Source organism: Vicia villosa, linkage group LG4, assembly GCF_029867415.1.
Source record: "Vicia villosa cultivar HV-30 ecotype Madison, WI linkage group LG4, Vvil1.0, whole genome shotgun sequence".
Taxonomy (NCBI): domain Eukaryota; kingdom Viridiplantae; phylum Streptophyta; class Magnoliopsida; order Fabales; family Fabaceae; genus Vicia; species Vicia villosa.
In genome coordinates, this window is record NC_081183.1 from 106,848,656 (window position 1) to 106,920,744 (window position 72,089).

The following is a 72,089-nucleotide window of genomic DNA, read 5'->3' on the forward strand; positions in this document are numbered from 1 at the left end:
CAATATCATTCACTCATATAAACCTCTAACAATTCATCAAGTGCTCAGCAAACCATTCATCAATTTCAACATTCATCAACATCATCAACATTGAAATTCTCTACATATTCATGGATTTCAATTATGAAGCCTAATCTCTACCATACCCATCATCATGCCAACCCTTAGAGAGTAAGAACCCCACCCTTACCTTAGCAAAAGCTTCCTCTCTTCTTTCTCTTTTTTCTCTTCTTTCTCTTCCTTCTCTTCTTTCACCAAAATGAGTTATGAGACTAAATTTCTAAAACCTTAACCTTTACTATCTCACTTCTCACTAATGGGCTTAACCGATAATCCATCCATTGTGTCATACTTCTACCACTTAGGCCCAATACTACTAACTTCATTATATCTAATAAATCACAAAACACACTATAAATAATTAAACAGTCACATAACATTAATGAATATTACTCCCAATAATATTCCACAACTACAATCGATCCATAACTTAAATAATACCAACTCACAATTATATTTCTCCGACTAATCCGACCATAACTTAACTGCTCAAATCAACACATTAATCCAATCACGCCTTTAGAATAATTAATGATAAATCCTGACTTCAACTAATTCCAACGAATAAATCCTTGATCAATTTAATTAAATAATTAATTAAATTCGGGGCGTTACAAATTCTACACAAAGTTATACGAGAAAATTTTTTTGATTCAATTCAAATTGCACTTACTCCTTGTATTAGCGGCCCTGCACCGTTTTCAAAATGGACGTGTTTCCCTGATATGGGCCATCTTATAGCAAGTGCATATGATAGGGTGTGTATTGATCTGACAAGATATGGATTCTCAGATACATTTTTCTACTTCGGAGTGGTCCACCTAAGGACTGAAGGTGGAGAAAAACACAAGAAAGGGGGGTTTGAATTGTGTTCTTTCATTCTTCTTGATTTCACTTTCCTTTTAACGTCTTTTCTTTCTTTGGTTATTTCATCTATTGGATATGCTTTTAATGTTGCGGAAGTATGTTGAAAGTAGAACTACATAACCAATGAGATGTTCATTTTAACTTATGTGCGTCATCAGAACTTCTGACTAGTCAGTACAGTTCTGAAGAATTTTGCTTGAATGTTCTAAGTTAAAAATGAAGAGTACAGAAAGTAAGAGACGCGTTCATTTTTATCCTGGTTCACCTTATGAATAAGGCTACCTCCAGTCCACCTTCCTCAGGTGATTTGCCTCTGGTTCACCAAACTTGATTACGACTGCAGGATCCTCCGTCGTAACTAACAATCATGCACAGCCAACTGCTGTGACTATCCCTGCACAAGCCACACGCGAGTGACTAACCCCTGGATGACTGAACCGTTCAGTGATCCCATTTGGATATAATGTTCATCAATCTAGTAACCTGCACAACAACGCGTTGTGACTAACTCCATGCACAGCTACCTGCTGTGACTAACTGCAATGGATTGTTCAGTGGTCTCCACGAGATATAAAATCCATTGACTCCTGGACTTCTGACCTTCACTTGGTCTCCAAGAGTTTTCCACAATGATCACCGTCATTGTCTTCTTAAGCATCAAACCTTATCTTGGTCGCTCAAGGCATCTTCTGGAGATTACATAAGTGCTTCTTATTCAAGCAGATTTTCTCCTATTCTAAGTGCATATGTGTATGACACACTGACTAGAAGTCACTTCTGGTGCCTAAACAATCTATCAGAAGTTTCTAAGATATTAACACACTTCGAGCAACAACTCTATGTGTTTTACATATTAATACAAGAAACATAATATCTTGCAGTATTCTTTTCTTCAACTTCTGGATGAGATCTTCTTATTCTGTAAGCAGATTAAGAGCAACAACTCTTGTATGGTTGCTTCTTCTTGATGATCTTCATCTTCTTCTTGAATACAGATCATGAAGCTTGTTACAGCTGATAACATATTGATTAACATCAGTAAACATGCAACACTCTTCGAGTAACAACTCAGTGTATTCATTTTTTCTAGTCATCCAATATGAACAATATTAGAACTGATCAAGTATTAGTGGATTTCTTCTTACTCCAATGGAGGATACTGCTTAATAGCAGAGATTTCTTCTTCTTTTGTTTTAGGCATGTGGTTTGTGTATAACAACACAGTGGATTATCACATACTGAGTATGCGTTGCCTCTTGTGTATCTTCTGATGCATGTCTTCATATTTCTTCAATTACGTGTTCATGCTTAGCTGCTTCATCTACAAATGCACAGATGCATTCTGCAGATTCATTTTCTTCCTTTGTGCAGAATATTTCTTTGGTTGCACAGTTGATCCTTTCACCATGGATGATCCTCAGTAGATATTTTATTTTTCTTTCTGATCCATACAAGGTATGGATGATCACTCACTCTCCATTTTGGATGGATAGATGAATACCACACCTTGTCTTCAAGTTCGAAGTTTGATTCTAAGTATAGCTTGATGAGTGGTTACCGTTGGAATGTTGTCGTTGCATTCTGGTTGAAGATGGCATTGAATACTTTGCTTTGATTGGTTTCATGTGTTTGTGGCAGAGCCTTATCTCCAACAAAATGATTACAGTTGATGGCGTGCTTCTTTGGTTAAGCTTGTCTTTCCAACGGGCTGCATGTGGCTTTCTTCTTCAATCAACCTTGGGAGTTGTTCCATTTAATATTGCAACAGTTTTGCTTATGATGATGTTTCTAATGGCTTCCCATTTGATTCTAAGCTTTGTATTTTATTCAATTTGTATGCTGAGTTGTATATTCTTCATTGGTTCATGAGTGACTCTTTTATTGTTTGCATTTTGTATGTCACTGCGTTGCTCTATCAGAACTTGTAACATCAGAACTTCTGATATTTTACGTGCGTGATCTTCAGATGTTGCAAAGCTTCTTGTAGCTGATCTTTCTTGCTCATTTCCTTTGAAGCTTCTGATGTACTTTCTGATTCTATGCTTGTTGTATATGAACGTTGATATTTCTGTTTAACTCGTTGAAGATTGTCTTGTTGGAATCAAACTCCTTGTGATACTATTGTAGTTGTATGTTCTTCTGAGTGGGCTTGTTTTACATGTTCTTAATCAGAACATCTGATGAATTTTGGCTTCTTCAATCTTCTAGATGTTTGATTCTTCTTTCATATCTGAGCCAGTTTATGATGTAGTCATTGTACTCTTTTTCTGATGAATCTTGTATAAGGCTTATAGCATAGTATCTGCACACTAAATGAAACCATTAGTAATAAAAATTTTACTCACAAAATATATGTTCGTTATCATCAAAACCAGATTTTGAACATAGATTCTTAATCTTGTTCTAACAATCTCCCCCTTTTTGATGATGACAAAACCATGTATTTTGATGGAACAATTTTATGAGATGATAATAATAATAATAAGCTGGTGAATGTTTTACATCCCTTTTTTCATGTTCAAACAAGTGATTTAATTATCAATGAAATTAATTCTTTCTCCCCTTTTTGTTATGTTTAGTCAAGCAACTTATTCATCAAAATGTACTTTATTCTTTCTCCCCTTTTTTGTTATCATCAAAAAGCTTTTTAAGAGGGTTGGAAGGAATCAGATGAAGGAAGATATTTTTCTCCCTCTGAGTTGCATAGTCCCCCCCTGAAGTAGATAATCCTATTAATTTTTGTTTTAAGAACTCCCCCTGAAGTAGATATATGAAAGGAATTGTATGCTGCTCGCTTTCTGAAATTTTTTCTCTTCAGCCTGTTTCTTCAGAAGATTTTTGGATGTTTAAGCTATGAATGTGAGCATCTTCTAAGAACTTTTAACAGGGAATTCTTTCAAGTTATAGATTTTCCTATTTTCAAGGCAAATACTTCTGATACATAGGTTAGGAATGATTTGATTCTTTAAGACTTGTCCAGATGATTTTCAGATTGCTTCTAAGATGATTTAAAGAGTTGTAAAAAGTAAAAAAAATTCAGTAGGCAGAGAAACAAATCATGCATATCAATAGATAGAAGACTTTTTATAGGAGAAAGCAAGTCATGCATTTTTAACAAGCAACCATTAATTAAAATGATTACGCAAATTCTGAAATAAAAACTCATGACATTCATAGCTAGACATGATATTACTCCTAGCTAGTGTTGTTTGCGCAAGGTTAGAGAGGATTCCAGCTTTCTCAATTAGTTCTGAGATGACTCGCCCGTAGGGAATGTAGCAAGTATCCTGAGAGTTTCTGGAATATTTTACAGCTTCCTTCAGATGAGTGAAGATGATGGCTGGCAGATTTAGCTTATGGCCTTGACGAAAGCAGAGGGCTAGGTATTTTTCTCGCGTGGTTAGAATATTTAGGCAGAACCTTCGACGCATAATGTTTCACATGACAAACAGGACCCAGGCTCTGTATATGGGCTTCAGATTTGTTGAGTTATTGTAGAATCGTCTGAAGGTGACTGGAAGTTTGGAAATCTTAACGAATTCTTTTCTAGCAAGGTGATCAAAGAATTCCAAGGGCATAAGATTTCGATTGGACGGACACTGAATTGCATTAGTAATAGACTCCTTTGTAATCACAATTGGAGTTGAATATGTGAGACATAATGCTTTGTCTATCACTGCTGACGGAAGCATGTAGCCAGAAGTTCTTAATGAGGTTTGGGTAGATGGGTTTGTTAAGGATTTCCTTGTATCCATTCCAGCCTTGATAATAAAAAAAATCTATGGAAGCCATACTCATCACTTGAGTTATCCAGTTTAGATTCATTAATGATCACAAGCAGACTTTCGTCTCCAAGAAAATTTATGACGGCTATGGAGCTGGGGTTTTGCTGGGTTAAGAGCAGAGATATTTAAGATGAGTAAGAGCAGTGGACTTTTGTGTTGAAGGATTTTATAGAGAAGGACAGGAAGTGAAATAGTTTGTGGAGAGATAAAGGAGATAAACCTAGAGGGTAGGGTTAATTATTACATATTGGCGCATGGGGAGAAGTTCAAGCGATTTTGATTTAATTTTTCGAGATCATTGTTTTTCATTTATTCGGTATTGTTCCTAGGGAGAGTAATTAATGACATGTGTCAGTTTAGAGAACATGACTGGGTTAGGAGATATGTTTTTATCCTAGTCAGAAGGTAAGATTTAATTAGTAAACATATTATATAAAGTACAATATTGACCACAACATTTTCTAGACTCAGACATTACAGATTTAACCAACTTTAGTGATCTTCAAATAGTTTCAGAGTTTGTACACTCCGTGTGATATTATCAGAAATCCTGAGTGAATTTCTCCGTAAGAAAAATTAGTCCTCAAGTTCTTCAATCTTTTTCACCTGGTCACACCTTTCTGAAGTAAGTGCCTTCTTAGGTCCTACTTGTCCAACTAATCTCCAATTATTATCGTTCATGATTAGTTCTGACAGAGCTCTCCCATATGGAATGATGAAATGTGACTGATTTATGGATATTTTGATGGTGTCCTTGAGGTGATTGAAGATAGTTTTAGGAAGATCGATCCTATGGTGGTGCGTTAGAAGAAATACTAGCACTCTGTCATCATGGGTCATAACATCTCTTATGGGCATCCTGGGACGAAGGTTGCTATGGAGAACTTGAACCAGATTTTAGGATAGTAGAGGAGATGCTCAGGATTGTTTGGTTCATAAGGAACAAAGTCATCAAACAAGGTTTTGAAGGATTTCACCAATCTTAAATCGGATTGGAAATCTTCAACAATGACTCCAGATGAGACACAGCCTGTGGCTTTGACAATTGTTTGAAGGGTAACAGAAATAGGGAGTTTGAATATTTCAGAGAAGATGTTATTTACGTCATCACTTATTTTGGCAAATTTCCATAATTCTTTTACTAACACAGGATAAACAGGTCCTTTGAGCATTGTGAAGTAGTTTTCCGAAGACTGGATTTGGTGGATTCTAATCAGTTCTTTTGCGTCATCCTGAAGAAGAGAGAAGTTTGGATCTTTATCAGAGATGACCCATAGGTAATTATCATCTCCATGGTAGGTCTTGGCAAGCATGTTTTTGAAAGGGGTGAGAGATATTTTGGAGAGAAATGGAAGTGGATACTAGGTGATTGATTTTGCAGAGGGGAGTGACTTTTTTTCAGATCTAATGTTAGTATATGTAGAAAAAGGTGAAGAGGTGTATGTCATGATATGACAAGATATTGACGCACGCTTAAGAGCTTTTGTCTTTTCTCATTAACTTGGGTAGCATGCAAGAGTAGACGAGAGATACTGACACACATTTAAGATCAGATTTTTGTTAGATTTGGTTTATTAAGGAAACAGTTGTTTGACCAAAAGTAGACACTAAGAATTAATGTTGTAGTTAACGCTAATCTAGAATTAAAAACATGCACATTGGTGTTAGAGTAGGTAGCTATGAGAGACTATTTATATGAGCATGCTAGATACACTTATAAACATTATTAATACACATATTAACAGGGATTTAAAAGAGAGAGTTTTAGAAAGATCTAACCGAATTGGAGATAACCGTTCTTCATGTCTTTCACGAGAGAGAGAGAGAGAGAGAGAGAGAAAGAGAGCATCTTCAAAAGTTCTGTCTGTTTCTGCTTTAGCTTTGATCTTATATGTCTCCATTCTTTGAACTGGTTCTGATGAGTCTTCTTATTTGACTTAGACTTGATGTGTTGGATTACCTTGCTTGTCTTTAGACTGATACTCTTGTCTTCTTCTTTTGATTAGATTCTGATGAGTTGAAGTTGACAATCTTGGCACATATCAGCTATGCTTGCTAATATTTGATCTTGAATGTCTTCATTTAAGAATATTAAGCACACATTCTTCTTTCTGATGTCTTGAGCTTCTTATGGAATTTTGAAGTTGATTCACAAAACTCCTTCGGATATGTAGATGATGTGCACATAGTTTTGAGATCTTGGCCTTGACATCTTCTGATTATATTGAGTGTTGGGATATGTAGTTGATTTTCTACTCGGTATGGTTTTTCTCCTTCTAAATCTCTCTACACGGTTAAGTGTTTGATCTTGAGATCAATAACAGAGCCATGCTCTGATACCAATTGAAGGTGGAGAAAAACACAAGAAAGGGGGGGTTGAATTGTGTTCTTTCATTCTTTTTGATTTTCCTTTCCTTTTAACGTCTTTTCTTTCTTTGGTTATTTCATCTATTGGATATGCTTTTAATGTTGCAGAAGCATGTTGAAAGTAGAACTACATAACCAATGAGATGTTCATTTTAAATTCTGCGCGTCATCAGAACTTCTGACTGGTCAGTACAGTTCTGAAGAATTTTGCTTGAATGTTCTAAGTTAAAAATGAAGAGTACAGAAAGTAAAATACACGTTCATTTTTATCCCAGTTCACCTTCTGAATAAGGCTGCCTCCAGTCCACCTTCCTTAGGTGATTTGCTTCTGTCCAGAGGTCTTAATCCACTATAACCAAACTTGATTACGACTGCAGGATCCTCCGTCGTAACTAACAATCATGCACAGCCAACTGCTGTGACTATCCCTGCACAAGCCACACGCGAGTGACTAACCCCTGGATGACTGAACCGTTCAGTGATCCCATTTGGATATAATGTTCATCAATCTAGTAACCTGCACAACAACGCGTTGTGACTAACTCCCTGCACAACTACCTGCTGTGACTAACTGCAATGGACTTTTCAGTGATCTCCATGAGATATAACATCCATTGACTCCTGGACTTCTGACCTTCACTTGGTCTCCAAGATATTTCCACAAAGATCACCATCATTGTCTTCTTAAGCATCAGACCTTATCTTGGTCGCTCAAGGCATCTTCTGGAGATTACATAAGTGCTTCTTATTCAAGCAGATTTTCTCTTATTCTAAGTGTATATGTTTATGACACACTGACTAGAAGTCACTTCTGGTGCCTAAACAATCTATCAGAAGTTTCTAAGATATTAACACACTTCGAGAAACAACTCTATCTATTTTACATATTAATACAAGAAACATAATATCTTGCAGTCTTCTTTTCTTCAACTTCTGGATGAGATCTTCTTATTCTGTAAGCAAATTAAGAGCTGCAACTCTTGTATGGTTGCTTCTTCTTGATGATCTTCATCTTCTTCTTGTATACTGATAATGAAGCTTGTTACACCTGATAACATATTGATTAACATCAGTAAACATGAAACACTCTTCGAGCAACAACTCAGTGTATTCAGTTTCCTTAGTCATCCAATATGAACAATATTAGACCTGATCAAGTATTAGTGGATTTCTTCTTACTCCAATGGAGGATACTGCTTAACAACAGAGATTTCTTCTTTTTTGTTTTAGGCATGTGGTTTGTGTATAACAACACAGTGGATTATCACATACTGAGTATGCGTTGCCTCTTGTGTATCTTCTGATGCATGTCTTCATATTTCTTTAATTAAGTGTTCATGCTCAGCTGCTTCTTCTACAAATGCACATATGCATTCTGCAGATTTATTTTCTTCTTTTGTGCAAAATATTTTTTTGGTTGCACACTTGATCCTTTCACCATGGATGATCCTCACTGGATATTTTCTTTTTCTCTCCGGATCCATACAAGGGATGGATGATCACTCACTCTCCATTTTGGATGGATAGATGGATACCACACATTGTCTTCAAGTTCGAAGTTTGATTCTATTTATAGCTTGATGAGTGGTTACCGTTGGAATGTAGTCGTTGCATTCTGGTTGAAGATGGCATTGAATGCTTTGCTTTGATTGGTTGCATGTGTTCGTGGCAGAGCCTTATCTCCAACAAGATGATTACAATTGATGACGTGCTTTTTTGGTTAAGCTTATCTTTCCAACGCGCTGCATGTGGCTTGATTCTTCAATCAATCTTGGGAGTTGTTCCATTTAATGTTGCAATCGTTTTGCTTATGATGATGTTTCTAACGACTTCCCATTTGATTCTAAGCTTTGTATTTTATTCAATTTGTATGTTGAGTTGTAGATTTTTCATTGGTTCATGAGTGACTCTTTTGTTGTTTGCGTTTTGTATGTCACTGCGTTGCTCTATCAGAACTTGTAACTTCAGAACTTCTGATCTTCTACGTGCGTGATCTTCTGACGTTGCAAAGCTTCTTGTAGTTGATCTTTCTTTTTCATTTCCTTTGAAGTTTTTGATGTACTTTCCGATTCTGTGTTTGTTGTATATGAACGTTGATATTTCTGTTTAACTCGTTGAAGATTGTGTTGTTGAAATCTAGCTCCTTGTGATACTCTTGTAGTTGTATGTTCTTATGAGTGGGCTTATTTTACATGTTCTTAATCAGAACATCTGATGAATTTTGGCTTCTTCAATCTTCTAGATGTTTGATTCTTCTTTCATATCTGAGCCAGTTTATGTAGTCTTTGTACTCTTTTTCTGATGAATCTTGTATAAGGCTTATAGCATAGTATCTGCACACTAAATGAAACCATTAGTAATAAAATTGTTACTCACAAAATATATGTTCGTTATCATCAAAACCATATTCCGAACATAGATTCTCAATCTTGTTCTAACAACGACACTTTTGGAGATATCATGTGCATAAGGTGGATTTCAAAATCGCTACATTTTGTTGAAGTTTATTTAAAATCGAGGTGTCATACCAAGTTCATTGTTGTAGTGGACAACACATTCAACAAAAGAGACAGAAACTTGATCGGATCAATTTCTAGAGAGGATGAAAGAGTTTAGCAAATTGAGCGAGCTTGAAAGATTATCAAATTAGGAAAAGTCGAAGGCGAAACCAATTATAGATTTATGCGGTGATGTTTTTATTGTAATCGATACACTTTTTTTGAATGTATTATCATCAACGATGTGATCTTGATATGATTTAATACATAAGTAATATATAACTTCAACAATGATGGTGTAATTCTTAATTAAATATTTTTATGGTTTGCATTGTATGTGTTGTATACTAATTTTTTGATTTGCTTCTAGTTCAAGCATGTTTTCGGATATACATATCCGAATAAACCTCGTGTATTTAAAAAAAAATCAATAAGTGACCTTTTTGGATATTCATCTCCGAAGTCACCCTCTTTGTAAAAAAAGTTGGGGTTTAACCAGAGATACATATCCGAAAAGTAACTTAATGACATTATAAGATTTTTAAAGTCCAAAGTGACCCAATACTTATATAAATAGTGTCTACCAACCCTTTTGTCTACACAACACACAAACCATAGAATGAATGCATCTCCCCACCTTGCATTTGTGTATTTCAATGGCAAGAAGCCGTCACTTCCATTTAGGGTCACCGAGAAACACCCCTCACATATGTGGAGGGTTTTCACTATTATGAATCAAAAGATCGGATTGAAATGGATGCAAGGATTCAAAGATCCATCAGAGATATAATCATTATATAACAACGTCCCGTTTATAACAATATGTAATGTTAAACTTATTTGAAAGACTATCTATGCAATACTGAGTGTAATGTCAAATTTGTGTTGGTGTTGATTTGTTTTCAATCTGATCATACTGTCATGTTTCTAATTTTTATTTGTTTTTTAGTATCAGACCATTTTCAGATATACATCTTCGAAATACACCTTTACATGTGCATCTCCGACTTTAATTTAGATAAAATAAAGAAATGATGCATTCAGATATGTATCTCCAAAAATATGAGACATTTTTTGACATTTTGCCAAAGACCTGGGAGAAGGTAACATGATGTAAAAAGAAATTCCCAAAACTTTTTGTCACACGTTTATTGAGCCAAATTTTCAGGGGCTTATAAATGGCCAACTATGGCAACGAGAATATATAAATTGCGAACTATAGCTAAGAGGGGGTATATAAAACTTTTTCTATGAAGCTATACTCAATTGAACGCTTATTAAGACTGAAAGCTTCTTTTACACTTTTTCACATCATTTCCTTCATGTTTTTTCCTCATGTTATGCAATAGTTTCCCTCAAATGCCAGTTAATGATATCCGTACACTGACATACCAGCCCATGTTACGCAAAAATTTCTCTCTAATGCAAGTCACAACCAAAAATACAATTTTCAAATACATCAAATATGACAACGGGAGTAGGAGATCTCATGGAACTGCCGTGTTTCAATTATCAACTAAGCTTAAATGTACTCTTGCAATTCGAAATGTTTTTCCCCACTAGGATATAGGTAAGTGTAGCACCCTTTTCTAAGTACAAATTTAAGAAATTAAAAACATGCATGCAGAAAAATCAAGTTTCATTCTGACCATCACTATTGCTAGATAGAATTTCCAGAAATCATCTACAATTAAACCATTCAGGCACTTACAGCTTCGCCTCAATTATCCGAAACCAGTTAATCACCAGTTAGTCTTTACTTTAGCATAACAGCATATAACATTGTTTGTGCCCCACTTTCAAAATTGCTTGCATATTGCTTTAGTGCCAAAGCAATTCAATTAAATAAATACATGGATTAATTAACTTTAAAAGACTCAGCAAATCGCATGCAAATGCTTAACCTATATAGGAACCATGTCAAAGCAGATGATAGTCACCAGATATAATAGAGCAACATATGTACATGGATTTATCCCTGCATATGGAAAAGCCCATCCACTTAACTGGGAATGATGTAATGCTATTGCTACCTCAGTCAATTTCACCTTTCCTATTCATCAAGTCATGATAGTATAGTAGTACGCACATAGGTTGACCAAGAATACAGAATATGAACCAAAAAATCATATTTCCAACCTGGTAAGAAGAAAATAACGATTTAAAACCAATAAATCAACTTGAAGATAGTCAGTATATAATAGACTAAAATTCTTGAATAGGCCACCTCAGAAACATACCATTGAGTTTCTGTATTTATTTTGCAGGTAATTAGTGATCAAGACCAAAGGAACCTATATAGAGCACAAAAACATCATCAATACATGTTAACTGAATCTGAAGTACAGAAAATGTCATATTTATCAACTACAACTGAGACCGCAGAAATTGTCTAGAAAATTTCTTTCACTAAGACCGTAGAAGAAGAGAAATTATCACTTAAGATTTTCTTTTCCTGTTTGGGTGAAAGTTTATTATTTTGGAGGTTCGTCCATAAAAAAAGAGTAAGTTTTGTATTTAAAATAATAATTGAAGCCTCTATAATAGCCAATTTCAATGGACAAACAGAAGGAGACTGTGACACTAAGCCTTTACCTGAAACATGATTCCAATAAAAGCCCACATCTTGAACATGCGGCAAGGAACAGCAATGCATAACTACACTCAGATGAAAGAAAATTTATGAGCAAATTTGCTAAAGGCTTCACTGAAAACATAATTACAACGAATATATGATGTTACACCTACAGAATTACAATAAATAACTCAACAAAAGAAAACATTATAATTACACCGGTAGAAACTAGAGTATACGTCAGTTTGCTGAATGCCATGTGAGAATCCAGTTTTAAGATATTGCTTGTAGTATCAGTATCATCTATCGGATACGATGTTAACTGTTGTCCCGACATTTATAATGGATTTCTTTGATTTTCTATGACAGAGCCTTTTCATAGTTTAGATATTCCAAAGAGGACGATTGAAGGCATTAATAGTTAACGAGTTTAGTAGGGATTCTAAATATGATGCTGCATTTGAGGAAAGTAATTAACAAGCTGGTGAGGGCTCATTTAAAGTTGCCTGTGGTTTAAAAATGTTTTGGAAAGACACCAATAGACTATGGGCGCACAGCAGCCTCACACATTGGGCCAAGCAAGAATGGTCAAGGGAAGATAGGATTTATCTCCGCAAGCAGAAGCGGAAGACCTATGCTCATTATTTAATAAGTATCTAAGAAAGGTGAACTACACACCTCTTGGGAATAAAGTTCTCTCCCTTAAAAAAGTAAACAAACAAAAAAATAAATTAAAGCAAAAGGGGGACACAATACACGGGGAGATAGAAAAAGATATGAACCACGCACCTCATGGAACACGGCAGAAACCAGGAAAGCAATCAAAGCAGAAGCACCCTGTATAGGATGAAAATCAGAATCACAAACACAGAGAAACAAGAGACCTAACTTTAAAAACAGATAATCCAATCCAAATCAATGTTAAACAATGATGTTATTATTATTAACGGGTAGCTTAATGAAGAGACCCAAAAATTGAAGGACGGCAAGGTTAGTACTATAGGAATAAAGCGAGCTCAATTGTCTTGTTTAATCATGTCAATCTACATGTAAATGCATGCTGATACAGATAACAAAGCCATCTGAAGTAACAACAGAAAACACTAATTTTGAAGTTGTGTATCAGTTGAAAAGACTATTTTGATGTTGTGTATCAGTTGAAACAAAAGTAAATGAACATGAAAAAAAAGATGAAATAGGGGTCGTATTTTTGAAAAATCACTTGTTAAGTTAACATACATTTCCAAAAAAGTGTACATTTTTTTTATTGATTTCAGCATGGAAAAACATTAACTTGCTTGACGTTAAAAATATTTTCCGAACAAGTTCATTCATACTGTAAAAATGTCAAATTATACAAGTAATGCATAAAAATATAATCTGTTTATTTTTACTATTTATGTTTAGATTATAATTTAGTTATCATGATTACCAATTTCCTAAAGAAAGAAAATACTTAGTGTTAGAATTAAGTAAAAATTGTAGATAGTCTAGATTGATTGTTAGTATTCCTAGAATATACAATTTCTTCGGCACTATAAATACAAGTAGTGTGTGAACTGTTAGAAATTCCTCTTTCAATATGGTCCGTCTGTAGTCGCCTAATAGCGGCATTTGTGTTGCTTCATTGCAGCCTCCAACACCTACATTGTGTTGGGTTTGAAAGGGCATATTTAGTCCTACATTGCTTAGAGATATGACCTATATAGTGTTTATAAAGCTAGGGCAGCTCTCACCTTACAAGCCGGCTCTCTAACTCAACCCAAATTGTAAGATGATATTAAAGTCTATCCTAGATCTATTGTTCGGCTTGCCGCATCATCTACGCTTCAGGCCCATTGAGGTCGGAGTGTGTCTTCATTGCAGCTTCCAACACCTTCATTGTGTTGAGTGGGAAGGGGTGGACTTAGTTCCACATTTCTTAAAGATATGGTCTTTTCTTAGAGATATGGTCTGTTTAGTGTATATAAAGTTTGGACAACCCTCACCTTACAAGCCAATTTTGTCGAGCTTTATGCTCAACCCAAATTCTAAAATGATATCAGGGTCTATGAACGAGATATGACCAGAACATATGTTTATAAGCAGGGAGCCAGGGACAACCCTGGAATACTCAACTTCCTACGTTAGTGTTTATTCCTTAGGCATTCAGTGTATTTACTGTAACACCACTATGAATACAAGTAGTGGGATCTAAATAAAGATACACAGTGGATGCAAATTTGCTAAAAAATAAATAAATAAATAAAGATACACAGAATTTACAGATTTACAATCTGAAGACAGGATTTACACTCAGCAAGATAGGACGAGGCTTGATTACCTTGGGTATACCAAACCTTATACAGGGAAAATACACGTGACGAACCATCCATTTGTGCACAGGCTGCAATATGAAAGAATCATTCAGTTGAACAGTAGAGGATTAGAACTTCACAATTATTTAAAACTTTCTGATATGTTCGGAAATCTGGTTCCATATCCATAAACTCATAAAATGTTAGAAAAGTAAGCCAGAAAGTCATAGATGAAAAAAGAAACTTGCTGGCTTAGATAATGGATTAAACTAGTCTTATATATCATCCATTGATAGATTATTCAGTATAGAGTATTGTGTATGTATGACTTGCTTATGTGTAGAGTAGTTTCTAAAATATTATAATCATGTTAGTTTTAAGAATATTTCAATTCTGTTGTGGTTCCTGTTAAATAATGACTGATGATTATCTGTTACGGTTCCTGTTAAATGTCAGATGATAGGAGTTACAATTTTGTTAACGCTTGCTAGTGGCTTGTGATGCAAGCTACAACTTGTGAATAAACTATTGTGACCTCACAAATTATTTAGAAAAAATTAATTCAGCAGCAGCATAAATCCGAGGCTGATATCAAATATGTGTTTACAATAACTTCATCCAAGACTGAAAAGGAAACGTACCATATTCCACATCCTCCAATACTGATGACAGCAGCAGCATAAATGCATTCAACAAAAACGAGTCATGGATTCTCTTCACGGAAGTATTGTAACTAAAAAGACCCAATAACAAAACAGGACAAAAACCTACCTCTTCAACTGTTTGGGCATTCCACCAATCTTTGTAAAACTCACGATCACCAAACCGGACAAGCTCCGCAAGTATATTTAACCTATATTCCAATAGTGGCTCTAAGGATTAAATGCAGTACCTTGTTTTTTATTAAAGCTAAATGTAGTAAATTTTAATGTGAAAAAACTATCAAAGCAAAGTTTTACTTTTAATATAATATATACTTAAATAAGACACACAGATCAGAACATAATAGCTAGCACTTATGCATTCAAGTACAAGTCTAAACTATTTCATTGCAGAATAATTTGATAAATAGGAAGAAAGAAGAGGTGGGAAAAAAGAACACCAAGATATGCCCATGGCTAAGGCAAACATACTTCAGCTCATTAATAAAAGAAAATTTTCCATTTAAGTGTTGAAAAATCAAGCAATAACAGATACATAAATTTTTTGAACATTGTCAGGGTAACAGCTAGTTTTGATGCCTATTGCTAGCGCTGACATGAAACAATTTTCAAGTCAATGCACACAATTAGGACTATGATACACAATTTATGGTCAGTGAAGGAAATTCAATTCTATTATGTTTTAAAAGAAAATTGTATACGTAAATAATGAACCATGACAGAGGAAATAATACATACCAAAGATGGAAAAAGCAGTAGAACATGCAGAGCCACACATAGACATTTGGAACAGAAAGCTTCAAAACTCTCTCAATGGCATATAGAAGGTTTCCCTTCAAAGGATGTTGTGAATTTTGGACAATAGGATTCATATACTACAAAATTATTTAAACAAAACAGAACAATGCCATCACTCAGATTATATACATTTAGTTGAATGGAAAATTGAAGGGAAAAAGGATAAAAATGACAATTACATTTATTAACAGCTTCTTACTTGTTCTATTATAAATCCCATAACTCCTGTAAATATTATCAGCTTGAGAAGTTGTCGAAAGACCCAACCCTTTCGAATTGAAGGTGTACGAGGATAGCTTGGCTATAACATTAATTCATCAGGTAAGAAACAGAAGTGCAAAATACAAATCAATATCATAGTTTTCTCCCAAAACAAATTTATCACCAATCACTTGTTTAAGTTATAAAGGGTTTTTGTCTTCCATGTATAGAAGGCTGAAGAGGAATTTTCAGAATAATAAAATTATATTAATGCTGATGTGAATGTTAAAATAAATAAACAAAAAATAATCTGCATTGACATTTATAAAGAACTCTAATCCTAATTAAATAAATAATAAATTATGAAAATAGAGAGAAATTAAAATACCAATTTAATAGTTGTAAGATATTATAAAATATTTTATAAAAGAATAATGATTTTGTGAACTATTCTGTAGATATTAGAGCACTCAACCTCAAGTGAAAGTTTCCTATGTTTTAAGCTCGCTACATATGAAACCTTAAAACGGAAAATACGTATGGACCTCCCTTAACACCGTAGGAAAGTATAATTAAACAAAGTTGGGGCCGAAATACATCAGAGTAAAGAGTAAAACTAGATTACATATGGCACAAGAGTTGGGTTTTGACCACATATAGGATAAGAGCTAGGGCCAGACCACATCTAGCACAAGAGATGGAGTCAAATTGTACATGCAAATAAGCTAAGGCCAACTACATTTGAGATAGAAGGATCGGACCACAGCCGGATAAGAGTTGAGGTAAATTACATCCTGAGATAGGAAAAATAAAATTACATCTAGGACAGCTGGGACCAAATGCATCAAAAATCAGGGTCAGAAGCCAGCAGGGGCTATAAAAGCTTAGCAGATGGCTAGAAGTATGAGAGAATCGATGGTGAGACGAATTGATTTGAGGATCAGAGACAAGTTGTAGAGCAGTACATTGGAAAAAAAAAACACTGATAAAGAGAAAACTTGAGAGAAAGGGTGCGCAGCAGATTCCAAGAGGACCTCTCTCTAACTAAAAACCTCAAGCACATCCCAAACCAAAAATATAGCCATAAATAAGTCCATAAACGGTACCTTGTATATGCTTCAATCAGAAACAAAAAATGCATGCAAAAGTCAGTAAAAGAGGTGGATCTAAGACGAGGCAACAATGACCAAATAATTCTACACGTGTGATTTATATATCAATACTAAAGTTAAACATTTTGTTACCTGATAGCACAAAGTAGGAGCAACCATGAAGTATGTCAAACTCTTGAAACTCACATTGTGTGGGTACTCCATATTCAAAGTATTGGGCACTGTTTCTCCCTATACCACAGGTAACATGATTTAATAAGAGGAATGTTTAGCATAACCTCTTTAAATATATTTATCGAAATACTAACCACTACCTTGGCTACTTTTTCTTTTGAAACAGTAAGAGCTCTCATATCATAGGTTGTATGTGCATATGACACCAACTTTAACCATACAATGCAAGTCAATAGCATCAACGTGGCCCCTGATAAAAAAGCAGAGTCACACCTGCACAGCAAAGCAACGGATCCATAAGATATCTTTTATTACCAAAACACATGAAAGGATCAAGAACCTTTGATGATAGATATTATATCCATGAAGCATACATTTTTTCAGTATCCCTCATAAGAAAAATCACTAATTAAAAAGACATGACAGATGTGGTCTACTGTTATGCTGAAGAAACACAGGGATTTAATTTGATTGAATAGTCAATTAAGAGCTTAAAAAGGATACATGAATGTCTGTCAATTGCCTTTATCACATGACACCAACAAGTATGAAGAAGCAACAAAGTTGTTTCCAATTGTTTGTTCCCTTGACTTCATCTTCTGCATTTTTAATTATAATAATTCGAAAAATAATTTAACTTCTACATTGTATTATCACAAACACTAAAATGAGGATCTCCAAGCTGCTTTGAAACTTTTCTAGTATGAAGCACAAATAATTTTTAAACATTCCTTCCTATAAAGTGGCATAATTTCAAGACTATTACATGTTTAACAACTGAAGCTTATATATTTAAATCTTCACAAATTGACTCTGACATGCTACAAACATGTATGATCATAATTTCCAAACAAAAAATCTAGATAGAAGCACAGGAGTCAACTACAAAGTGTATACTGACCAGAGGATTACTAAAACTGGATAGATAATTGCAACTGTTGTAATTACAACATGAAGTAGAACAACAACCTGCATTATTCAATTCAATTCCCATGCATGTTAGATATTGAAACTATGTGACTGAAAATATTATACAACAAATAATTATACTCTGAAATTGTTGTTACTTGCACAACAATCAAAGAACAAATTACATAAGTAGTTAGAGAGCACTTATTTTCCCCATGAAATGAAATATAATAAAAGCTTACAAGGGAACTTACTGGTTCAGAAATACTCTTTTTTTGCGCTAACTTCTCGACTACAAAGGCGGCTAGTGGAAATATTGCAAGACTTAGACTGTGAAAGAAGCATAAATATTGTTACAGAATGTCAAATGACAGTATAAATCTATTCATAAAGGGGTCATCAAACTCATTACCAACACATGAAGAGGGGCCAATCTCTGAACGATTTTGAGCTAAACCAAAAGCCGGATTTAATCAACCATCCATACTGCAAAACATATAATTATATATAAAAATAAAATAAAAATAGTAGATTAAAACCGCTAACACAGATAAAGGCATTTTTTAACAAGTTGGAAATTCAAATTTCGAAGGATAGATAGACATTATCAAGAAGAAAACCTTCATCAAATTCTCAATGATGAGCCTGCTGTTTACCGCAACAAGCACCACAATACAGAGATTGAACAGTCCTGCATGACTCTGTAATTCATTGATCAGTAATTAGTAATTGATCATAAAACAAAACATTTATAGAAGATGCAAATATTGATAATGTCACTCACCAATTTTATAATAAAGAATAAATTGTGAATAATTCACACTCTAACGAACGCAATCACTATTACAACACTGATCCAAATCGCAAAAGCACTTACACGACTAATGCTTTTAAAATATATAAATTTATAGAAGATGCCAAAACAACTAAGCAAGCCCCTATAAGACAAAAGTAGTTAAGACACACTCAAAACAAAAGTACCATTTCCTTTAATTAAACACGTAAATTAATCAAGTAATCAAACATCATACTGTATACAAATAGAAACAAGTAACATGCAACCAAGAGTGAACAAAAAAAAATATAAAATAAAATATATCTTTTAAATTATCTTATATTATAATAAAAATAGCTTATAATTTTCTCAACTCCAAAACCTCACCAACTCAATGATATTTCTGAAAAAAAGCAATAGAACAATATATTTATACTATTTTCATCACTTTTATTTGAGAATATTGAAAGCTGTTAATATAGGTAACAAAATGCGATAGACTACTGTTACAATTCTCATATTGTTAATTCAGCGGAATTCGAGACATGAAACTAGCCATGCAAAACTGAAATCAGCAACCAAAGCGAGAAATCAACCTGTCGAAAAATGTTGCCGGAGCTAAGAGGACTCTCTTTGATTCTCCGGTGAGCGGGAACGGAAGGGCGGTAAGTGAATTTGTAATCGGCGACTTTTTCCCGATCAATGACGTCATTCTGAATGTCATTACCAATTCCTGCATGATCCGTTTTTCGATCCTTGACCTCATCGCTGTTCTTACCGTTCAACGAATCGTCGGAGCCGGAATCTCTAATCGCTTCTTGAGCTGCACTTTCGGCGTCGAAAAGGCCGCCGGATGATGTGGCGCTCGGTCTTCTCCGTAGAGAAGAATGCTTGAGATCTGAATCGGTTTGAGCGGTAGTTACGGTGGCAGTTGCGGTGGTTTCCGCACTTTCCGGCTCATCGGAATTAGCCATCCGGTGAAGAGTAACGGAATCTCACGTCGTGGAATGAAACTAAACTAATTTTTGTTTTTTCTGTTCTAACCGACTGAGAAAAGTGCTTTATGAGGAAATAGAGAAGAAATCAAAGTGAATTAAAAAAAATTGAAACGAGGTCGTCTGATATAGAAATAGAATTTGAGAAAGAAGATTATTTCAGCTCTAATTTTATTTGCGGTAATTTATATATTAAATTAAAATAAAGAACTAAAGAGAAAAAAAATGGGGCGTTGTCGTGTTTTGTGCTGCTTGTGATGCGAGGTGTGTGATGACGAAGAAGAGTCATATGTGTACACTATTTTTGAATTTGAAATTGTAATTCACACAGTATATTATTGAGAGCGTCGACATCGATTTCAGAAAAAGAAAACAAATATATGATTAAAAAGAAAAATAATTTGAAAATAAAAATCATATAAATATGATGTGTTTGTCTAAATCTATATTAAAAAATATTTTTGAATTATAAAAAATCATATAAATATAATGTGTTTATCTATATTCATGTAAAAAAAAATATTTTGGCATCCATTTACTACTACTAACTAGTAGTGATCGTATCCGAACCAATCCAAAAGGAAAACCGCAAACCAAACCAATTCAAACCGAAAACCGCAAAAACCGCGTTTGGTTTGGATGGTTTTGGATGATTTTTGGGCCTAACCGCACGGTTCGGTTCGGTTTGCGGTTTTCATTTCACAAAACCGAACCAAACCGCATATTTAACTAAACTTTTGAATTTCTATAATTAATTTATTATATTTCCCAATCCAATTGCAATATTGTACACTCACGTCACGTGACTCACTATTCCTTCATTCTTCCTTCCTATTCAACATTTCAACTTCATTCTCTGATTTCTCTCTCACTCATTCTAAAGAAGCATTTGGTGTATATGTACTGATAATATTTACTTCTGAAGTTGTAGTGTTGTATTAATATTTAGAACTGAAGTTATCTGATACTTATATATGTAATATGTAGTTTATTAGTTAGTATGTAGTTTATTAGTATGAAAAACTGTATTTAGTATGTAATATGAATAACTGAAGTTATATTAGTAATTTAGTATGTAGTATATGTAAAATACATAATATGATACTGTAAAATACATGATACACTTATATGGTAGTAATTTTGGTGTAAAATACATGTATGGAGGACTGAATTGTTTTGGTGTAATTAGTATGAAAAACTTCTTTTTAATGGTACTGTAATATATGTAATATATGTATGGAAGAATGATTTTTTTTTTATTTTAGTACATTTTTATTTTATGGTGTAAACCGCAGCCAACCGAACCAATCCTAACCGCATTGGTTTGGTTTGGTTTGGTTTGGATGACTTTTTAAAAATTAACCGAACCAAACCGAACCGCATGCATTTTTATCTCGCGGTTAGGATGACTTTTATGCTCAAAACCGAACCAAACCGCACCGCGAACACCCCTACTACTAACTAGGGGTGCTCAAAACCAAACCAACCCAATAAAAAACCGCAAACCAAACCAAACCTAAACCGCAAAAAACCGCATTTAGTTCGGATTAGTTTGGGTCATTTTTTAACAAAACCGCATGGTTCGGTTTGGTTTGCGGTTTGTATTTTGTAAACCGAACCAAACCGAATCAAAACGCATTATGTTACCACTTAAAATTTACTTAACTCACATCCAACCCAAACTTAAACCTATTATACATTAGCCTTATGATTACGAACAATTTTCTCATTCTTACACATATAATTTCAGTCCTGATCTTCTCAAATCTCTAATAACATTATCGCACCTTCTTTGCCACATACATCTTCTCTCTTCTTCTATAGTCTCTGTACCCTCTTATATTCTTTCTTTTTCAACTTTTCATTTTTATATAAATATTTTGTATTTCAGTTTCATTTTTATCGCACATCTTCTTATCTAATCTCTCAACACCTTTTTTTTCTTTTTCACCTTCACTAATCTTTCGTCTCTTCAATTTTTTGTTTCATTATAATAATTTTTATATTATTTTATGCTATTATTTTATGTTTAATATTTCACTTTTGTCTAATTTAATTTTTACATATTAAATGAAAAATTGTTATCAAAATATAACGAGTTTTGTTGTTATTTGATAGTGTATGAATGTCTAAATACAAAATTATATTGTCATATATATGTGTATGTATGACTCAATAAAATATTTGTAAAAAACTGAACCAACCGAGCCGAACCAAACCGCATTAGTTTGGTTTGGTTTAGTTCGGATTTTTTTTAAAAGTCAACCGAACCAAACCAAACCGCACTATTTTTTCTCTCGCAGTTTGGATGATTTTTTTCTTCAAAACCGCCCAAACTGCACCGCGAGCACCCCTACTACTAACATTTATGATTACATTTATGAGGTACAATCTATTTTAAATTATTTTTAATGTGAAAATCCGCTATGATTAATAGTGTAAATATTAGTATATGAATTATCTTTGATTGAATCTTAAAAAATTGAACACTTTTTGGTGTATTATAAGTAATATATAAACATTATCTTTGATTGAATCTTAAAAAATTGAAGACTTTTTGGTGTATTATAATAATATATAAACAAAATAATACTACCCTCTTTTTTAATATTTAAATTTTATATAAGGTTCACTAAAATGGCATAAAACATCTAATTTAATTAAATATATATATATATATATATATATATATATATTTATATATATGTGTGTGTGTTTTAATTAATTTAAGGGAAAGAGTTGAAAAGGATGCATGTAAATAATATATTAGTGGGTATACTGTGGTGAATAGTGGCTTAGCACTTAGCAGAAAGTTTGGAATATGCCTTGGCATCTTTTTCATTTATGTTTTGGGTGTGTGAATTGTGATTGTTGTTTGGTAGTGATTGAAGGTTTTCAAGAACGATAGAAGTGTACTAGTAGATGTTGTGAATGGGAGGGTGTAAATGTATATTGAGGCAAAATTTATTGTTATAGTTTAAAGTAACTGCTACTCCTATCTTTTTTTTTTTTCTGTGAAAAAGCGATTAATGGCTTCTTACGTCATGGGCATAGACAGACGGAAAGCTACAAAGTTTTAAGTCTTATTATGTCACCACCGTCAAACTATCGGTTGCATTTTCTATTTCATTCATAATTGACTTACTGGATTATTTTATAGGTTAGAAAAATGAAAATTATTTTGTTACCATTAAATTTTCAGGGTACAGTATCCAATTAATGTGATTCAATAATAGTCGGCTACATACGACATACTAATGTCATTAACATTTAATAAAGTAAAATTTTCAAAAAAAAAATATTTAGTAAAATAAACACAAATTTTATATATTTATATTTATATTTAAATTTAAATTTTTTAAATAAAGCTATTAATCTATTACCAAACAATTAAAATTTATATAAAAATTTAATCAAATTCATCTATTAAAATTTAATTTATAGAATTAATTTAAATATGTTAATTATTTTTTACAAAAAATTATTTTATTTTTTATATTTCACAAAAGTTTATTTTTTGAAAATATTTCTTAAATGAGTTTTTCTTATAAACATATTGTTTCGAGTCGATCGTTAGACCTAATAAGCAAAGTCCAATAACAAAATAAGTGATTACTACGTGAAAGGTAAGCAACCCCATTTTAACCTCCACAATATCTCTCACAAAATTACCATGCTAATCTCCCATAGTCAATCTAACGGCTAGCCTTATCCCACGTACACTTAGTTGTCAGGCATCTATCCTATTTAAAGGAGAAAATGTGTTATTATTCATATATCATTCATTCTTCTTCAAATTTTGTTTTTCACTCTTTTATTAACTTGAGTGTTGGAGTGTTAATTTTGCAGGTCAGTTTCGAGTCCAACGCATCAGAAGCCTTGAGCCACCATAACTCGTAATGAATTAAACCTCTCCGATCTTCATACAATTCAAGAGTAGAACATTGGCATCGTCTATGGAATCAACTCTTGATTCCTATGATTTCCATGACTTAACGCTTCTCGATTCAACTAAATTAGATCCATATCTCCTTCGATTGAAACGTATATCTCTGTCTCTAGATCAATTCCTTCAGGTTTGAAACCAAACTCCTTCCATCAGACGCACCAGACGATGGCACTTTCCAAGGCCACTTATTATGTCGCTCAACGACAAGCAGTTGCACCCACCAAAGCATCTAGGAATGCTCCGCCTCCTCCTCCTCCTCCTCGAGGGACGAATGATCAAGTCTTGACAACGACACATTATGTTCCTCAACCACTGGACCTTGTGCAACCTAGGGCGGATCCAGAAGTTTCTCAACTTCCTTCGTTCGGTGGATCCACTCTATAGTTCCATCTAGGTGAATCTTTCTTCAAGCATATGTTGATGCATGCCTACCGTGATCGGACGTAAGCACTCACAGGTTTCCAGCTCCTATAGGTTAATCTTGGTCAGCAAGGAACTAATGAGTTGTTGAATAACATGTATTAGATGGCTCAGCAATAAAATTTCTATGCCTATACATTAACTCGGATCGAAGATAGCCTACACAATTTCATTCCAAAGAACAACATTGTGTTGGAGGCAGATTGTCATAAAATCTTCGAACCAAGAAAGAATCCAAAAGAAGTCCAAAAATCTCCAAGTCGTCGATGACAAAGGCGTCACACTCCTTCCCCATATCCCAAAGGAGGAAGATGTACCCACACTCCTCCCAAAGTTTGTCAGCCAAGTAGGAGAGAAAGGAATGAAGAAAAAGTACTCATTCTACCATGGAAGAAGAACCCTTTATTTGTTCATGTATTAAATTGCAGGATCCGGAAGTCTCTTTTGAAACATCTTATAGTTTTGAGGACAACAAATTATTACATCTTGTCTAACACATTTTACAAGTTTATGTTTTTATCTTAAACAGGTTATCCAAATCAATTGATCTAAGATATTAATTCTCACATTTGATTCTGTTTCTATATCTTAAAAAAAAAGTGACTCAATTTACATTTAAATTTTGAATACATCCAAGAGGATTCAAATTAGCAAAAACATATCTCCTTTAAGGGATTCATTCTTCAAAGAACAGGAAACACGTGAACCTCCCTCATTCAAATCAATTCAAACATTTTGAGGAGTCACTACATCCATTGATTCATCTACTCAAAGGACAACTCTAAATAAAGCTCTCTCAACAATTACTTCTCAAATAAGATATAAATACTTTCTTTCACCATATTACAAAGTTCATCAATCAAGTGAAGAAAATATCAATCACATTATACACAAAAACTTTGATTAGTCTCATAATTTCAAATTAGTTTAGAAGTTCTTCTTTAAAGAGAGGCTTCTCACCGTCATATAGAGTGAACAAATTTGTCAAAATCTTGATACTTCTTGTATATCCTCAAGTGATATAAAACCTTGAAAATAAAAATATAATCAAATTTAAAGTAAAGAATACTTTAGTAATCATAAAAGCCTTTTGAAGCTTGGTAAAATTTTCCACATGTATCCTTTTCAAGGGTAGAGTGTGAGGAATAGAAAAATCTCACTGTGTGTGAGGACTGGACTAACCATGAATTGGTGAACCAGGATAAAGTATTGTGTGTTATTTTCTTTACTCTCATTTACCTATTTGTTATAACTTATTCTAAGTACTTATTTTTTAAAAGAAAAAAAAAGGATTCACTATTCAACCCCCCATTCTAGTGACATTTCTTGTTTCAACAATTAGTATCAGAGCTCGGGCACTGAAATAAAACACTTAATCGTGTCAGATCAAAACGATCTTGATCGAGAATTGGCTGAACTAAACAAATTCATAGTTGAAGGAGGATCATCTTGATAACACGAATTTATATCATATGTATAGCTTAAATTCCATAAATATTATTAGCATTTTCATTTAATTATATTGTTTTATTATGGTATTATGCGGGTATTTGCGATGTTTCAGGTATTGTGTCCGTATCGAAGACTATTTGTGAAAAGGAGAAGAAATAGAGCGAAATCATTCATATTTATTTCAAGAAAATAAAAGAAGAGGTGCTGAAGTGAATAGGGGGTGTAAAGAAGACCCAAAAGCATAAAGGTGGAAGCCCAGCCCACGAAGGAAGCTGGAAACAACCACCTCAGCACGTGGAGACGTCCGTCTCCAAGGGCCCTGGCCACGTCACAGCAGGAGACTTCCGTCTCCCACCTCCCTCAAATATCTCCACTTGAGACGCACGTCTCAAGTTGGTTACCAAGTCTTGCTGAAAAAGTGGAGACACACGTCTCCTAATTCTGAGTCAATAGGGTACTACATTTACGGAAGAAAGCTGCCAAGACTCACCTATAAAAGGACACTGATATTTCATTATCAAGGGTCCGAATTTTTACAACGAAGTTCTGCCGAATTTACTTTCCAAAAGCATTATTTTTCCTTCGCATTTTTATTCTCTACATTCTTTTCTCACAGCAATTTCTACACGGGAAATTGTTGTGAATTCTTCATAGATCTAACCTTACGTTAGATTTAGTTTTTATTTCCTTGTTTTAATTTTTACGCCGAATAATATTTGAAGAACGATCCAACCAACCTGTGATGGAAGTTCGAGTACTCTAAGATCCAAGTTTATATTTCAAGATTTATTTTATTCAGGTTTCTTATTTACCGCCTTTATTATATTTATTTGCATGATATATTGTATGCTATTTAATATGCCTTTTATTATGAACCGAACTGATTTATGCATGTTTAACCGTATCAATATGTCTGGCTAACTAGTTAAGATATCGGTATGTAAAGTAAGTTAACTGTGGGATCCGAAATAAGTTGGATTAATTATGTTTTATTAACTATCACTTGTTTTTGGTTTTATGTCTAATTTAATTTGCTAAAGTTCTAAAATCAATAGAGCTAGAGTTTGAGATTTTAGGGCCGATAAAGGTTAAAATCAATAGAGCGAGAGTTTGAGATTTTTAACTGGATAGTAGACATAGGACATTAGTTTTAAGGATGGCGAAAGCGTATTAAAACTGATTAGAATTTATTTACTTTCAAAAAGTGTTTTTAAATCCGACGCGGGATGGCGAAAGCGTACGTTAGGGAATACTGGCATGACCCGAGTCAACAGAGCAAGAGTTTGAGACTGGGAGATTTAAGTAGATAACGTCTTCATAAAGCGAGCATTTTATTAACTATGTTATTTTCAAAAAGCTTTTCTAAATCTAATGGGATGGCGAGAGCGTACATTATGAGTTAGGATAGTAGTCTAAATCAATAGAGCGAGAGTTTGAGAGGAGGACTTTTAAACGATAGAATCAATAAAGATTTTTAATTAAATGAGAACCATAGCCAATGGACCTTCGGATCACCTAAGTTAGACGAAATACATACTGATATCCGTTTATTATTATATTTCTTAGAATTCACAATTTAATTTTCCCCTTAGAAACAACCAAAATATTAGTAGCCTTAGCTTTATATAGTAACCTTAGATAACGGTAGATCGATTCATAGTCCCTGTGGATTCGATATCTTTTAAAACTACACGACACGACTGTGCACTTGCAGTTATCAGATTTATAGACACGTAAAGTCGCGATCACATCTCACATACCCCCTTCTTCAATGGCGCTGACTACTACTATTGGAAAGGTAAAATGAGACTATTTCTTCTATCTCAAGATATAAATATTTGGTCAGTCATTAAAACATGAAATTTTACTCTAATGACTACTCCAACGGATACTAGTCCTGCATGGCTAAGCCTCAAGCAGGCTGGACCACAAAAGAAAAGAATCAGGTACTCCTAAACTCAAAAGCTCAATTTATACTATCATGTGCTTTAAGTCGGGAAGAATATGACAGGATAAAGGAGTGCAACTCTACCAAAGAAATTTGGGATAAACTCAAAATTCATCATGAAGGAACAAGTCATGTATAAGAAGAAAGGATTGACATGGGAGTAAGAAATTTTGAAACATTCGATATGAAGGAAGATGAAACCATATATGAAATGTTTGCTAGATTTACCATCATCATAAATGAATTAAGATCTCTTGGAAAAAACTACACTACGCATGAAAAAATAAGGAAAATACTTAGATGTCTCCCTAAAGTATGGAGGCCAATGGTAACATCCATAACTCAAGCTAAAGACTTAAAGGTACTACAAGTAGAGGAACTCATTGGATCACTTCGTGTCTATGAAAGTGTAAGAAGACAAGTCTCAAAAGAAAGGAAAATCAATTTCCCTCAAAGTTACTCAAAGCTCAGATGTTCGTAATGAAGGAAACCATTCACATGAAAAGAAGAATGAGGAGTCAAGTGAATGCCCCTCTGAAGATGAGGATGACTTAGCCCTCATCTCTAGAAGAATTTAACAAATGGTTTTTCGAAGGAGTAAAATTAAAAGTCCATTCCTCAACCGAAGAGATCCTCAAAAGCTGAAGTAGACAAAAGCAAAATTACCTGTTATGGATGCAACAAGCTTGGACATTTCAAAATTGAATGTCCTCAACTAAAGAAATTCATCAAAAAAACCTCCATTAAAGAAGAAATCCATGATGGCCTCGTGGGATGATTCAGAAAACTCAAAGTTAGAAACAGACGAAGTATAAGCAAATTTGTGTCTAATGACAAACTCAAAATCTAAGGTAAGCTTCTTGAAATCATGTCATACATGTCAAGAAATGAGTATTATGTTTGATAATCTTCTAGAGGATTCAAAACTCTTAACTCAAAAACGTTTTCTTCAGAGAGAACAAATGTTGAATCTAATCAAAGAGAAGGAATATCTTGAGATTGTAAATAAAAAACAACTAGGCACTATCAAAAGTCTGCACAATGCCCACTCATTACTTTCTTCTAAAAAAAAGTATTAAATTAGAAATTAGCTCAACCCAACTCTTTGAATATAGAAGGTCTACAAAATCAAGTAGAACACTTAACTCAAGATATCACAAAATTTGTAAAATCCACATAAACTTTTTAGAAAATAATGGGATCACATTCTGGCATTTTTTGACAAAGCAGGAATAAGTTTTAAATCATAAAAAAATGAAAAATTCTATGTAACCTTTTTCACACCTCACTTAAAAGAAAATTTTTCATATACAAAAAAAGGGTTGAAACACTCATACAACAGAAAAAACTTTTCAAAAAATGTTGCTACTATAAAAAAAAATCATGAGGAGTCAAAATGTTTTTTTAAAAGACCATTAATCCAAACCCTTATTCACAGAACAACTAACCAATCTAAAAGCAACCTCTCACCAAAATGGGAAAAGAAATCCCTTTCTAAACCCATAAAATTCGTACCTACCAAAAAGAATAACATGTCTAACATACAAGGACCTAAAAATATATTGGGTTCCTAAAAAATTGCTAACCTCAAATGCAGGAGTGTCCACTCTCAATAAAAAAATATTTGGTACCTGGACAGTGGATACTCACAACATATGACCGAAGATAAAGATTGCTTCATCTCACTAGAAAACAAAGATGGAGGATATGTGACTTATGGGAACAATGAAAAAGCTAAAATAAAAGGTATAGGAACCATTGGTAAGAATGGTTTCGCTATTATAAAAGATGTTCAATTTGTAGATGGTCTAAAACACAATCTGTTAAGTATAAGTTAACTGTTAGACAATGGTTATGAAGTTATTTTTAAACAAGACACATGCATAATAAAACAACCTCTCACAAATAAAGTTCTTTTTTGCGGATCTGGACAAAAGAATCTTTATACTCTTTTCTTAGATGAAATATCATCTGAAACATGCTTTATATCCCTTGAAAAGGATAAATGGACATGGTACAAAAGAATTGGTCACATTAGCATGAGAACTATCTCAAGCTTGATAAAGTTCGACTTGGTAAGAGGACTTCCAAGAATAAAATTCAAAAAGATGCAATTTGTGAAGCTTGCATAAAAGGAAAACAAGTAAAAAGTAGCTTTCATTCAAAAAAAATTGTATCATCTATCAAAACAACAAGTCTTAGAGGAAAAAGATATGGGTTTGTTATTGTTGATGATTACTCCAGATTCACTTGGGTTTTATTCCTAAAACACAAATATGACTCCTTTGAGGCCTTCAAATCATTCAGCACAAAAGTTCAGAATGAGAAAAGCTCAAATATCATATTTGTGAGAAGTGATCACGGAGGAGAATCTGAAAATTTCTAGTTTAAACAATATTTTGATGAAAATGGTGTATCATATAATTTCTCTTGTCCTAGAACACCTCAACAAAACGGTGTTGTAGAAAAAAAAACAGAACTCTTCAAGAGATGGCAAGAACCATGGTTAGCGAATCAAAAATAGAAAAATATTGTTGGGATGAAGCCGTTAACACTTTTTGCTATATTCTGAATAGGTTTTCCATCAGAAAAATTCTAAACAAAACCCCTTATGAACTATGGAAAAATGGATCACCTAACATATCATACTTTCGCATTTTTTTCGGTGTTATTGTTACATCCTCAACAATAAAGATAACCTAGGAAAATTTGACTCTAAGTCTAACAACGGAATATTTCTTGGATACTCAATAAACTCAAAAGGTTACAACATATACAATCTAAGAATTCAATGTGTAGAAGAAAGCAAGAATGTCATATTTAATGAATATAATGATTGCTCAATTGATAGTCAGATTGATGAAGAAATAGAAGAACAAGGATCAATCCTCAACAAACAAGAAAAAAATTCAAAAGACAACCCTGATAAAATTAAGTATTCATCATCAACTCCTCAAAAAGGATAGAAAACTATACGAGATCATCCTCAAGATGTAATCATTGGAGAAACCTCAGATAAAGTACGAACCAGGAAATTCTTCAAAGACAAAAACATCAACCTAACCATGATGTCTAAAATAGAACCTAAACACATAAATGATGCAATCAAATACAACTCATGTATTCAAGATATGACAGAAGAGCTCACACAATTTGAAAGAAATCATATACGGAATCTTGTTCCAAATCCTCATAATAAAACCATCATTGGAGCTAGATGGATTTTCAAGAACAAACTAGATGAAAATGGAAAGATTATAAGAAACAAAGCAAGATTAGTTGCTCAAGGCTATAATCAACAAGAAGGAATTGACTATGATGAAACATATGCTCCAGTGGCAAGACTTGAAGCCATACGAATTCTTCTAGCATACGCTGCTCACAAAGGTATCAAGCTCTTTCAAATGGATGTCAAAAGTGCCTTTTTAAATGGTTTCTTAAATGAGGAAGTTATTGTTAAATAACCTCCAGGATTTGAGGATTCAAAATTTCCCAATCATGTCTACAAATTAACCAAAGCTCTATACGGTTTGAAACAAGCTCCCCGAGCTTGGTATGAAAGACTTAGTATATTTTTATTTTTAAAAAAAATGATTTTTCAAGAGGACAGGTTGATACTACTTTATTTAAGAAAACATATGAAAAGGATCTCTTGATTGTTCAAATATATGTGCACGATATTGTATTTGGTTCAACAAATGAGAAAATGTGTGATGATTTCTCAAATCTCATGCAAACTGAGTTTGAAATGAGCATGATGGGTGAATTAAGATATTTTTTTGGGTCTTCTAATAAAACAACTACAAAATGGATTTTTCATTTTTCAAGAAAAATACATCAAAGATATACTAAAAAAATATGGAATGATGGATGCAAAAGTAATGACCACTCCTATGCACCCCTATTCTAGTTTAGATAAAGATGAACAAGGATCGGCTATTTCTGAAAAAGAATATCGTGGTATGATTGGTTCACTACTTTATTTAAATGTTAGTCGTCCTGACATTGTCTTTTCAGTATTACTGTGTGCAAGATTTCAGACCAATCCTAAGGAATCACATTTCACCGTTGTAAAACGCAATTTTAGATAATCTTGTTGGTACTACTAATGTTGGTCTCTGGTATAGAAAAAATTCAGATTTTAATTTAATAGCTTACTATGATGCTGACTATGTTGATGACAAAGTAGAATGAAAAATGACAAGTGGTGCATGTCAAATCCTAGGAGATGCCCTAACTACCTGGTCATGCAAAAAACAAAGTACCATTGCACTATCCACAACTGAAGCATAATATGTCTCAGCTGCAAACTGCTGCTCACAAATAATATGGATAAAGAATCAACTGCAAGAGTATTCTCTATATTACTCCAAGATACCCATATTTTGTGACAGCACTAGTGCAATTAATCTATCTAAAAATCCCATTCAACATTCTAGGTAAAACACATAGAAATAAAACATCATTTCATCAGAGATCACGCTCAAAAAGAAAATGTGAAATTAATATTTGTAAATACATAAAATCAATCAGCTGACATTTTTATAAAGCCTCTAGTTAAGGATAGATTTACTATTTAAAATAAAAACTTGTCATTACATGCATTCCCAACGAATCCTCAAATTGAATTGATCTTCAATATTTTTTTGAAGTGTCGTTCTCTAGAAAGAGGATAAAGAAAAGTGAATTGTCGTTTGGTTGCTGAAATAATACACATGTGTGCTCATGTCTTGTCCATTATATCTCATCTCATTAAATGTGTTACTATTTGCTTCACATTTATGTCTCATCATTAGGGCTAAAAGGACACTCCTTCATTAAATGGGAGTATCTTTTTCCAACTTTTGATATCTTCAATATCCATCATGTGCCACCTAACCTACCTATCTCTCACGCTTCCCCACTCACCTATTTGCGTGTCACTTATCATCGTGTCCTTCTATCTTCCTCTCCAGGCATATCAGCACTATTTAATATCTTTAAAACTCTTCATTTTCTTCATCCCGTCAACACACTCCAAAACACTTAAGTTTTTCATAAAATACTTCTGTATTGTCTTCGTCCCAAAACACTAATGGAAGTATCCTTAACGAACAACCACTCTCCTTCATTCCTCCCACCACCACCACTGCACCTCAACGATCCTCAACACTTCCCAAAACAAACATCCCTGACATTTTTGGAACCAGAAAATCCAAACGTCTCTTAGGTTCAAAAGCCACAAAATAAAAAAAATGAATTTAATGAATCTGACGGTGAGCTTTGTCCTGAAGATATTGCCATGGATCCTTCTCAAAACTTTATGTTTTCAAACAACCGTGCTCTTGAATTGTTCAACACCAAATGGAAAGTACATGCACTTTGAAAGCTTTACCACAAGGGGTTACAACATTGAAGAAATAATTTTTGTTCAATGTTGGAAGAAGATGCTAACTGTGGACCTCCGTTTTTTAATTCCGGGCCATACCTCTATTCTGTAGAGATACGTGAACTGACTCTTTTTTATCGCTTAATGCTTTCGCATTTTTTGAAAATTCACAGAGTCGCCACCGACCTTTTATTTTATCCAATTAAGGAAAGGTTTATAAAAGAAACAGAAAAAAGACCTTTAAGAAATTCTGGGTAAGGGGGTAGGTTATACAAAGGGAAGGTGTTAGCACCCTTTGTATCCATGGTTATCCATGGGCTCTTAAGTTTGCTTAGCTCACTTGTTTTTCGATCACTTTTCAATTGCTCTGAAATTGCTCATATGTGGTTTCAAATACCTTTGTAATTTGAATTTTGTAATGATCCGTGTGTGGATGTATACAAAATGCTTGTTTATCTTTCGAAAGATGTTTTGAAAAGAACGTTAACTTTGTAATAATCCGTGTTTGGATGTATACAAAGTATTGTCTTTTTTGGAAAGTTTTGAAAAAACAACAGTGTATGAGAATTTTGTTTGTTTTGATTTGAGCAAGCAAACTAGGAGGTCTACCCTGAGTTGTAAGGTCTTTATCCTATTTCCTTTAAAAATCTATCCTTTCACCGGATACAAACAAAAGGTTCGATTTTGTACTCGAAACAGTAGAATTTTGACTTTGATTTTGAAAAGAATGAGAAGGGATTACCTTAAAAGGTGCAAGTGTGATTGTGTTTGGATTCAGATATTTTATCTTTGAAGTTAGTGATCTAACGGTTCAATTTTATCTTTGACATACACGCAGTTTATATTTGCTGGAAATTAAAATGCGGAAATGTAAAGTGCGGAAAGTAAATCTACGCTATTACATCGATTGTGCAGGAAATGTAAACTAGCCTATTTACATGAATTTGACATCCTATACATTTATCTAGGAATTTAAATTGCAAGAAAAATAAAAGGCATGTTTTTGGATTTTTTATGATTGATTTTAATTATAATTAATGCATGATTAATTAAATTAAAATGAAGAAAAAAGATGGAAATATATTTAAACCTAGAAATTAAGTTTAAAATATGTACAAAATATTTGTTAATTAATTTTAAAACAAAACTAATTTTTTGGAATTTTTGGAATTTGATTTGAAATTGATTTAAGTTAATTAAAACATAATTATGCAAATAATTACACAAATAATTAAAACTTAAAGATAAAATTATTCAAAATATGTAGAAAATTAGTTTATAATATATAAACAATATTTAACATGAAGAACAATTTTTTTTATGATTTTTGATTGGTTAGAATAATTAAAAAGCAAATATATAAATATATATTAATTAATTATACAAAATATTGAAATTTTGAAGGAAAATAAAATATTTTTATTTCAGAAAATAATATATTATTTTAGAAGTCTAAAAATATTTTTTGGATTTTAAAACTATTTTTAATTAATTTTGCAAAGAAATTAAAATAAAAATAGAAAATAAAAGGATACTGATCAGGTGTGGTTAATCTGAGAGTCCATGGTATAGGGCTGCTTGTCTGATGCGTTGGATTGATTTTTAGTGGAGATCAAGGGCTGAGATTTTGAGTCACATGGCACACGTGATTAGAGGTGTAGCATGAGATCATGCTGACTTTGAGAGTCCAGCGTGGGACCCACGTTCAGTTGACTGGCGAATAGAAAGATGAGGACAGGCCACGCGTGCAGTCAAAGAGTCCTCATCACTATTCATCATCTTCTTCAATTTACCTATGGAATTTGCTGCGGATTTTCCTACAACTTTACCTGCGGATTTTGCTTCAGATTTTCATGCTTTCAAAAACCTACAAAAATGGTCATTAACAAAAACAAGGGGCACCCAGGTCAACTTAAAATGACCTCCTGAACACGATGGTGGCATTAGTTTTGGCTAAAAACGCCTGCATCATGGGATTCGAAAGTTCACATATTTGGAACCTCAAGAATGGCACATGTGTATTCTCACGTTAAGACTTGCATGTAAGGGTTCAAATCTTCCCTAAACCATCTTAGCAACTTGTTAGAAGCGTTAGTTGGCATTAAAACATGCTTAGTTATGAGATTCGAAAGTTAGAAAAATACATGAATATGTAACTTTTTAAAGCATGAGTTTTATGTACATGTAACCATGAATTATGATCTTAACTTACTATATTAGATCCCAGGAGATGATTGGAATGATTGGTTTGTATTGATATTGATTGGAATATTGAATTTGAAAATTACAAAGTGTATGGAAATTTTGAGAAATTTGATGAGTTTTCTTGCTATACTCTTGCTATATTTCGTGGGTGTTGGCTCCCCTTGTTTGTGAAGTATGATAAGCTATTTATAAGCCATGGAGTGCTTAAAAACTAAGCTAAGAAGCCTTAATTGTCTTTGTTGAATTTTTATCTTTCAAGCTTAAAATTTAAGCAACCTTTGCTTAATTCTTCCACACCTCTTGCCATAGACTTTCCTTGCACCTTCCTTGCTGCATAATTAAGTCAATTGTGGAGGCTTTAGCTTAAGATTAAAGCTATGTATTATTCTTCCATTTTTCCTTTTTAATTTAATCTTATATGTGATAAAATTAAACCAAAAATGAATAAAAATGGTGTGGGCTTTGTCTTGGTCGTGGGAGGCCCATAATATTGTGGAAATGATGTTTGAACCATGAAAACTTGGCCCCATTTGGAAAAAATGCATTTTTGAGCAATGTTGGTTTCATGCATTTTCCCAAAATTTAGCCAACTTCAACAAGGTGTAAATCCCTCAATTTTTGTCATATGAAGGAGATCTTGAACTTTTTGGAAACCTCAAAGAGTCCTCTAACCAATGTCTTTGGTCTCATGTCAAAATGATTTTTGATGCTCCTTGTGTGTCCTTTTGAAAAAAGTGTCTTTTTGTTGACTTTGAAAATGACCTGTAATGTCTTTGATCATATTTTTCAAATGGTGAATCCAATGACCATGGGATCAATTGCATTTGAAAGATAATTGAATTTACTTCAAAATGAGCTTTGGTTTGAATTTTTTGGATGAAGAATGAGAGAGTTATGACCAGTCAAAGTTGAGTTGACTTTTCAGGTAAAAACCCTAATTTTGAATCTTAGGGTTTTGTTGATTTTTGATCTTTCCTTGATGAATTATGATCATCCAATGATCAAATGATGAATCCTTTGACAAAATATGGACTTTGACAAAAAATTTCATTTTTGACTGTCTGTTGACTTTTTTGGTCAAACGGGTCGTCTGTTGACTGTTTGAGCTGCTGACGGTGCGTCTGAGTGAATTGAAGTTTGAAAATTTGTATGATGGTACTTTGAGATATATGGATGTGTATGAAATCCATTTGAGCTCTCAAAAACTTGTTTCTCCTGTAAAAACAAGAAAACCCTAATCAGGGACTGTTTATGTAGGAGACAGTTAAGCGTACCTGATTTTTGTGCAGTGTTGAGTCTCTGCTAATCGCGTGATATTCAGAAGACTTCTAGAACAAAAATCTTGGAATTTTGAATTGTGAAAGATTGATTTGATTGATGGTACAAAACACTGAGAATTGTACTGCCAACAGTTTGGCTGTCAACTGACTGTCCAGGTATTGATGTAGCAGTTAGAGTGAAAAATCAACAGTCAAAGTTAATTTTCTTTTTTTGTTGTTTTTGCTTTTTGTTTTATGTGAAAAATGAAAGTTTATTTACATGACTTGTTAGAAAAACACAGACATAATAAATAACTAATATTTGACTGGCAGAAAACACATAAAATATTATCTGAGTAATTAAGCAATATTATGACAAGTAGTACAACATTTAATACTGACAGTACAAATGTTACATACTATATTGAACAGTACGACGAATAAACGGTACATTTAAGAAATACGGAAAATTTTAAGAATGACGATTGATAACCCATGCTACAAATAGTAACATGTAGATGATTGGGAGCATAAGCATCCCAGGTCCACAGTGTTCCGGGCTATGTAGACAGAAGAAAGACATGATCACCGTAGCAATGGTGATGACCATAAGAAAACACGTTTCCCACCGCTTTGCCATTTTGTCGGGGAAGAAGAAAGGATGGATTATGAAGTGGAAATTTGAGAGATGAATTAGAATTTGATGTGAGATTTTATGGAAGAAAATGGGAGGTATTTATAGAGTGGAAAGGAGGATAGAGACGTTGGAGAATGATGTGATTCCGTACAAAAGGAAATTTAAGTGGAAGTAAGATTTGAAAGAAAGTGTATGATAGTGTTGGGAAAAAGAGAGATGTAGAGAATAAAGTTAGGATTTGATTTTTGAAAAAGAGATTTGAAAAGATTTTTGAAAATAATGGAATATAGTACCAAAATTAGTGGGAAACAAAAGATAATAATAATCTACTTGTTACCAGTACAGTCTGAGTTTCCTGATTCTGCGCCTGCAAAAAGATTTAACTCTGTACCAATTGTGTCAGTACCATTTATCTGTAAATAAATAAATAGCATGTGTGAAGTAATAAACAGTATTTGGCGTTTGCGTAAGAATAAATTCAGCTGCAAGCCAAATTACTGTATAAGAAAAATTCTAAAAACTAAGTATTTCATATATCAGGATCTTTGTTGAAATAAAAATCCATGATTATATGAGACTCTTAATTTTCAGATTGGAGTTTTCTTGAAAAAATATGCGGGCAAATTTTGGGGTATAACAGTTGCCCCTATTCAATCTTCTTAAACCTGAAGAGATTGTCTGAAATCTGAAGGTAGAAGATGATTGAATATTTAGATGCCCTGAAAATTTGCACTTACCTTGATCAGAAGAGATGTTGGAAGTTGCATTTGAATGTCGTCTGCGAAATGTTGTTGGCAGATTGGAACATTACCTGAGATGGGCTTTCAGATGCCACCTGGTAAATGGGTTGAGGGTTTGTTCATCAGAATGAATCCATTGATTATATCTTGATGAAGGATTTAAAAGTCTTTGTGTTGACTGTTTCGGAACCGTCCTAGGTTACCGCTTTAAATCTTGGAGGATGATTGCTACGGAACTTGTCCAAAGTTTTTTTCTGCTTTAGATTTTGAAAGTTGATCATTGTGGAACCGTCTGAGGTATCAGCTTTAGATCTTTGATGTTAGATCGTTCTTGAACCGTCTGAGGTATCGCTTTAGATCTTCGATAGTAGATCGTTCTGGAACCGTGTGAGGTATCGCTTTAGATCTGCAATGTTAGATCGTTTTGGAACCGTCTGAGGTATCGCTTTAGATCTGCAATGCTAGATCGTTCTGGAACCGTCTGAGGTATCGCTTTGATCTGTAATGTTAGATCGTTCTGGAACCGTCTGAGGTATCGCTTTGATCTGTAATGTTAGATTGTTTTGGAACCGTCTGAGGTATCAACTTTAGATCTGCAATGCTAGATCGTTTTGGAACCGTCTGAGGTATCGCTTTAGATCTTCGATGCTAGATCGTTCTGGAACCGTCTGAGGTATCAACTTTAGATCTGTGATGTCTGTTTTTGAGTTGGTAAGTGATCAGAATGAATCTTCGGCTTGATTATATCTGAGAGAACCGTTCATGGAATTCAGGTGAACACTGCATGTGATTGAGAACATCTTTGTTGAAGATATCCGTCTACCTGAAAAATCAAGTTAGTGATATGCAATGTTTATGATGCATGTAAATGTGAGATATTCCCGGAGAAATATGCATGTTATGTTGTGTATGAATATGCGTATGAATATGCGCATGATGCATGATGTATGATGTATGAATATGAATATGTGATGTATGAATGTGAGATGTCGAGCTTTTATTTGGGAAAATAAATTTCCGCCAGTCATCTGGATATGACTATATTGTGATCGTTGATGATCTTTTGTCTTGTTTGAGTACCCTCGGCTGGGGAAATTCTTTGAGAACCCTGGTACCCTGTTGAAGGATCTTTGAATATCTCTTGGGAATGAAAGGTAGCTGGAAGTTCTGATGTCCTTTCAAATGGGAATGAGGAAGATGCATAATCCTCCGATGCACTATCTGACCAAGTCCGGGTGCGGGGATCACACCTTCTGAAGATAGTAATCTGGAACAACCCTGCTGGGGTATAACACTTCTTTTGAAGAGAAAATCTTTTTGAGGAATTTGCTGAGAAATGCGTTTCTCTTGGGGATTTTCTTCTGATGGGATGATGTCCAGATAATTGGGACATTTCCTGAATGCTATTCCTGTTTTTCCTGGTAAACATCAATCATATTCAAATGCACATGTTCATTCAAAATTATCATTGGGACGCTTACGTATTTAAAACAGAAAAAGTGAAAATGGTGATTTTTGAGCCTAAGCTGCATTGATTTTTGAAAAAGAGCCATGATAGGCTGGTTAGCACTGGGAGACAACAATCCTAGAAGTAGGAAACTGTCAGAAAGCTTTGGAAAATATTTATGAAGATAAATAGCTATGTGAAAACGATCCAGTCAAGTTTCAACTCTGCTATTGCCAATCTGTCTTCGAGCATCTCATCCCTCACTTGTTGGAAGAAAGTGATTGGACTGATCGGTGTCTTTGAGGTGTTGAATCTTGATGGTGAGTAGGCAGCTGAACGGAACACAATTGTATGCTTTATTCCCTAACTTTTGCCTAGGCCGCCCTTTCAGGTTTTTAGCCTACCGGGATAGTATTTGTTTAGTCTCTAATTTTTGCCTGGACCGCCCTTTCGGGTTTTCAATCCACCGAGACGCTCATTTTTTTGCCTAAGTTGCCCTTTCAGGTTTTCAACTTAGCGAGCTGTTTTTTTTCTTTTTAAGAGAAGTATTTTTTGACTATGTCAGCATTCACAGGGTGCGGGAAATCCTCGCCATCCATGGTGGTAAGCAACATGGCGCTGCCGGAGAATATTTTCTTGATTATGAATGGTCCCTCGTAGGTGGGAGTCCATTTGCTTCTGGGATCACCTTGTGGTAAGATGATGCGTTTGACAACCAAGCCACCAGTTTGGTATGCTTGACTTTTGACTTTTTTGTTGAAGGCTTTGATCATACGCTTTTGGTATAGCTGACCATGACAAATAGCTGCGAGCCTTTTCTCATCAATCAAGTTTATCTGGTCCAACCGTGTTTGAATCCAATCGTCTTCGTCTAGATTGGCTTCTTGCATAATACTTAGGGAAGGAATCTGAATTTCAATTGGAAGAACTGCCTCCATACCATAGACTAAGGAGAATGGAGTTGCCCCTGTTGAAGTACGCGCAGATGTGCGATAACCATGAAGAGCAAAAGGTAACATCTCATGCCAGTCTTTGTAGGTTACTGTCATTATTTGTATGATTTTCTTGATGTTCTTGTTGGCAGCTTCCACCGCGCCGTTCATCTTTGGTCGATATGGAGAAGAATTATGATGTTTGATCTTGAACTGTGTGCAAAGTTTAGTAATCATTCTGTTGTTTAGATTTGTGCCATTGTCCGTGATAATCCGTTCAGGGATGCTGTACCGACAAATGAGATTGTTTTTGATGAACCGGGCCACCACATTTTTGGTGACAGAAGCAAATGAAGCTGCTTCTACCCACTTTGTGAAGTAGTCAATAGCGACCAGGATAAAGCGATGTCCGTTGGAGGCAGTAGGTTTGATTTCTCCAATCATATCAATACCCCACATTGCAAAAGGCCAAGGAGCCGTCAGGACGCTTAATGGAACTGGAGGTACATGTACTTTGTCAGCGTATATCTGGCATTTGTGACATGTTCGGGAGTGATGATGGCAGTCTGTTTCCATGGTAGACCAGTAATAACCTGCTCTCAGGATCTTTTTAGCCATTGTATGTCCACTGGAATGAGTACCGAAGGTACCATTGTGTATTTCTTCCATGATCTGTTCTGCCTCCTTCTTGTTTACACAGCGAAGTAAAGTCGAGTCATGGTTGCGTTTGTATAGGGTTCCATTGCTTAGAAAGAATTTGGCAGCAAATCTCCTTAGAAACTTTCTGTCGTTAATGGATGCCCCTTCAGGGTACTCCTGAGCTTCGAGATATCTTTTTACTTCATGGAACCATGGTTTTTCTTTTGTTCCCTCGGTATTGATCTCATTGCAATAGGATGGTTCATCTTGCCTGTAAATGGTGATCATAGGCGCCTCGTTGTCCCACCTGACTTTGAACATGGATGACATGGTAGCTAAAGCATCAGCTAGTTGATTTTCCTCGCGTGGGATGTGTTCAAAAGTGATTTCTTCGAAGTAAAGAATCAAACTCAGCACATATTCTTTGTAAGGAATTAGATTCGGGTGCTTCGTGTCCCATTCCCCTTTGACTTGGTAGATTACCAAGGCCGAGTCTCCGTAGACTTCCAGGAATTTGATTCTTAGATCGATTGCAGCTTTAAGACCCAGAATACATGCTTCGTATTCGGCTATATTGTTAGTGCAATTGAAGCATAATCTGGCAGTGAATGGTGTATGACCTCCTGCGGGGGAAATGATCACAGCTCCGATGCCATTGCCAAGTGCATTAGAAGCTCCGTCAAAAACCATAGTCCACCGGGATCCTGGCTCGGGTCCCTCTTCTGGTCCTGGTTGTTTGTAGTCATTGACTAGCATAATGTCTTCGTCTGGGAAGTCAAAGTTCAATGCTTGATAATCATCCACTGCTTGATGAGCCAGATGATCAGCTACCACACTTCCTTTGATTGCTTTTTGTGAAGTGTATTGAATGTCATATTCTGTTAAGATCATTTGCCATCTCGCTATTCTTCCAGAGAGAGCAGGTTTTTCGAACACGTATTTGATGGGATCCATCTTGGAGATTAGGAAAGTGGTGTGATTTAGCATGTACTGTCTTAGTCGGCGAGCCGCCCAAGCTAAGGCACAACAAGTTTTTTCGAGTAGTGAGTATCTTGTTTCACAATCGGCAAACTTTTTGCTAAGATAGTAGATTGCGTGCTCCTTTCGGCCGGATTCGTCATGTTGTCCTAGTACACACCCCATTGAGTCTTCTAACACAGTTAGGTACATTATCAGAGGTCTGCCTTCCACAGGTGGCAACAAGATTGGAGGTTTTTGGAGATATTCTTTGATTTTGTCAAAGGCTAACTGGCATTTGTCATTCCACCTTTCCACTTGATCTTTCTTCAACAGCTTGAAGATCGGCACACAAGTAGTAGTCATGTGGGCAATAAATCGGGCGATGTAATTTAGACGTCCCAAGAATCCTCTGACTTGTTTCTCAGTACGAGGTATAGGCATTTCTTGAATGGCTTTAACCTTGGCGGGATTAACCTCAATACCTTTGCTGCTGACAATGAAACCTAAGAGTTTGCCGGATCTTACTCCAAAAGTACACTTATTTGGGTTCAGTCGCAACTTGTATTTCTTGAGTCTGTCAAACAACTTGTGTAAATGACCCAGATGTTCTTCCTCGGTGTTGGATTTTGCAATCATGTCATCGACATACACCTCTATTTCCTGATGAATCATATCATGAAATAGCGCTACCATTGCACGTTGATAGGTTGCTCCTGCGTTTTTCAGACCAAAGGGCATTACTTTGTAACAAAAGGTTCCCCAGGGTGTTGTGAAAGTTGTTTTTTCCATGTCTTCGGGTGCCATCTTGATTTGATTGTACCCTGAGAATCCGTCCATAAAGGAGAATACCTTGCATTGTGCGGTATTGTCAACCAGTACATCGATGTGTGGTAGAGGGAAATCATCTTTGGGGCTTGCCCGATTCAGATCTCTGTAGTCCACGCACATTCTGACTTTCCCGTCTTTTTTAGGTACAGGCACGATGTTAGCTATCCAAGGAGGATAACTTACAACTTTTAGGAATCCGGCATTGAACTGTTTTTCAACCTCGTCTTTGATCTTTTTGACATATCAGGCCTACTCCTTCGTAGTTTCTGTTTGACTGGAGTGCTACCTTCTTTGATTGGCAGGCGATGAACTACGATGTCCGTGTCAAGGCCTGGCATATCTTCATAAGACCAGGCGAATATCTCGACGTAGTCTCGCAGCATTTGAATCAGTCTTTGCTTGACGTTGTGTTCTAAATCAGCCCCTATTTTGACTTCTTTCTTTTCTTCGTTGCTGCCCAAGTTGATGACCTCAATTGGCTCCTCATGAGGTTGTATGGCTTTGTTTTCTTGTTCTAGCAGCCTTGCAAGTTCTCTTGGCACTTCACAATCTTCCTCACTTTCGTCCTCAGTTTGGTAGATCGGACTTTCAAAGTCATGACGGGCAATAGCAGAATCGTTGTTGATTGGATCCAGAGTGTATGTGAATCTGCAGGTTAGTTATGTGAGTGTGTGTGAAGAAAAAACATAGCTATTAGAAAGCGAAGAAAGAAAGAAAAAGGATCACAAAATTTAAATATGCAAGCGTCCCATGATTTTATTGAATGCACATGATCATGATATGATAAGCCCTTATAGAAGGACCAGTGTGCTAAGGCACACGGCTTTTCAAGCTCATGGTTCGATTGTTCAGGAACCATTTTTATCTTTGCACAAGATACACAAAGAGAACAGGAAATGGCATTTACTCCTGGTCAAAGGAGATCACATCCTCAGCTTTCCAGTTGTTCAATCCACTGTTGTGAGCAGGGAGTATCCAGCTGTTCCAGTTGCAGTTGTCTTTTTCATCTTCCACATCATTGATTTCATTAGTGGGAAAATGAGCCGGTGATCCTTCGGGATAAGGGATATACTCTGCTGGATACGAGAGCCCAGGCTGAGATATCTCTGTTGGCTGAGCGAGATGCTCGATAAGGCCGTCCCATGCAGTCGGGATGATGTTTTGAATAGAGACTTGTGCATCCTGATGAGGAGTGTATGTTGATAGAAAGCAACCCTCGTTATTTGGTATTTCCCTGGCTTCTTCAAGAGCGAAATTGTCATCGTACTGTTCATCCCATCCAGTTGGGACAATGTCCTTCATAGCAATTTGTGAGCTTGGAGGAGCGGAATATTTCACCATATAGTCATATTTGCCGCTGGGTTCTCCTAGCGTGTCCCATACTTCTTTGGGCGAATTTTGATATTGCTCAGTGACGGGACTTGTGAAACTTCCGTCATTTCCAATTTGATCACCCCATCCAGTCGGGGTAAGGTCCTCCATAGCAATATAAGAATTCTGAGGTGTGGTATACTGATAATTATACCCGCCATTTGGTTCTCCCACAGCATCCCACATTCCCATGGAAATGGGTGGAATCTCATCTGGATATGGCTGAATGACATGGTTCATGAACACTCCTTCATCTTCAATAGCGTTTACTTCTTGGCTGACGAAGTGTGACATTAATCCTCCAGAACGAGGACCTCGATCATTCTTTTGATCTTCACTATCATAGCCCAGACCTAGCTTGTCAGACTTGTAGGGTATATCGGGAAGCTGTCCCCATACTGTGCAATCACCCTGTTCAATCATGGCTTTGGCATCTTTGAGAGAAGCCATAGTTGTAGTTGGAGTAGCAGGAATATGCTTGGTGGTAGAGACATCTGGGGAGACCACCTCAAATGATTGGCATGGAGTTTCGATGAATTCGTCCTCCAACTCAACATATTTGGAATTGCTTAGGTGACTAACCACATATTCCTCTTCGCCATAGACTGTGACAATCTTTCCTTTTACTGGATATTTTAACTTCTGATGCAGGGTAGAAGTTACAGCGTTTGCCCCATGTATCCAAGGACGTCCAAGTAAACAGGAGTAGGCTGGGTGAATTTCCATTACGTAAAAGATAGAATCAAAGATTTGAGAACCCACTCTGATTGGGAGATTCACTTTTCCGTATACCGTTCTGGTTGATCCGTCAAAGGCTCTTACCACAACATCACTTGGTTGTAACACAATTCCTTCAAAGTCAAGCTTTTCTAGTACTGTTTTCGGTAACACGTTCAAAGAAGAACCGTTATCTACTAGCACATGAGATAGAGTGGCGCCATTACATTCAATGGATATATGTAGGGCTTTGTTGTGATTTTTTTCCAGCAGGGGTTAGATCCACATCGGAGAAACCGAGACCATTGCTCACGGTTAGATTGGCAACACAATTCTCGAATTGGTCGACTGAGATCTCTTGAGGCACATGCGCAGCTTTCAGGAACTTCATCAGAGCTTTGGCATGAGCTTCTGAATATTTTAGCAGAGATAGCATTGAGATTTTTGAAGCGGTGTGCCCCAGTTGCTCAACAATATTGTAATCACTCTTGCAGATGATTTTCAATATTTCCTCCATTTCTTGCTTTGATGGATCCTCAGCAGTGATCTCCACCGGGGTTTGAACTTGTTCAACTTGTGGCTCTTTGCCTCGAGCGCTGTCATCTTGATTAGGAACTGGGACTCGGACTGGACCAGCAGCAACATTTGGAGAAATTTCTGGTGAAAAGATTCTTCCACTTCTCGTGATCTTGCTGGCACCCACAATATTACCCACAGTTGGAGTAGTTAACTTTGCGGTCCCTTCAGTCGAGGTACCCTGCTTAACTCCATGAACGTAAAAATTAGCGTTGTATCCCCATGGGACAGCTTTGTCTGAGGAGTATGGAAATGGAGTTGGACTAGCAATGACTACTGATGCCACTTTGAGTGTAGCAGAAATTTTGAATGGAGCCTTGGCAGAGATTTTGAACGGTAAGCTGGATATCACTGAGGCATCCTCTATTCTCATCCCGTTTGCAAAGACTTCGCACAGCACGCCCATAGAAGGGAGCCTCTCAAACATAATGATACGGCGATCCATCCATTTTTGAATTCCCATCCTCAGATTTTCACAACCATTGGGCAGACAGGAGCAGTAAAAGCAGTCGGGGTCACATCCTGGGAAGTAACCAGCTCGGATTAGCTTTCCTTTGACTTCGCAGAGTGGAGTTGATAATTCGTTCACATCATAGATGTAAACAGTGTCCAGGATAGCGTTAACAGTTTTGTCATGCTTTGGTATAGGTGCCGTGATGACATTTGGAGTTTCTGGAGGATCGAACTCAATTTCACCAGCATCTATCATATCTTGTATTTTATTTTTCAGGGCCCAGCAGTGATCTGCGTCATGTCCTGGACAGTTTGAGTGATAGGCACATGTTGCATCAGGGCGATAATTCGGAGAGGAAGTGTTGACATTCTTTGGAGGACCTCTTAAGGTGATCAGATCTGCTTTTAGCAAGTGCTGCAATGCCTGAGAGATTGGCATGTTGATTCTGGTGAAATTTCTTCTTGGTGCATCTGGTCGATGCGTATATTTTGGTTGTTGATCTTTTTGAGGTGCAGATGTGGAGATCAGAACTACCCCTACAGATTGATGCTGCTCACTTTTGCGACTTTTCTGAATTTGTGTTGCATTGACCTCATTTCTCCCGCTGATGGGCCTTTTTGTAGTACCAGAGGTGGAACCTATTTGAATTTTTCCATTTTGAATGCCACTTTCGACACGTTCTCCGGTCAATATCAGGTCAGTGAAACCTGATGATGAGCTTCCCAGCAAATGGCTATAGAAAGGGCCAGTTAAAGTGCCCATGAACATGTCAACTAGTTCGCGATCAGATAAGGGTGGTTGAACCCTTCCAGCCATATCTCTCCACTTTTGTGCATATCCTTTGAAACTTTCTTTTGGTCCCATAGACATGCCCCTTAGTTGAGTACGGGTCGGCGCAAGATCAGCATTGTATTGGTACTGTTTGTAAAAAGCAGCAGCTAATTCTTCCCAAGTATGAACCTTGGTATTTTCCAGCTGATAGTACCACTCGAGTTGTGTACCCGACAGACTTGAAGGATAGAAAAACACTTAGAAAGGGGGGGTTTGAATAAGTGTAGCTTTAAAAACTTGACAGATAAAAATAAATTGCACAGATATTTTTATCCTGGTTCGTTGTTAACTAAACTACTCCAGTCCACCCCCGCAGAGATGATTTACCTCAACTGAGGATTTAATCCACTAATCGCACGGATTACAATGGTTTTCCACTTAGTCAGCAACTAAGTCTTCCAGAGTCTTCTGATCACACACTGATCACTCCAGGAACACTGCTTAGATACCCTCTAAGACTTTTCTAGAGTCTACTGATCAACACGATCACTCTAGTTACAACTTGCTTAGTTCACTCCTAAGACTTCCTAGAGTATTCTGATCAACACGATCACTCTAGTTCCTTACAACTTAATGTAATCAATTCTAAGAGTATTACAAATGCTTCTTAAAAGCGATAATCACAACTGTGATATTTCTCTTAATCGTTTAAGCTTAATCTCACTAAAATATTACAACAGCAATGTAGTGAGCTTTGATGAAGATGAAGATTCTGAGTTTTGATTTGAACAGCGTTTCAGCAAGTTAATTTGAATTATATTGTTCAGGATCGTTAACCTTGCTTCTCATCAGAACTTCATATTTATAGGCGTTGGAGAAGATGACCGTTGAATGCATTTAATGCTTTGCGTGTTCCGTACAGCATCGCATTTAATGTTATACGCTTTTGTCAACTACCTCGAGCCTTGTTCACGCTGTGTCTACTGACGTAGCCTTTAATAGCTTTTAACGTTCCTTTTGTCAGTCAGCGTAGCTTGCCACTTGTACTTTCTTCTGATCTGATGTTTGTGAATACAACGTTTGAATATCATCACAGTCAAACAGCTTGGTGCATAGCATCTTCTGATCTTCTGACCTTGAAGTGCTTCTGAGCGTGATACCATCTTCTGAGCTTCAGTGCTTCTGATCTCATGTTCTTCTGATGCTTCCATAGACCCATGTTCTGATTCTGCTTCGACCATCTTCTGATGTCTTGCCAGACCATGTTCTGATGTTGCATGCTGAACCCTTTGAGACAAAGCTTCTGAGCGCTGAATTATGCGTACTCTTTATATATATTTCCTGAAAGGGAAATTGCATTGGATTAGAGTACCATATTATCTTAAGCAAAATTCATATTATTGTTATCATCAAAACTAAGATAATTGATCAGAACAAATCTTGTTCTAACAATCTCCCCCTTTTTGATGATGACAAAAACATATATAAATGATATGAATTTGCGATCAGAAAGAACAGACGGCAAAAGACAAATTACACAGCTATAGCATAAGCATATGAATATGTCTCCCCCTGAGATTAACAATCTCCCCCTGAGATAAATAATCTCCCCCTGAAATAAATACTCGAAGAATTTTAATAAAAGACTTCCCTGATTATTTCGGTAGAGACGATCATATAAGCTTTTGTCTTCAGAGAATTCATAGCTTCTGACTTCTGCTTCCATTGGACAGCTTCAGAACTAGAATTTCCTTAGATCCCTAGAACACTCACAGCTTCTGATTCCTGCTTCCATCTAGGACAGCTTCAGAACTTGAATTTCTTTGATCTTCTGAACATTCACAGCTTCTGATTTCTGCTTCCATTCAGGACAGCTTCAGAACTTGAATTTCTTTGATCTTCTGAACATTCACAGCTTCTGATTTCTGCTTCCATTCAGGACAGCTTCAGAACTTGAGTTTTCTGGATCTTTAGAACATTCGCAGCTTCTGATTTCTGCTTCCCTCGGATAGCTTCAGAGCTTTGAATTTCTACCAACATCACTTCATGCTAGATTTGTATCAGAACATTGTTGAATGTACCAGAGCATCATCTGAGCATCTCTACATCCTGAAATGTTACAGAACAAAAACTAAACGACAAAAGTCAGCATGAACGAGTTAGAACATAAAATGTATGTTTGAACACATTATATGAATCAGAGCCATATAGGCTGAAACAATGTATCAGAGCAAATAATGTATCAGAGCCATAACATTATATGTATCAGAGCAAATAGAATTTTGTCAGAATAAATAGACAAATATAGATCAAATTCTATTATCAGTGCTTCTGATTCATTCTTCTTTCTTGCTTCTGATCTCTGAAGCTTGACAGCACTCAGCTTGCTTCAGTTTCCATGGTTTTGCTGCTTCAGTTTCCATGGTTTTGCTCTTTGTGTTTGCTTTGAAGATTTTCTTCACTTCTTTATACCTGCAAAACACTTAAACCATATAGAACTTGCAGTTCTTGTTAGTGAATGTGTGGGAGCTTTACCCAGCAACTGATAGATTTAATCAAATCATTTATCATTTATCTTTCTCCCCCTTTTTGTCATAACATCAAAAAGCAATATTTCAAAAGAATTAGATGCATAAAACGACAAATAGAGTCACTGGAATGTAAAAGCAAAGAAACTTTTTCATTGAAAATCAAAAAAGGATTACAAAAGGTTCCTATGTTTAACAAGATGAGAAACATTCCTAGCAAATACATAAAAAGTCATCCAAAGAGGAAATGACTACAAAAATTAAAAACAGCACCCTAGCAGGACACGCTCGGTGTCAACCCATCAAGAATCCCTGTGGACTCTTGTCTTCCAGACTGGAATCTCCACTGTAGAAGAGATCCAAGTGACCAAAGAGGAAGAGAGGGACAGTTCACAGACAGAGAGCTAATGTTGCAAACGGGGCTTTCCCTCAACATAGAAGTTAAGAATATCATTCTTAACCTCCTCCCATAACTCAAGAAAGTCTTCTGTCTTTGGGTGAAAGTTGATAACAAAATCAAAGAAGAGGTCTGACTTGAGAGGTATTAGGAGAGCCATCCCGAGATATGCAGAGATCTGTCGCCTTTGAGTCATAGATCTTCAACAGGCTTAGGATGAACGCTAGGTTTGAGCAAGGATTTAAAAAAAAACTTGTTTGAGCAAGAGACGAAAACGGAAGAGAGAGAGAAAAACTTGATGAGGAATGCAAAGAGATAGAGAGAAGAGAAGAGTTTGAAGAGTATTTAAAAGAAAATAAAATGAAACGAATGATGAATAGCATTTAATGTTACGTGACGTGAGGAGAGATAATAAAGACAAATGAGGTGACTAGCACAGTTACCTATGGTCGGTGTCCCTTCAACTGCACGCGCACTTATCCATGAATAGTAACGACAGGTTTACCATCCCGAGATAAAACGTTACAGCTGTTTTGCTTTAAAAGAGGTTCTGAATCAACTTAGACAATGAAACGTTAGTAATAACCGAATCATAATTTCTAAAAGAATTCAATCAGAACTTCTGATTAAAAAAGAATGTTCCACATTCATTTCAGAAGATACTCATACATGAGAACTTCTCATCTTCTCATTCTGGGCATAAATCCATGCTGATGTTCTTCAGAATGAACTTAAACCTATCTTCAGCCAGGGGTTTTGTAAAGATATCAGCCCATTGATGGTCTGTATCAACAAAGTTTAAAGAGATAACACCCTTCTGAACATAGTCCCTTATGAAATGATGTTTAATCTCAATATGTTTAGCTTTTGAATGAAGAATAGGATTCTTAGATAAACATATAGCAGAAGTATTATCACAGAATATAGGAATGTTACTCTCAAATATCTGATAATCTTCTAACTGACTCTTCATCCAGAGCATCTGTGTACTACAACCAGCAGCAGCGACATATTCTGCTTCTGTTGTTGATAGAGCAATAGTTGCTTGCTTCTTGCTGTACCAGGAGATCAAATGACTTCCAAGAAATTGGCAACTTCCTGAAGTACTTTTTCTTTCAATTCTGTCTCCAGCATAGTCAGCATCGCAGAATCCTACTAAGTTGTATTCTTTAGATTTTCTGTAAACTAAGCCAACATTAGTAGTACCTTTCAGATACCTTAGAATTCTCTTAACAGCAGTTAAATGAGATTCTCTAGGATCTGATTGGAATCTAGCACACAAACAAACACTGAACAGAATGTCAGGTCTAGAAGCAGTCAGATATAGAAGAGATCCAATCATACCTCTGTATAACTTCTGATCTACCTTCTTACTTACCTCATCCTTACCTAGGATGCATGTTGGATGCATAGGAGTTTTGGCTTCTTTGCAGTCCAGAAGATTAAACTTCTTCAGAAGTTCCTTCACATACTTGGTTTGGTGAACATACGTTCCTTCTGATGTTTGATTTATTTGTATTCCAAGGAAATACTTGAGTTCTCCCATCATGCTCATTTCAAACTCAGCCTGCATAGACTCAGCAAACTCCTTTCCAAGTGTAGCATTAGATGTTCCAAGAATAATATCATCTACATATATTTGACAAATTAAAATATCCCTTTTAAAGGTTTTACAAAAGAGAGTAGTGTCCACTTTTCCTCTAGTGAAACCATTATCCAGAAGGAAAGAACTTAAGCGTTCATACCAAGCTCTGGGAGCCTGTTTCAATCCATACAATGATTTCTTAAGTTTAAAAACATGATTAGGAGACATAGAGTCTTCAAAACCAGGAGGTTGATGGACATAAACTTCTTCATCTATATAACCATTTAAGAAGGCACTCTTAACATCCATCTGATAAAGAGTGATGTTATGTTGAGTGGCAAATGAAATTAATAGACGAATAGATTCTAACCTGGCCACTGGTGCAAAGGTTTCTGTATAATCAATCCCTTCTTGCTGACTATAACCCTGAGCCACCAGTCTGGCTTTGTTCCTTACCACTTCACCTTTCTCACTGAGCTTGTTTCTGAAGACCCATTTTGTGCCGATTATATTGAATCCATCTGGTCTAGGAACAAGATCCCAAACATCATTCCTTGTAAACTGATTCAGTTCTTCTTGCATAGCAATTATCCAGTCTGGATCTTCTAGAGCATGATCAACAGAAGTTGGCTTGATCAAAGATACAAGACCTAATTGACAGTCTGCATTGTTCTTAAGGAATGCTCTTGTTCTGATTGGATCATCCTTCTTTCCAAGAATGACATCTTCTGAATGACCAGAGATGAGTCTGGATGATCTTCTGACAGATGGTTCTTCAGAAATGCTTAGATCCTCCAGAGAAGCTGATACTTGATCTTCAGATTCTTTGCTTCTGAGAAGCTCTGCTTCTGATGCGTTGCTTCTTGGCTCAACAACTTCTGATATATCAATATCAAAATCTGCAAAATTATCAAACTGCTTTGGTTTTTCAGAACCAAGCTTATCATCAAACCTGATATTGATTGATTCTTCTACAACCAATGTTTCAGTATTGTATACTCTGTAGCCTTTTGAGCGTTCAGAATATCCAAGAAGGAAACACTTTTGAGCTTTGGAATCAAACTTACCAAGATGATCTTTAGTGTTCAGAATAAAGCATACACATCCAAAAGGATGGAAATATGAAATGTTGGGCTTTCTATTCTTCCACAATTCATAGGGAGTCTTATTAAGAATAGGTCTGATAGAGATTCTATTCTGAATATAGCATGCAGTGTTTATTGCTTCTGCCCAGAAATGCTTAGCCATATTGGTTTCATTGATCATGGTTCTGGCCATTTCTTGTAGAGTCCTATTCTTTCGTTCTACAACTCCATTTTGCTGAGGAGTTCTAGGACAAGAGAAATCATGGGCAATACCATTCTCTTTGAAAAAAAACTTCAAAGGATCTGTTCTCAAATTCACCACCATGATCACTTCTGACCTTTATGATTTTACACTCTTTTTCAGATTGAATCTGAATGCAGAAATCAAAGAACACTGAATGAGTCTCATCCTTGTGTTTCAAGAATTTTACCCATGTCCAGCGGCTATAATCATCTACGATGACTAATCCATATTTCTTCCCTCTGACAGATGCTGTTTTGACGGGGCCAAACAGATCAATGTGCAAGAGTTCTAATGGCCTTGAGGTAGAAACAACATTCTTGGACTTGAATGCAGGTTTGGAGAACTTGCCCTTCTGACATGCTTCACAAAGAGCATCTGATTTGAATTTCAGATTAGGGAGTCCTTTGACCAGATTCAGTTTGTTAATCTGAGAAATCTTTCTCAAACTAGCATGACCTAATCTTCTGTGCCAGACCCACTGCTCTTCAGAAACAGACATAAGACAAGTCACCTTCTGACTCATAAGATCTTGCAGATCTGTCTTATAAATGTTGTTCTTCCTCTTGCCTGTAAATAGGATTGAGCCATCCTTCTGATTTACAGCCTTGCAAGACTCTTGATTAAAGATTATATCATAACCATTGTCACTCAATTGACTGATAGATAAGAGGTTATGTGTTAATCCTTCTACAAGAAGTACATTAGAAATGGAAGGAGAGTTACCAGACTTTATAGTTCCAGAGCCAATTATCTTGCCCTTCTGATCTCCTCCAAACTTGACTTCTCCTCCAGACTTAAGCACCAGGTCTTGGAACATAGACCTTCTTCCTGTCATGTGTCGCGAGCATCCAGAGTCCAGGTACCATGACATGTTGTGCTTTGTCCTTTTTGCAGTCAAGGATATCTGCAATAGGAATAATCTTATCCTTAGGTACCCACATTTTCTTGGGTCCTTTCTTGTTAGATTTTCTCAAGTTCTGATTGAACTTGGGTTTAACATTGTAAGCAATAGGAGGAACAGCATGATAATTTTTAATGTGAGTTTCATGATATTTCCTAGGTTGTGTCACATGCTTTTTGGTGTGTGTTATGTGAAAACTTTAAGCATGTGAAGTGTGCCTAATATCATGGGAGTGGCCATACTTGAACTGATCATACAATGGCTTGTATGTGATTTTCATTTCATCAACAGGTTCAAGTTTGTATGGGGTTTCACCCTCAAAACCAATGCCTACTCTTTTGTTTCCAGACACAGCATATATCATAGAAGCTAGCTGACTTCTGCCAATACTTCTAGACAAGAACTTCCTGAAACTTAAATCATATTCTTTCAGAATATGGTTTAGACTAGGAGTGGATTTTTCTGAATCAGAAGGGGATCCAACATTATTGGATAATTTTAAAAGTTTTTCTTTTAATTCAGAATTCTCCAACTCAAGCTTCTTTGTTTCAAATTCAAATTGCTTTTTCAGCTTTTTGTATTTGAGACTAATCTGAGACTTGAGTTCCAGTAGTTCAGTTAGACCGGAAACTAACTCATCTCTAGTAAGTTCAGAAAATACCTCTTCAGAATCTGATTCTGATGTAGATTCTGATTCGTCATCTTCTGTCGCCATCAGCGCACAGTTGGCCTGCTCATCTTCTGAATCATCTTCTGACTCATCCCAGGTTGCCATAAGACCTTTCTTCTTATGAAACTTTTTCTTGGGACTTTCCTTCTGAAGATTTGGACATTCATTCTTGTAGTGTCCAGGCTCATTGCATTCATAGCACATGACCTTCTTCTTGTCAAATCTTCTTTCATCAGAAGATTCTCCACGTTCAAATTTCCTTGAACTTCTGAAGCCTCTGAACTTCCTTTGCTTGGTCTTCCAGAGTTGATTTAGCCTTCTGGAGATCAAGGACAGTTCATCTTCTTCTTCAGATTCTAATTCTTCAGGATCTTCTTCTCTAGCCTGAAAAGCGTTAGTGCATTTCTTGATATTTGATTTTAATGCAATAGACTTACCTTTCTTTTGAGGCTCATTTGCGTCCAGCTCTATTTCATGACTTCTCAAAGCGCTGATAAGCTCTTCCAGAGAAACTTCATTCAGATTCTTTGCAATCTTGAATGCAGTCACCATAGGACCCCATCTTCTGGGTAAGCTTCTGATGATCTTCTTTACGTGATCAGCCTTGGTGTATCCCTTGTCAAGAACTCTCAATCCAGCAGTAAGAGTTTGAAATCTTGAAAACATCTTTTCAATGTCTTCATCATCCTCCATCTTGAAGGCTTCATACTTCTGGATTAAGGCTAGAGCTTTAGTCTCCTTGACTTGAGCATTTCCTTCATGAGTCATTTTCAAGGGCTCATATATGTCATAGGCCGTTTCCCTGTTAGATATCTTCTCATACTCAGCATGAGAGATAGCATTCAGCAAAACAGTTCTGCATTTATGATGATTCCTGAAAAGCTTCTTCTGATCATCATTCATTTCCTGCCTTGACAGCTTTACGCAACTGGCATTTACTGGATGTTTGTAACCATCCATCAGAAGATCCCATAGATCACCATCTAGACCCAGAAAGTAACTTTCCAGTTTATCTTTCCAGTATTCAAAGTTTTCACCATCAAATACCGGCGGTCTAGTATAACCATTGTTACCGTTGTATTGCTCAGCAGAGCCAGATGTAGATGCAGGTGTAGGTGTAGACTTTTCACTTTCATCAACCATCTTTAACTGAAGCGTTTTTCTCTTCCTGAATCTTTTCTAAACACGGTTAAGTGCTTGCACCTTAGAACCGGCGCTCTGATGCCAATTGAAGGATAGAAAAACACTTAGAAAGGGGGGGTTTGAATAAGTGTAGCTTTAAAAACTTGACAGATAAAAATAAATTGCACAGATATTTTTATCCTGGTTCGTTGTTAACTAAACTACTCCAGTCCACCCCCGCAGAGATGATTTACCTTAACTGAGGATTTAATCCACTAATCGCACGGATTACAATGGTTTTCCACTTAGTCAGCAACTAAGTCTTCCAGAGTCTTCTGATCACACACTGATCACTCCAGGAACACTGCTTAGATACCCTCTAAGACTTTTCTAGAGTCTACTGATCAACACGATCACTCTAGTTACAACTTGCTTAGTTCACTCCTAAGACTTCCTAGAGTATTCTGATCAACACGATCACTCTAGTTCCTTACAACTTAATGTAATCAATTCTAAGAGTATTACAAATGCTTCTTAAAAGCGATAATCACAACTGTGATATTTCTCTTAATCGTTTAAGCTTAATCTCACTAAAATATTACAACAGCAATGTAGTGAGCTTTGATGAAGATGAAGATTCTGAGTTTTGATTTGAACAGCGTTTCAGCAAGTTAATTTGAATTATATTGTTCAGGATCGTTAACCTTGCTTCTCATCAGAACTTCATATTTATAGGCGTTGGAGAAGATGGCCGTTGAATGCATTTAATGCTTTGCGTGTTCCGTACAGCATCGCATTTAATGTTATACGCTTTTGTCAACTACCTCGAGCCTTGTTCACGCTGTGTCTACTGACGTAGCCTTTAATAGCTTTTAACGTTCCTTTTGTCAGTCAGCGTAGCTTGCCACTTGTACTTTCTTCTGATCTGATGTTTGTGAATACAACGTTTGAATATCATCAGAGTCAAACAGCTTGGTGCATAGCATCTTCTGATCTTCTGACCTTGAAGTGCTTCTGAGCGTGATACCATCTTCTGAGCTTCAGTGCTTCTGATCTCATGTTCTTCTGATGCTTCCATAGACCCATGTTCTGATTCTGCTTCGACCATCTTCTGATGTCTTGCCAGACCATGTTCTGATGTTGCATGCTGAACCCTTTGAGACAAAGCTTCTGAGCGCTGAATTATGCGTACTCTTTATATATATTTCCTGAAAGGGAAATTGCATTGGATTAGAGTACCATATTATCTTAAGCAAAATTCATATTATTGTTATCATCAAAACTAAGATAATTGATCAGAACAAATCTTGTTCTAACAAGACTTTCTTGGAAGAAGTGAATCCACAATTTGTTATCCGTTGTATGAGGTTGTATCTTCCTCACATAGGATCTCAGATGTAGTTTCGGGCAAGAAACTCCATCATATTTTGCAAAGACAGGAACTTTGAATTTTGGAGGGATAACAACATCCGAGATGAGCCCTAGATCATTGAAATCTAAGCCAGGTATTTTTTGTATCTCCATAGCTTTCATACGGTCTTCCAGCTGTTGGTATTTTTCATTATCCGGTTCGTCCCCAGAATGATCATCTTCTTCATTTGAAGAGAGAGAGGGTTTAGCTGAACCCTGGTTGCTTTGATTGTCTTCTTGTTCACCATCACCGACTGTTTCAGAGATCGGCGGCTTTTTGAACTTTTTGACTGGGATTTTGATCTTCCTTTTCAGGTGACTCACGCCTACAGATCCTTTGGGCTTCTTTTTCTTCTTGATTATCAGGGCTTTCAGTTCTTGTTGCCCCTTTGCCAGTTCCAGAATTGCCACTTGAACTTGGGCATTCTGTGCTTCGAGATTCTTGATGCTCATTTCAGATTCCATCTCTTCTGACTGAAATAAACAGCGAGAAGATGAGAAATCCGTCATGTGAACCTGTTATGCAATGTGTATGACTGGATGCCATGTGTATGAATGAAATGTATATGCAATGCATGAATGCAATGTATGAAATGTATATGCAATGCATGAAGTGAAATGTGTGTGCAATGTTTCAAGGATCTTAGAGTTTAGATTTGTTAAAGAAGAAACAAACGTTAGTTAATCAATTTATTTCTTTTTTTTTTCTTCTTTTTTCTTTGCCTCATTTGGGCTTACAAGACAGAAATAAAATAAATGATCCTTCAGGTCTCCCGTGGACGCTTTCTCTTTGCCCCCAGGAATGTGTTGATCTGCTGTTCTTCTTGAAGCTGTCCGGTGAGCTCCAATATCCTTCTCTCATAGTCTTGACAGTATGATTTGAAGGTGTCTCTTTCCTCTTTAAGTTGAACCCAAGATTTTTGCAACTCTTCTAGGTCAGTTGGCATGTCCGGGTGTAGAATAACTTGAGGTTCATATCCTTCGACCTCTGGTTCAATAGTCACAGGTAGAACAGCAGGATATGGCATAAGGAGTTTCTGAGCATGAGTGCGGACCCATCTGAGGTAGGGTTCCATAGGGATAGAATTCCATTGCCCCAGAGTTTTGCTTTCTATTCTATAGACACTGCCCCATGCATGTATGAACCTTCGTTGGTGTCTATGAGAATCATTCTCGTAATCAAACACAATGCCATGGATAATCATGTCATGAGGACCGTTGCTCCTTGCATATCCGAATTGGCGTAGAGCTAAAGAGGGATTGTAAGTGATGCCTCCTTTGATGCCAAGGAGTGGCACATTAGGGTACTCTCCACAATGATCAATGATAGTAATGTCTCTTTGAAAGAAGTTGTTCCACCGGATATCTGAATGAGACAAAGACATAATCCTGCGAGACCATTGCATTCTTTGTTCATTTCTCAACACTGATCGGGGAAGATGAAATGTAAACCACCTAGCCAGTAGTGGTATACAGCACATGAGAGTTCCTCGTTTCTTCATGGTACGAGTGTGTAGAGAATGTAGAATGTCTCCCAGCAATGTTGGTACCGGGTTACGGATTAGGAAAAGGTTGATGATGTGTACACTTATGAACTGGTCGGGATTTGGGAATAAAACCAACCCATAGATCAAAAGTGCCATAACTTCCTCAAAAGCTGGATAACTTTTGTTTTCTAGCAGTAGTTGAGCCTTTTCCAACAAGAACTTGGCAAGCAAACCCTTAACTCCACTCTTTGTTTCCCTATTGGACTCGATTTCTGATTTCCGCAGATGTAAAGCAGCAGCAATGACTTCAGGTTTTGGAGTCCTTTCTAAACCAGTGAAAGGTAATTGATCTCGAACAGGCAATCCCATTAGTTCAGAGAATTCTTCCAAAGTGGGTACCAACTGGTAATCAGGAAAGGTAAAGCAATGATGTTCAGGGTCAAAGAACTGGAACAGGACCCGTATCATGTCTTCTTCAAATTTTGAGGTAACCAAATGGAGTAGGTGACCATGCCTTTCAGTGAATTGAACATTCCTGGGGAATTCTGACACTAAGTCTTTTAGTTCAGATGGTACCGTTGAGATGTTGATTCGGATGTAATCTTTGGTGGCGGGAGCCATTACCTGCAAAAACAAAGGTAAACTCTTTGATCCTTGAAGTGTTTGGTGCAAAAATGATATGCTTATGATGCAAACATGTGACACACAAAAACAAATCAAACAATAGCCTTAGGTTTAAAGGCTTGCATGGAGCTGATAGGTGATACCCTCCCCACTGAAGTTGAGTTGGTTAAAACCTGTCCTAGAATAGTATTTGGGTTCTATGATCCTTGGAAGTAACATCTCAATGCGGCGCTCGAGCGGCCGATCAAAATATTCCTCGAGGATAGCTAACTTCGATCAATTTCAAAGCTAGCCACTTAATAGGCCACAAGTCAAGTTCAACTAAAAAGGTTCTAAGACAAATTAGTGTTTAATGACATTTCGGAAGCCTAATATACTCCTTGATCGTTTTCAAGGGACATCAGTATAAACCAAAGTATCGCACTAACGATGACTACCAGATCAACCGTATCGGTACATGCCGTACAGTTTCCTTGGTCTATTGTCATATACTTAAGGTATCTCGAGATTCGGGTTAGAATCTTTCACACAAGCAAAATACCCAAACAAACCTTTGAAAAATAGAGCAATCAAGTCAAACAATTGAAAACATCGAAGTAATCTATTCTCTTAAGGTAACCCCTTTTGAAAACATTTTGTTTTTTGAAAGTGACTCCCCAGCAGAGTCGCCAGTTCTGTGGACCTCCGTTTTTTAATCCCGGGCCATACCTCTGTTCTGGAGAGATACGTGAACTGACTCTTTTTTATCGCTTAATGCTTTCGCATTTTTGAAAATTCACAGAGTCGCCACCGACCTTTTATTTTATCCAATTAAGGAAAGGTTTATAAAAGAAACAGAAAAAAGACCTTTAAGAAATTCTGGGTAAGGGGGTAGGTTATACAAAGGGAAGGTGTTAGCACCCTTTGTATCCATGGTTATCCATGGGCTCTTAAGTTTGCTTAGCTCACTTGTTTTTCGATCACTTTTCAATTGCTTTAGAATGCTCATATGTGGTTTCAAATACTTTTGTAAATTGAATTTTGTAATGATCCGTGTGTGGATGTATACAAAATGCTTGTTTATCTTTCGAAAGATGTTTTGAAAAGAACGTTAACTTTGTAATAATCCGTGTTTGGATGTATACAAAGTATTGTCTTTTTTGGAAAGTTTTGAAAAAACAACAGTGTATGAGAATTTTGTTTGTTTTGATTTGAGCAAGCAAACTAGGAGGTCTACCCTGAGTTGTAAGGTCTTTATCCTATTTCCTTTAAAAATCTATCCTTTCACCGGATACAAACAAAAGGTTCGATTTTGTACTCAAAACAATGGAATTTTGACTTTGATTTTGAAAAGAATGAGAAGGGATTACCTTAAAAGGTGCAAGTGTGATTGTGATTGGATTCAGATATTTTATCTTTGAAGTTAGTGATCTAACGGTTCAATTTTATCTTTGACATACACGCAGTTTATATTTGCTGGAAATTAAAATGCGGAAATGTAAAGTGCGGAAAGTAAATCTACGCTATTACATCGATTGTGCAGGAAATGTAAACTAGCCTATTTACATGAATTTGACATCCTATACATTTATCTAGGAATTTAAATTGCAAGAAAAATAAAAGGCATGTTTTTGGATTTTTTATGATTTATTTTAATTATAATTAATGCATAATTAATTAAATTAAAATGAAGAAAAAAGATGAAAATAAATTTAAACCTAGAAATTAAGTTTAAAATATGTACAAAGTATTTGTTAATTAATTTTAAAACAAAACTAATTTTTTTGGAATTTTTGGAATTGATTTGAAATTGATTAAGTTAATTAATACATAATTATGCAAATAATTATACAAATAATTAAAACTTAGAGAGAAAATTATTCAAAATATGTACAAAATTAGTTTATAATATATAAACAATATTTTATATAAAGAACAATTTTTTTTATGATTTTTTGATTGGTTAGAATAATTAAAAAGCCAATATATAAATATATACTAATTAATTATGCAAAATATTGAAATTTTGAAGAAAAATAAAATATTTTTATTTCAGAAAATAATATATTATTTTAGAAGTCTAAAAAATATTTTTTGTGTATTTTTTGGATTTTTAAAACTATTTTTAATTAATTTTGCAAAGAAAATTAAAATAAAATAGAAAATAAAAGGATACCTGATTAGGTGTGGTATGCATGAGGGAGTATGATGTTCATGCAAAACTTTATACACTTATTACGACTCTCATGGGACCAAACAAAGAGCTTATTCTTACTCTATGTTGCTTTAAGAGATGATTGGAAGTGATTGTTTTGTATTGATATTGATTGGAAATATGAAAATGAAAATTACATAGTTTGGAGATTTTGTGAGAATTTTGAGGTTTCTATGCTATGCTTCCTTTTCTATTTCGTTCTCCTCTTGTTTGTGAAGTATGATAAGCTATTTATAAGCCATGGAGTGCTTAAAAACTAAGCTAAGAAGCCTTAATTGTCTTTGTTGAATTTTTGTCTTTCAAGCTTAAAATTTAAGCAACCTTTGCTTAATTCTTCCACACCTCTTGCCATAGACTTTCCTTGCACCTTCCTTGCTGCATAATTAAGTCAATTGTGGAGGCTTTAGCTTAAGATTAAAGCTATGTATTATTCTTCCATTTTTCCTTTTTAATTTAATCTTATATGTGATAAAATTAAACCAAAAATGAATAAAAATGGTGTGGGCTTTGTCTTGGTCGTGGGAGGCCCATAATAACATGGCAAAGATGTTTGAACCATGAAAACTTGGCCCCATTTGGAAAAAATACATTTTTGAGCAATGTTGATTTCATGCATTTTCACAAAAATTTAGCCAACTTCAACAAGGTGTAAATCCCTCAATTTTTGTCATATGAAGGAGATCTTGCACTTTTTGGAAACCTCAAAGAGTCCTCTAACCAATGCCTTTGGTCTCATGTCAAAATGATTTTTGAAGCTCCTTGTGTGTCCTTTTGAAAAAAGTGTCTTTTTGTTGACTTTGAAAATGACCTGTAATGTCTTTGGTCATATTTTCCAAATGGTGAATCCAATGACCATGGGATCAATGGCATTTGAAAGATAATTGAATTTCCTTCAAAATAAGCTTTGGTTTGAATTTTTTGGATGAAGGATGAGAGAGTTATGATCAGTCAAAGTTGAGTTGACTTTTCAGGCAAAAACCCTAATTTTGAATCTTAGGGTTTTGTTGATTTTTGATCTTTCCTTGATGAATTATGATCATCCAATGATCAAATGATGAATCCTTTGACAAAATATGGACTTTGACAAAAAATTTCATTTTTGACTGTCTGTTGACTTTTTTGGTCAAACGGGTCGTCTGTTGACTGTTTGAGCTGCTGACGGTGCGTCTGAGTGAATTGAAGTTTGAAAATTTGTATGATGGTACTTTGAGATATATGGATGTGTATGAAATCCAATTGAGCTCTCAAAAACTTGTTGCTCCTGTAAAAACAAGAAAAAAACTGATTAGGGACTGTTTATGTAGGAGACAGTTAAGCGTACCTGATTTTTGTGCAGTGTTGAGTTTCTGCTAATCGCGTGATATTCAGAAGACTTCTAGCACAAAGATCTTGGAATTTTGAATTGTGAAAGATTGATTTGATTGATGGTACAAAACACTGAGAATTGTACTGCCAGCAGTTTGGCTGTCAACTGACTGTTCAGGTATTGACGTAGCAGTTAGAGTGAAAAATCAACAGTCAAAGTTAATTTTCTTTTTTGTTGTTTTTGTTTTTGTTTTATGTGAAAAATGAAAGTTTATTTACATGACTTGTTAAAAAAACATAGACATAATAAATAACTAATATTTACGGTTACCAGTACAGTCTGAGTTTCCTGATTCTGCGCCTGCAAAAAAAAATTTAACTCTGTACCAATTGTGTCAGTACTATTTATCTGTAAATAAATAAATAGCATGTGTGAAGTAATAAACAGCATTTGGCGTTTGCGTAAGAATAAACTCAACTGCAAGCCAATTACTGTATAAGAAAAAATTCTAAAAACTAAGTATTTCATATGTCAGGATATTTGTTGAAATAAAAATCCATGATCATATGAGACTCTTAATTTTCAGATTGGAGTTTTCTTGAAAAAAGATGTGGGCAAATTTTGGGGTATAACAGTATGGGTCGCACCTCGACGTTTCTTTGTTGTCAATCTTTTGGAGATATAACGAGTGGTACACCTCTGGATGGTCAAATGCGACATAAGAGCTGGGTTTGGAATGTATGAATCATGTTTTCTGTTGGTAATATCAGATGGATTTTGATGATCGACTGATGGGAATGTTACTTGGGAACTAGAGAGTTAGACGAAGGACTCCTATCTGGAACTTTTCACTATAAGTATGTTTTCGAGGACGAAAACTCTTTTATTGGGGGAGAGTTGTAACATCCCATATTTTCTAATTTTAACTTAATCGGAAATTAAATTATTATTTAAAATTATTTGGTATTTTGTTGAACTTTTTGGAGAATTATGAGATGGGCTATTGGGTCAAGTGTGGTGTTAGTAAAGAGGGGGTGCTATGTTAGTAAACCTTTTTCTAAAATTATAATCTATTTTCATAAAATAAGAAAAAGAAGGAAATTGGAAAATAGAAGAGGAAAACCTTAGAGGAAGAAGGAGAGAGCTCATGGACAAAGACCTATTTTCGTATTCATGGTGCAGCCTTAACAAAACGAGTCATAACTTTCTGCTCGTAGCTCCAAATCAGGTAATTCTTGAAGATTCGGATTCTACACGAATTTTTTTTCGATTTGATATATTAATTCGTGTCAGGGAAGTTCTTAATGAAGGAGATACACGAGTTTGAAGATTGGAGATTCTTGCTAAAATTGAGTAAAAATGGCTTATGGGTTTGATGGAGAAGAAGGGAAAAAATCCAAATTCTTGGCTAAGGTAAGGGGGACTCTTGCGATTAACATCTATTATCGGGTTATGGATAATAGGATTGATATAGGTATATTATTTCATGTCGATTGAGTCGTATGATAGAGTTTGGGTTTTGGGATATTTGTTGATAATTATCTGTTTTGATGAATCTCATGAATTTGGTGTTGTATGATGTTTGATGATGCATAATATATGTTATAGGTGTGTATGATATATGTTGTGTGACTGTTTTGTGGTATTTGTCAACTTGAATTGATTTTGGGTTGAGGATGTGTGAAATCGCAGGTCTGTTGCAGACCTGATAATCTGCAGAATCGCACGTCCGCTAAGCGGGGCTATGCTCGTTAAGCGGATGCTCTTTGTTTTTCGGAAAATAAAAGGGGCCGCTAAGTAGAGCGAGTCCGCTAAGCGGAGGTCCCAACGTAGTTCGCTTCTGTCACGAGACGCTGGTGGGCCGCTGAGCGGACCCTGCTGTGCAGGAAATTTTCCAAACTTTGAAATAACGTATCTTTTGAACTGTTGGCTTGTTTTGAGTGCCGTTTTGAGTATGATGAACCTCATGAAATAACCTGTGTGTTTAAATGATGAAATGAGGTGTAATTTTCAATTATTTTTGAATCATGATTTTATTGCGTGATGAATGATGTATTGTGCATATATGTGATGAGATGTGATAATACATGTTATGTTGAAGCAATAATCATGTGATGATTTATTGGTTGTGTGATGATGATGATGATTGGATGGTATTTGAATGGTGCTAATATATATGTGAACATGCTTGAGGATGATGATGATGGTAAGAGATGAGACGATGATGTTCATCGGATCGACGATGTTATAAGTATGTTGTATATATTTGCATTCATTCATAAGCATATGTTGAGGGCTGAATCTCGATGATGTTGTGGATTCAGTGAAGGGCATAATTCCCATTGTGCAGAATTTGTGCTGGCAGAGCCGTATCTTGATGATGTTGGATCGGTCGGTGGGTTATTCCCATTGATGATGTTGGTACCACATTGTCATACCCCAAAATTTGCCCATCATATTTATTAACATTTCAGTCCATCTACTCAAAGACATACAAGAAGGAAGCATGCAGTGTCTCTCTCCTAAACAACATCCTCTAAATTAGGGTTTTGTATTTCTCAAGGTAAAATCAAGTTCTAATACCTCAAATGGATTCCATGGTCTCTCATATGATTCAAAGTATCCTCAGGCCAAGTATCAAGCCCTGATTCAAAAGATTGCTCACTCAATGGCCCAAACGATCAATAATCGACTGGTTGACCTAATAGTCAAACTATGGTCAAATCACAGTCAAAATTCTTGATTTTTTGTCAACAACCTTATTTTGAAGTATCATTCATCATTTGATTAAGGATTGATCATGATTCATCAAGGAAAGTTCAGAAATCAACAAAACCTAAAGTTTCTAAATTAAGGTTTTCTGACCTAAAAGTCAACTGAGCTTTGACCAGCCATAACTTTCACACGGAACATCAGAAATTTCCCATCCAAAGCTCATTTTGAAGGAAATTGAATTCTATACAACTTTGCCTCTCACAAGCCAAGGCCAGAAATGCACCATTTAAGAGATATGGATCAAAACATTATAGGTCCTTTTGAAAGTCAACATAAAGTCAACATGGTAGACTCAATTGAGATGAAACCAAAAGGAGCTTTTAAAGGACTCTTTGAGCTTTCTAGAAAGTATAAGAACACCTCCATATGATTAATAAGGAGAGAGATATGCTTGGCACAAGTTGGTTGATTTTTAAGAACAGGGCAAAACCTTAATTGACTATTTTCACATTTTTCAGTATTGGGCCTTAAGATTGGGATTGCCCACGTGATGCTAAGCTTGCAAGAGGCCCATAAGCCAATATTTATGGATCTTGTGATTTTTATTTTAATTATTTTGATTTTATTCATTTAAAATCATCTTAATCCAAATAAAATCATAATTGAATAAAAAATATATTCTTTGAATCATTCCTATTTATTTATTCAGATCCCAATCACAAGGACAAGGAAAATAACAAGTTAAAGGTTGTGGAAAATAGATTAGGGTTGGATTTAGAAAGTTTTCATATATTTTACAAATCAAATCTTTTTTTAAGCAATCCAATACTTTCTTTCCAAAACTCAAAACCCTAACGTTGTCTCCTATATATATATCCTCTCCACTCAGCCTCACTCCGACGAAAAATTCTGATCTAGGAGCGCCTCTCTCTCACTTGCAAAAACTCAAGGAAAAGTGAACTTTCGTATTACAAGTTGCAGCTTCATTCAAGGTCCAATAATCCTTCCATGCACATCTGTAGGTAAGGTAGAACGGTAATGGCTCAGTCTTGATGCCTTATAACGCGTAGCATGACCGCACCATGTTCATATTTTTCTTCATGCATATGTAGTTTTCGTTGGCCATGATTTAATGTCATTTAATCGAATCTAATGATATATTCGGGTTATTTGTGTGATTTAAGGAAGTTCTGGGTGGTTAGAACAAGGTCATGACACATGTGGGGTGATGTACCATTGTTAGGGCTTCACACTTGTTTATTTCGAATCTCAATGTATGGACGTTTTTTACCAAAACTAACAGCAGATTTAGATTCAGAAGGGTCTGTTTATGTAAACTGGGTGCCCTTCATTCTTGTTTGGATCGTCCTTGTATGTGTGCCACTGTTGCAGGTTTGACTATGAAGAAAGCAAATAAATCCGCAGGAAAATTTGTAGCTGATTCCGCAGGTGAAGTTGCAGGGGTGGAGGAAGAAGATAGTGAACAGTGGGTTGGAATATTTGACTGAATGTGTTGGCTTCCTCGCGCGCTGCAATTGGCTTGTCCGTAAGTGATGGGGCCCGGTTTGACTGTATTTATTTTCAAATTTCATCCATTATTCAATTAATTATTTATTTATTGGTAATGGTCATTAGTCACTAACGTAATGCGGAGTGGATGGCCAAGAGGTGTGTTGGCAAACCAACAAACCTGGGTTCGATCCCAGGGGTTGTACTCTTTTTTTCTTTAAATTTATTTGGTTGCAGATCCCGTGTTATCTACTCAGGAATGATCATGATGCACCATCAAGCATCCACCACAAGATTTCCATTGATGCAGATCCAGGGTTCCTGCACACGCGTGACTACCATACTCCCTCCGGGCTGCATCATACATGACCAGAGCTAAGTTTTCAATTAATTCTTTTTCTTTTTATTCTCAAATTTCATTTAAGAATTATTTTCTTTCTTTAATGCTTTAATTTAGTCTTTTCTAATTTTTTTTTTACTAATTAAACAACATTATCTTCTGATAATTATTTAATCGAAACACTCGATTTTTCTCATAACATTAAAAATAATTGTTTCTAATAATAAAAATTATTATTTTTGTATATACTCTTAATCAATTAATTAATTTGAAAACCAATAATTAATTTTTAGGTTTGTTAACCTCGATTCATTTATAAACCCTAATAGCCTTAGGTTTACTGGTAGGTGTTGCCCATTAACCCTGATTAACTTGCTCCCCATTTGGGGTTTTGCCTGTTCGTTTGTTTGCCTAAATTATTTCCATTTTAATTTTATATCTGTTACATTATAATTGAGATCTTTAGTGCACTAACCATTTCTCTTCTTTGTGCCAAATTTTCAGGGTTAATCAAAGGTCCTTCAGCCACGCGATATCAGATCAAAAAGCTAAGTTCTAACTCCTTTTTTGTTTAAATATCATTTTAATTTTAATTTTGCCTTTTGCCCAAAATAGGGTTTACTTCAAATAGTCAATGAATCTATTCTACACTCACCCCTTATTTATTTCCCTCTTAATTTTCAGAGTCAATCGAGGGTTCGAGGAAGATCAAGGCATTCGAAGATGTTTATACTAATTATTGATCCCTCTTATTTTCTGCCTAATTTCCCCCATCCCCGCAGGTGTTTATTGTAATAGCGTAGGACTTTTATTTTTCTGCCTTTAATTTTTGCAATTTTAAACTGCGTGGTTAGTAATCTTAGGGAGTGCAAGCCTTGAACTGAATTAGATCACTAATTACAAGATAACAATATCTGAATTAATCACATGATTGTGCCACACACACACCTTTAGGATAACCCTTCTTGTTGCCTATTGCCTTATTATCTGTTGCCTCTAATTGTACTAAATAGTCAAGTCCCTCGATTCCGAGGATATCTAAAGCAAAGGTCGCCTTATTCGTTGATATCATCAATTTTGTCCCTCGAAGTTGCCTCGGTAAAACATGATGATTGTCCCAATTGCTAAGGTATCCTCGCCTAATGCCTAAAAGATTAATGACTATTATATCATTCCCTTAGACTACTTGCCCTCTTTATGGAAAGGGACAGTCTTATGGCGAACGATAATTTTTCGATGACCCTTCACATCCAATTGAAAGAATTCCCGCCCTCTCATGGTATGGATAGACCCTTTCGCCCGAAAGACTTAGAGAACATGAAAGACAAACTTAGGGTAGGTAGTTCTCAATTGCTTGCTCGCATTCAAACTTTCAAATTACTTTTCACACTTCTCTTTTCAAATACTTTCAAAACAAGGCTACGCTTATTTACAAGCTAAAGTCCTTAACGAAGTTTTTACTATTCACACACGACACTCTTTCAAACAATTCAAACAAACAAGTGAGCTAAGCAATTAAGAGCCCATGGATAACCATGGATACAAAGGGTGCCTTAAACCTTCCCTTTGTATAACCTACCCCCCGAACTCAAAATCTTTCAAAGGTCTTTCCTGTTCTTTTTGCCTTTCCAATTGGATAAAATAAAAGTCAGTGACGACTCTTGCTATCCGCAACATTTTCAATAAAGTCAATTCACCGTATTACACACATGCATAGTGTCAGTTCATTCATTCATGTTTTGTGTTTGGCAATTCTATTGCAATGGTCTCTTTAATCGCAACATCTTGATTGTTAAAAACTGTCGATGGATACTTTCCTTGTACAAAAGCCAGAAAAATCTGGAAAATAGTAACATAAATATAAAATAATTTAATAAAAATTTAAAGTTACAAATTTAACCGTGGTAGCAATTTTGAGTAAATAAAAATTTACCTGTAAAGTCCAAGTGAAAGAATATGTCTTTTGGTTGGTATGAGAGATATATGACATGTTTGTTTTAGATTAAAATAAATAGATTTTTTTATTAAAAAATCTAGAGATATATTTTTTAAAGATTTTAAAACAAAGTAGAATCTAAATTGCGTTTGTTTCCTATCATAAAAACCATTTTTTTCTTGCTTGGCAACTTAAAAGTAAAAATAATTTTTTAAAATTATAAAATTACTAAAAAGGAAATACAAATACAAATTAGTGTTAAAAAGAGAGTGTTGGTTGCACTCTTCTAAATGATTATACATGATTATGAATTAATAAGTGTACATAATGTTAAAAAATATTTCTATTATTTTATGATTAAAAAGATAGTTTTAAATAACAATATATATATATATATATATATAAAGCAAAATAAAACAATACATAAAAATAAAACTACATCTTTTTAAAATATCGTTCTAGTATTATAAGGTAAAATAAAACAATACATAAGAATAAAATTACATCTTTTTAAAGTCCCATTCTAATATTTTTTTTTTAAAAAGTCATCAAACATAAAAATAAAACTATTGTTGTTGTCGTCCTATGTTTCTTGATTATTCTCATGACCGTCTTCAAAAAGAGATTCTGACCCTTTACAAAGTAATTGATCTTTATATGGTTTGTAAAGGGCGAAACCAGTAGCTATGGCACCCTTGAAACATTTATCTAGCAAGTCAATAAACTTAGGTCCTCCATCTGTCCATTTCAAAATATCAGGATCCTCCTGAAAAACAAATACACATTCAAAACAGCTATTCGAGAAAAATGCATGCAATTAATAAAAAAACTAAAAAAATATATACTGACAATATAGTTTTTTTTTCATGATCCCATCCTACTCCAGTTTGCTTATCCACTAACTTTCACAAATGATGAAAACTATCAATTTAATGTATCCTATCTATTTTTTAGTTGAGTGCGATCATAAGCATATCTGGTCTTCTTTTGAAATTTTTCAGTAATATTCTTCCACCCTTATTTACTGAAGTGGGTAGTTGGTCTATTACCCGCTTCTATTTCTTCGATGCAATTTGTCAGCAAAATTTCGGTTTTACTATCATCCCCCCATTTTACAACAACTTTTCTATCCTTCTCTAAACTTTTCACATCTTTTTTAGATGTCATTCTAGACATTTTTTAAAGCTAGTCAGCAGATACAATAGAAAAATTTAACATAAAAATAGTGAGCTATGGGAACAATGTAAAACAGAACATCAATGAATAATTACAAAACCAAACAAATGCAAGTGTCAGATTCAGGTACTATAATCCTTCCTAAGAAAAACATGTTCCAATTATAAAATTTATGATCCCATCACCACTTCTTATACACCCTTTTTAAGTTCCATTATTCTATCATCAACCTCCTCATAACTCTCTCCAAAAACATGCATGTTTCTGCAATCTCAGCTTCATCAACTATATTACCAGAAGCTCATCTCTTTTCTCCTAATCTTAATTTTCATAATTCAGCTTCATGGCATGTGAGTACGCGTCGATGTTTATTTCTGTTTATGTTCCGAAAGCATGTAATTTTATTATTCCAAAAATCTAAGACGGGCTAGTGAACATTTTAAGTATATGTCTCATGAGTAATTTGAATGTAGAACAAAAAATGGAAAGAATTTTTTGTCATTGTTCTATGATTATCAGTTTAGATAGATACTATCAACTCATGAGATATGATACAAAAGTACAAAACATGAGGTGTATAATGAAGAGAATGATTTCCAATAATTATTCTAGTCATAAATGCTGACTATTTATAGATACAAAAGATACATGATGGTATAACTAATTCCTATTCTTAAGGGAGCTCTTATGCCGATTCCTAACATCACAGCATGAGTGATTCAAACCATAGCAAGTCATATGCATACTAATAGGAAGGGTGGTTACACCTAAATTATAGGAACAATTTATACTTATCTGTTATTATGCCCCCTCAAAATTGGGTCACCATCAATGACACAAATTTTGTCTCTGAGAAATGAAAATCTGGTTCGATGCATAGGCTTTGTTAGAATATCTGCCGGCTGTTCTTTTGTAGAAATATGAGAGACTCGTATTTTTCCAAGTTGAACCATCTGTCGCACAAAATGATAATTTATAGCAATGTGTTTCATTCGAGAGTGAAATACTGGATTCGAGCATAAGTAGGTTGTGCCAATATTGTCACAAAAGAGTAGGTACATGAGATGGTACTCCAAGTTCACTCAATAGATTGAGCAGCCACATAATCTCCATTGTAGTATTGGTAGCAGATCGGTATTCTGCTTTTGTGGATGATCTTGCAACTGTTTTCTGCCTTTTTGATAGCCATGAGACAGGATTTCCACCAAAGTAAATTATGTAACCTGAAGTAGATGTTTTGTCATCAAAATTACCTCCCCAATCAGCATCAGTGAAGGCTTGTAATTTGAGATGAAGTGGTTTTGCTAGCCTCAGAACATGATTAATAGTATGTTTGATATACCTTAATACTTTCTTGAGTTGTTGGAGGTGCACTTGAGTTGGTTGATGCATGAATTGTGACAATTTATTAATTGCAAAGGACGGATCAGGCCTTGTCAAAGTGACATATTGAAATGCACTAATGATACTACGAAATTGCGTTGAGTCGGCAGCGGCAGATCCATCATGTAGTTTGAGAGGAGTAGTCATACATAATGGTGTGTTGACGGACTTTGCTCCAGCCATATTGAACTTATCCAAGAGTTCTCTAATATAACCATGTTGAGATAATAACATACCCTCCTTGGTTGGAATCATTTCAATGCCAAGAAAGTAATGAGAGAAACCGAGTTGTTTGAGAGAAAACTTCTTGGAAAGTTTTATCATGAAATGATTTAAAAAGGTAGTATCACTGCCCGTCAAAAGTAGGTCATCAACACATACTAATAAGAAAGCTTGGACACCATGTTTATTGTAAATAAACAAGGAGGAATCACTTAGGCTTGTTTGAAACCCAACAGAAAGAACAAAAGTCTTGAGAGAATCATGCCATGCTCAAGGTGCTTGTCGTAAACCATAGATAGCCTTCTTGAGTTTGCATACATGTTGAGGAAATTCAGAATGAAGGAATCCGGGTGGTTGTTGCATGTAGACATCTTCGGTCAATTTTCCCTGCAAAAAGGCATTATTAACATCCATTTGGTGTAAAGACCACCCCTGGGCAAGTGCTAAAGTGAGAACCACTTTAATGGTTTGAGGTTTCACAACTGATGCAAATGTTTCCTTAAAATC

General features: G+C 35.4%; 1 protein-coding gene across 2 annotated transcripts; it reads right to left on the reverse strand.

The window, feature by feature from the left end:
• Positions 1–11,064: 11,064 nt before the first annotated feature.
• LOC131595043 (diacylglycerol O-acyltransferase 1C-like) lies at positions 11,065–20,367 on the reverse strand. 2 transcript variants are annotated; one of them, XM_058867264.1, is made up of 16 exons: positions 19,677–20,367; positions 18,926–19,006; positions 18,718–18,791; positions 18,560–18,635; positions 18,298–18,365; positions 17,531–17,669; positions 17,355–17,453; positions 16,109–16,210; positions 15,850–15,986; positions 15,221–15,302; positions 15,091–15,111; positions 14,476–14,538; positions 12,942–12,989; positions 12,173–12,235; positions 11,818–11,871; positions 11,065–11,716 (listed from the first exon to the last, which is right to left on the reverse strand). In XM_058867264.1, exons 1-16 carry the CDS (start codon positions 20,052–20,054, stop codon positions 11,612–11,614), a joined length of 1,590 nt encoding a protein of 529 aa, XP_058723247.1. In that variant the 5' UTR covers positions 20,055–20,367; the 3' UTR covers positions 11,065–11,611. The 2 variants fall into 2 exon arrangements, with proteins under 2 accessions (XP_058723247.1, XP_058723248.1); XM_058867265.1 differs by having other exon boundaries at positions 17,537–17,669; positions 19,677–20,366.
• Positions 20,368–72,089: the final 51,722 nt, after the last annotated feature.

Coding starts and splice junctions, on each gene's coding strand:
- LOC131595043 (XM_058867264.1), bottom strand. CDS start 20,054: ATGGCTAATTCCGATGAGCCGGAAAGTGCGGAAACCACCGCAACTGCC. Junction 17,454..17,530: donor AAAAAGTAGCCAAGGTAGTG/GTTAGTATTTCG, acceptor CCTGTGGTATAG/GGAGAAACAGTGCCCAATAC. Junction 14,539..15,090: donor ATTGGAGGATGTGGAATATG/GTACGTTTCCTT, acceptor TTCATATTGCAG/CCTGTGCACAAATGGATGGT.